Raw genomic sequence first — 70,344 nt, 5'->3', positions numbered from 1 at the left:
AATGAATGGAAGTCAATGGAAAGTCCCCACTAAGATAGCCAAACAAACATGTGTGTGTGTGTGTGTCTGCTTCAAACTCAAAGTGTAATAGGCAGAGAGAATATGTAATATGAGAGAATGAAGTGTAGTGGGCAGAAGCTGATATGTGCTGGTGATGCTGTGTGTCAGGAGGACAGAGATGGTGGGAGGAGGGAGAATGACAGAAGAGAAATTGGGATTTGCTATGGGCTGAGTGGCAAATGCAAAAAGAGATATTCAGACTACTGAAATGTTTGCTTCTATTTTATACACATTTACTCACCAACTCTGAATATGAAAGGTGCCTCAATGTTGATGTTGTGAAAAATGATTTGACCTTGTACAGATTTTCTTTTGATTTGGTCAAATTGAAACATTTTAGATCGTCAATCAAATGTTTATCAGAAAAAAAATAAGGTGCCAGCTTGTTGTGGTTGTTTATGACTCAACAGATTCTAACAAATGCATATTCCTTATGAATGCAGCTGCATTTAAAGAGGCCGTATTATGTGTTTTCCAGCCACATGGTGCCGTTTTATGTCACAATCAAGTAAATATATTAAATTTAGTTGTTATAAAATTGCTGCATATATCAAAGATGACTTAAAAGAAATTTGACTTTGCAATTTGATGCCTTGAAATTGGCCTCTGTCTCTTTAAGAAGCTCCTGCTCTTCCTGATATTCCATCTTTAGCAAGACATCACAATGCCTTTCTATTATGCTGTTTACAGCTGTTCTTAGGACTGAGAAGTCGTTTGTATGATGAGATAAACAAGGTTTCCAGATCCTGACTCAGCTGTTCAATGAAGCACCAACAGAATCTCTGAGTAAGTTGTTCTGCACAGACTCCTTCATCGTGCTTTCTGACTCAACTTGCACAAGCTGAGTTTCTCTGGTGATGTCAAAGTGATATGCATGCATTCCTTTTAAACTTTTACATCAACTCATCCGTCCAGGACATTACCATTGCAAAGTGCATGTAACCTTTTCATTGCACAGCTTCACTGCTTCTAAAAAAAATCACTGATGTAAACAGAAGATGATGTTTGTCCTTGCTGGTTGTTCACTTGATGCTCTGAATTATTGCTGGTTATGAAACTTGTCTACATCAGGAATCCAAGGACAAAAACATCACAGAACAAAGCAGAGACAATAGCTTATAGGAAATGCTTCTAGGATGAACTGTACACATAAATCACTACATCAGAGCTGAATTACACCAGAACTGCTCATACCATCCCTGAAATCTAAGTCATTTAAGCATTTATGCAACAAAACATCCCTTTCTCTGCAACTGAAATGGAAAACAGCTGTGATAGCACATACTGGTTCGACATAAAAAAGCTAAAGTACACAATATATGTTTAATAGGCAACACCCAGCAGTGTTTTCAGTTTGATGTCTCTGCATCTGCTGTAAGCTGCAGAGAGGCTGTCTGTTCACAGGAGGTGTTGGCAATATCTTCCCACAGCATCTTACAGATCAAGCAGAGAACTGCGCCCCCAGGATCTGTGGGGTTTTGGGTGCATGTCTCACATTCTGAAGTGGCTGTGAAGTAAAGAGGGCAAAAAAAGCTGAGTCAGTTTAAAGTCCGTCTCAGCAATAAATATAAATGTTTTTTTCTTTTTTATCAAAATTCTCGTTCAGCAGGAATTCTCTGTAAACAGAGCACTGGAGAAATAATGTTATTCAGGTTGTGAGTGGACTTTTCTATCAGAAACCTTGATCCAAACATGTACTGAATGAAGCGATAACAGAGTGGCAGCATGACCTCATGACACAGAATGAGCAAGTGTGACAGAATACAGCAGGCAGTCAACACTTTCCAAGCACGTTTCCAATGACATAAGGAAGCCGTTTTCATTTTTTAAAGAGGTTCATCCATGTCTCAGGACACCTGCAACCTGCAAATGACAAACTGAGTGACAGAAATATTCAAGATGTGGATATAAAGGAGAGATACTGGATGAAATTAAAAGGTTGGGCAAAGCCTGCATTAAGTAGATCTTGATGTCTTGGCTCACATGAGACTCATTTTCAGGAGCGTAACAGTCCATCTGTGCCCTTACGTAAGGTATTTCCCCCAAGTGAGATTGCGAGTTTAGAGGGAAATGCCCTAATCTGTGATATTCAGTCTGGTGAAAGAAAAGATATGTGAACCGTAAAAAAGCTGGGACCATCCTGAAGGCGGTGTGATGGGAGAAATGACGCCTCGTTCAGTTTTTGCTCTTCTTTTGCTCTCAACACAAAGAAGGAAACTGTCGATTCAATAAATCCTTCCCTGAAGCACTGGCAGTTGCTAACTCTCCCTGTAGGAACGGTCAGGTATTTGATTTATTCAGGTGAAGTGATGTGCAGGATTAGGTGTGTGGCTGACAGATAAATGCAGCATGAGCAGAACAAAAGCAGCTCGAAGGAGATGATTAAACTTTGTGTTTATTTGCTACAGCACCGATGCATTCGTTCCGTTGCTGGCAGCAGGTCACATTAACCACATGGCTGTTCGCATCTTCCTCAATCACTAGATTTTATTTCTCTGCTGAGAAAATGTCATCCATCATCCTCCAGAATAGTGCTACATGACAGAAATCTTTTTTTATTAATGAAGTGTCAGTCTCTACTGTAGACTCGGCACCATGTATTGACATTTTAAAAATACAGAGTCCAGACTCTGCAATGGTTCCTAAACTATGCAGGTGCCAAAGCTAAAATGATTGATATCAGAGGAAGAGCATAACAGAATCAGGAAAGCAGCAGCATCAAGAAATGGCAACCCGTGGGAGGGGAGACCAGCACTCTACCCCAGGAGAACGTACCCAGAGCTTGACAAATAATTTCTCCCTTACCACTCCATGAGTGCTCTGACCCTCCTGCTCTTTTTAGGAGACATCTTCAAAGGAGTGAAACCAGAAAGGAGCTGTCTCAAGAAATCTGGAGGGTTCAGTCCAGTGTTTGCTGCCTGCACTGGACTTTCAGTTTGGATTTTTGGGATTTTGATAATGGACTTTTGGTAGCAAGACCTTTTTTTGTGTGTTATTTGTTGAAATACATGTCTTATCTCATTTTTATTGACTATGTGGTTAAGAATATGTGCCCCTTGCTTGACGTTCCTACTCTGCAAAAATAGTGAAATGTTTTTTTCTCTATCAAGGCAGCAAGAGCAAAAGTTATGCTATTCTCTTTTTGCAGTCCTGATTTGGACAACTTGTTCTTGACACATTTTCTGGGAAGATATATTCTTTTCTTAGTTTGGGTCCAATAACCATTGTGTGATTGGACGAAAAAGTGAAAATCCACTGCTAATTTGTATCTGAGGATTTAACCTTTACATCCTGGAGATGGTGCATCGAAGGAACCAAAGGAACAAAACATTTCTTACTCATACACTTAACATGATTTTCCTCACAGAATATAATGTACAATTATTCTTTGAATGTGATAAACACATTGTGATGTCAAGCTAATCTAATGTTGCAATGCCAGTAGCATCTGTTTAGCTTTTTGTTCTGAACAGTCAGCTGCTCCCTTACATAGGAAAAGAAAATAATGGACAAAAGGAAGGGAAAAGATTTGGTTCTCCCATCAGAACAAAGGGAGGATTATCTGAATGAAAACATCAGGTTTCATTAAAATAACCAACACTTGGTCAAATCGGTTTATTTCTGTAATGATGAAATAGTTAATTATTTTTGCTGTGGAAGAATTTTGGCCTAGTTTTCTTTGCAGAATTGTTTTAATTCAGCCCACAGAATTTCAGAATGTGAATGTTTTCAATTAGATTTAAGTTCAGCAATTAATTTTTCACACAGACACTTTGCATGTTTTAAATTTGTTAAATTTTGTATATTTAAGTGCAATAAAATATTAAAACTGATTAAATCTGTCAGTGGGAAATACATTTCACTGCACTGTAATTTCAGTGCAGTCATAAATGTGTCCCTTCACACTTCTACATGGTTGCAAAGTGAACAATCCTGTTTGCATTTTATCAGACTGCAAAACAAGGAACAGATTCCTCGGCTAAGCTCCACAGTAATCCTCCAGGAATGATTGCCGAAATACATTTGATGTTGCGAGGCATTTGGGAAACGCTGTGCATTATCAGACAAGGCACTGCAGCCAGAGATGAGCTCATGACATCATACATCAAGCATCCTCTTCAACTTGAGCATGTCTTGAAAATGTCAAAACTTTATTTAGAAAACATTATTTTTAACAGATAAAATGGAGGTGGCGTCTGTAAAGTAACATCCAGTTTCATTTTCTTGCTGTGTTGTTTACCTTTGTTTTGTTTTAAATAAAGCCACTGGGATCCTGAGGCTGAAGCCAATTTGTTGGACAGGCAGTCAAGAAGCAGCCCAGAAAGCGCAGAGCCACTAAAATATCATGCACAATAAAAACTAAATGCGTATCTCCTTTACTAATCTCATATATAATTTAAATATCTGACCCAAAAGCCCCTTTTTGACATTTCTTTTCATCATTTCTGCTGTGACAGCACAGCATTGTGTTTCAACTTCACATTACTTAAGCTTATCATCAAAGAAAGCGAAGGGAGAAAGTGAAGAGCGAGCGAGACGGGAGCAAAGGAGCAGCTCCCACAGAAACTGCTTTAATAACGTGACCGTGATCTGAACTCTGTCATCAGCGTGGCTTGTCAACAATCCTATACAGCGCTGTAAAATTAGACTGTTACGGCTTCTTAACCAGTTGCTTGTGCTGCATTGTTCAGGTATTTTCATGACTGTTTTTTTTTTTTTTTTTTTTTAATGAGGGTAAAAATAGTTAATAAGATCAAATGAGTAATGAATGAGATTTTGGTTGGTTACCATGGTACCTCACATCAGGGATGTTTCTCAAAGTATTAAATATCAGTGAGAGTCCCTGTGCTTTTGATCCAACTCTTCCAGACACCGGCTGCTCCTCCTCCACATCCTGGCAGGACCTGCACCTGCTTCAGAGAGACCAAAGAGGAGAGACACATCAACACATGTTTACACTGAGATGAATAAAGCACTTAAAGCAAAATGGGATCATGAAATAGGTGGTTTTCATTAGCCAGGTGCGCAGTTCTCTGAGTGACAGCACACTTTTCACATATTCTTAGATCCAGATATTTCTGGAACTTGAAATGATCATTTTTCTCGCTGTCTGCTTAAAGCCAGGTTTCTTGTTGTTATTGCTCACCATTTATTCAACATTACCTGTCTAGCTGAAAATGGAACCCGTTTGACATTTCCAACTGAGAAGAATTTGCATTCAAAAAGGATTTGAAAGTCCCCTGAATGCCAGCATAAACACCTAAAGTGTCTATGTAAAGGTGGCTTAAAGGAACCTGTTATCCGCTGTAAATCTTAGGATCACAGAGGAAAGCACTTCACTGTAAACGTTTTATACATATTACAGTTGTCAGCATCGTCCATATATTTTTAACCTCAATTTGTGTGAAAATACTTATTGCTGACAGAAAATTCTTACAAGAAAAAACACAAAATTCAATGTTCCTGACAATTACCCAAAGATGCCAGCCACTGGTGTATTTCTCTTCACAAATATTAGTCAACGATAACAAAGCCAAATGTACTGATGTTAAGTAAAATGAGGTTATGTTACTGTTCATATCCCATCCAGTCTCATAATCTATCACAATCAATCAATGGTGAATTATTTACCTTTCCAGTCTGTAAAAACAAGAGATTTCTGAACATTTCTCAAGCTTTAAATCTATTTGCCTCAAGATTAAAGATTAAATTAAATGTGTTTACCTCAAAATTAAAGTTAACACTTCAGCTAAAAGCTAAGAAGGTTCACAACTGCATAGATGTTGGCAGGTATTTTAGTTTTAGGATGCTTCAGGATGTATACCAAATAGTCAAAATCCTTTTGTGAATTGTTTCAGTTTTAAATTCATACCAATACAGTTTACCCAGACGACTTAATTCAGCTTTGCTCCAGATGAGCTTTTGTTTGGGTTGTTTCTGCGTTTCCCGCCGGTGTTGGCTGGACTGCTGCCAGTAGTGATAATAGTGATGTCTGTTCTGCAGGTGCAGGCACGCTGGGGCTTTCATTTCCAGTTCCATGACAGAATGGATCAGATATTTTGTGTTTTGTTTTGTTTTGTTTGTTACTATTTGTCTATCTGTGAAGACATATCCGACTGTAATTGACATTTTTTAGACCCAGATGTGTTCAGGTCCCATTTGTTAAACAGTTTTTCCCTCTAAAACAGTTGTCAGACAGGCTTTATTTTGTTTTCTCATCCTTGTCAGCATTTGTAATCTCTTCATTTTAGTCCATTTTCTTTTTTTCAGTGTAGATATTTGCAAGTTTTTAAGCACTGAGAAGTTGAAGTAAGAAAGAACTAAACACAACAACAACTATCTATCCAACAGCCAAGACATGAAACAGACTTTATCAGCCTTCTCAGGTTTAACACTTTTAATTTCAATTGTTTCAAATAACAGTAAAAGTCAGTCACTGCAAAATTCAATCCCATCTCACTGATCTTATCAAACTATTATGGAACAACTGAAAGAGAACTGAGATTAACTGAGCCAGTGTGATGAGATATTGCCAAAGTAAAAGACACTACAGTAAATACAGTATGTGTTATGTTTTTCGTTTGGGTCGAACTTTAGTGTCAACAAGAAGCAGAGCTTAGAAAGTAGAAACTAATATTTCTTTAAGTGGTTTATTGTTGCCTGTCAACAGGATGCTACAGTTAATGACAATAGACATTCTGCTTCTCTGCTATGAGTTTTAAAGCAGAAGTGTTGGCCCTTAACAAAATCAATCACACCATCTAGTCCTTAAGCCAAGCAGGCTCCAATCTTGCAGGTCTGTGTAGATATAATTATTACAAAAGTCAGAGAGCTTGGTGGAAGAAAAATGGAAAAGAGTCTTTGCTGTTTTTATATTATTAGAGTAGAAGAAATCTGTTGTAATGCAAAGTAGCAATTTTTTAAATGAAAATTACTGATTTGGTGTATGAATATCAAAAGTTTATTTCACTGGGTATAGTCATAACATGCATTTAAAGACACAAGACATAAAAAAAACACAAGGAACTGTGTTGTAGCTAATAATATAAACAATGTGGAAAAATGGCTTGCAATCCAGACGGATTTTTACCTGAAACTCACTGATGGCTGGTAAAAGAATGCAGTCAAAGTGCAAATAACCAAATATTTCTGTACTTACTGTAACTAAAGGTTGAAATATTGCCATCCTTCTCAAATGAACTGTATAGATTTAGTTTGCCTTTACATTACAACATACATTTCACATGTATAGGTGAAAATATGCAGTAGAGTAATGCCCTGCTTACACTCTATTTGATGTAAATGACAAATCTTTTTTAGAGTGCAACCAAATCAGCGACTGCATGCTGTGAGAGATTGGGCACCATGACAGTTTTTACTAAGTATGCATCCAGGGAGCCATCAAATCCTGCCCCCACACTGCTGCTGTTTAAACAAATCAGTGACATCCGCCATCTCTAATAACAGTGTGAACATTAAGTCAATACCCTTGTTAACTGCTTGAACACATGCTGCTGTAGATAAGAAACTGCATGTCTGACGGTCTACCTCTGACTGACTGGATTACTTTCAAATGTCAAAATGATTAAATTAGAGGGTTAAAGTTATGCAGTAGTACAGTACATACAGCTTGTTTAGAGCATGTCTGGAGAAGCAGCAAGGCATGAAATATAGGCTTTTATTTTGTTGTGACTTAGCATTACTTAGGAGTACATGCATATCATTTAACAACTCCTGTATCTTATGCATGAGGAACATTTCACATGCTTCATAGTGTTAATTTCCCATCCAGTGCAATCTGTTCTCATTTCTAAGCAAACATTTCTGCTTACGATTTTGTGCTGACTGTGTAATACACTCTACAAAATGGCCTTAAAGAACATTTACAGAAAAAACTATATGATTGTGCCGTACTACTTTTTTATTATTAGTTTGACCATGAGCAGTGTCTTTAATAAGCAATTAGATGGAAGCAAAAAAAACACTGCTCACATGAAACATGACCATTGTGGGCCCAGAAGACGCTTAAAAAACTGTTTTAAAACTGTGTCTGCTCTTGATTACATGTGCAATCAAGATCTGTAGTATAGTTAAGCCATTGGTAGTGAGACGGTTCTAAGAACAGTATCATGCAGCTGTTTGTTTAGATACATTTAAACAGTGAATTGCAGCAGTTCTACATGTTTGCATTAAAACAACACACCTGTGTCAATTGCATTTGTTTAATGGTGGCCTTCTCTTCTTACAATACGGGTATTGCATATATAAAATGTTTAAATATTGATGACAGCTTGAGAGTTAATCTATATTTTATTGGATCCTTTTGATTTAACGTCGTAAACATACGGCAGTGTTGTGGGGATTTGTCTTTATAGATGCTCAAAACTGCCCCACTGGGTGGCTGGAGGGTGGGGTGGGAAATGGGGGGTGTAGATATGAAGCATACAAGATTACTGCACACTGGCTTTGATTCATAATAAATGAGTGCATGCATTTAAGGCTACCTGTAGGCAAACAAGGGAGGATATGTATGTATGAAACGACACCCACTCTAAGAGGAGCTGATGATCTGAAGCTGATGAATGGAAGGGAAATACATTATAACTTCAAAGATGTTAGTTTCAAAATAATATGAAGGTCAAATGTATTCTACAAATCACTGTGCAGAGACTAAAATAGATTGGTCATGTAGCGTATGGGTTAATAAATCCCTCCTTTAAACATTTTTCCAGTTTTTATAGAGTTCTAATAATTCACTTAAGCAGCAAACATATAAACTCTGATGGATCGTATCTTTATGTGCTTCTGAAATCCAGAAGCTTATATCCTCCTGGGTTTCTACGTCTAACTTCTGTGCAAAGCAGCCGACTAATATAATTTTGATTGTGGTAATATTATAACCAAATGTGGCTTGCGTATGTGCACTGGACCAAAGATAAGAGACGCAGCTTGTGTATCATCTCAACACACCGTTTCACTTTCTTATCCTAATTTACATAAGACACAAACATTTTGCGTTTCAGAAAAAAAAAAAACAACTTCATGCTGTTCAATAAAGAGCTGAATGGAAATCTGCTACTGTGCTGTGGCTGAACACTCATTCATTTGCTTGAACTTTAGCTCACTCTTCAGTTCCTTAAATTAAATTCTGAAAAGAATCCCAGCTTGTTATTTGTGTGTAATCCAAGACGGTTAAGTCTCTCTTTGTGAACATGAGCCAGTCCTGGAGCTGCTTCAGTGACAGTAAATTAAAACAGGAATTGTTCACAGTAAAATGCCACAGCTGTAATTTTCTGAGCTGTTACACATATCCTCTCAAATATGTATTGTCCTCAAAAAATAGATACAAGCTTTCCTGCAACATGCTTTAAGCAATCAAACATTGGTATTGTTCTTTCATCTAGACTTTGGTTTAGGATTTATTTATAAAATTATTTAAAATGTGCTGGGAAAGAGCACTAGGCTATGTAATGTGATTCATAATTTACTCCCATCTACAGCAGGATATCTGGATTGTAATAAAATATTGCATGAAAAAAAAGCATCCAGTGTGATTTTCGTCATTATACAGCACCATCTGTGTATCCCAGATTTGCTGGTTAGAGTATTATGAATTCAGTTATTCTATTTTCTGATGGAAATCCAGTATATTGCACAAATATAAATAGCCTGTCAATCATACTGTAATCAAATTGGCAGGAATTTGGAACCTGCACTGCAAAAATAAAAACTCACACAAAATATTTTTGTCTCCAGCACAAATGTCTCAGTACACTTGAAATAAGGCAAAACTAACTTACAAGTAACTTTACAGCAAGATATGGGAGCTTGTTTTAAGTAAATAATTCCTTAATTCTGATTAAATGTGTTCGTTCCATTGGCAGACTATTTCACTTAAAACATGTTTCCCATAAGTAAATTAAGGCTGGTGGAGAGATCATCTCTCTATGGTTACAGGAAAGAAAGAAAACAGACAAAATTCAATGAGTCACAATGTTCTGGAGAAACATGTATTTAATTTTAATGGCCAATATTTTTATACACATACTGTGAGAAAATGGGAATTGACTTGAGCTGTATTTTCCTTTACAGTCAATAGCTGGGCAATGTAGAGTTACATTTGCTTGCAATGTTTCATAATATAGATTGAATTATTACAGAAAAAACACAATCTCAAAATTGTGTCTTTGGAACAGCTCAAGTGACAAATTAAAAAAAAAAAACCTTTTTCAGAATAACAACATTTGAATTTGATCCAGAAAACATTCCCTTTGTATGTATTTCAAAACAGAGTGCCCGATGAACTGCTTAATAAATTAGCTTGAAAGCCACAGAGGATCTTTCCATGCTGCTTTAAAATACTGTCAGCTAACACATGCCTCTGTCAATTAGACCTTAAACTAGAACTCTAAAGGCCATTACAGGGCATGGACAGCAAGCCTTGCTTGTCTCCTGTCACATCAGCAGCAGAATGTGGTTTGACCAAGCAAATTATATTTGCACATTATGTGGCCTGATTTCCAATGACGCACTTTGAAGTGAAGAAGCACTTAAACTATATTGATGAAGAGGTTCTTTACCAAACTGTGTCTTTTGTGTTTTTGTTTTCATTTTCTTGACAATACATTTTGCATTGTCAGGAAGAATTCCAGATGCTCATCCAAGATCATTTAGTTGCACTGAAAGTGGCACAAATGGTGACACAGATGAGAGAGATTGAGACGGAAAGAGAAAAAAAAGAGAGCGAGAGCTTTATGGCCTTTCCGTGTGCCGTAGGTGAAGTTCGGGCAGGACAGTGGTTGCTACGTAACACGTCTCTTAGCAACGCTTCCCCAGCAACAAACTAAGGAACGGTTGGAGATGGGTCATACTCAAAGTAATCGTTTAGTGCAGAACTTGAACAACTGTTTATGTATTTAGTTAAAAACAGACAACATTATTATTGTTTCGCAGTTTTAGAAACTTTTAGAAAGAAACTTCAAAGTCTTGAAGGTTAATTTCTAAAATCAAGTGCGGGTGTTTCGTTTGATAATTAGCCAACTTCAGTCCAGACGCTCGTGTTAAATTAGCCTCAACGTCTACACTTTCTCCATACGATGGAGTTCGATATTCGTGAGCATCTAGTGAAAGTACAGGAGAGCCAAGGTTTGTCTTGTGAATATGAAAAGGTATGGAAAGTGGGAGATATAAGTTCACGGTGTTTGTTTTACATTTTCAGACTTCGAAGCTCTTCAGTCTGCTTTCTGTATGATTAAAGACACGACATCAGCTGAGGCTAGCGGACCACGCATTCCTCCAGAGCTGTATGTCATGTGTGCGGAAAATGCTCTGCAGGTGAAGTATTTTACTACCAGCTGAAGTAAAATAAAAAAAAAATCAACAAAAAACCACGCAAGAGTTTAGTGGAGATTGTTCCCCTATTCAGACAAGCTTTATGAGGACGTTGATTTCATTTTCCAGCGGGACTTGGCACATTTTCACACTTTCAAAAGAACCAACAACATCTCCTTTAATTGCCAATGGACCACTAAATACAGATTGACCACCAATCAGAGTAAATATTTTGTTAGTATGTTGGCATAAAGGTGTGAAGTGTGGATAAGAAAAACACCGGCTCTGAAGTTTCTCACAAAATGCTTTGAGAAGTGCTTTTTTTATGTTGAAAAGAGCACATAACTACTGAAGTGTCATGCAAGACATGATGCTGTGAGCACCCCTCAGGACTGAAAGATTTGCATCTGACTGCAAATGATGTCAAGGTGCACATACACTCCTGCTATAGTGAGATAGCATGAGACTCAAGGAGGAACAAAGTTAGTCTGATAAAGTCAGGACTTTTTTAATAAGTTTGGTCCGTTATAAAATATGTTTTTCTTGAAGATTTGTGGAGTAAAATGTTGATAAATATTAAAAATCCCTGTGTTAACTAAGATTCACTGAATGTTAATGCAAATGATTACAGTTGTGATCATAGTCTGGGAGTGTTTTGGGAGTAAGTGAAGTCTAAAGTTTGTTTTTGTATGTTTTTAAGCAGTTTCATTGTTAATAGAACCCAGCTCTGTTGAATCGTTTAAGCATTCAATGTTGCTTGTGAAACTTTGAAAATTTAACTGTTTTGAGTAAGAACAAAACACGTCAATAATGAAAAACAGAAATATCTAGTTATCTTTTTTCTTCACTATCTCATAAAGTAAGTTTTCTGTCAACTTGTTTTTCATTTTGACTCTGATGACACTTAAACTATTGGACTACTTTTTTATTTCTCATGAAACAATTCTTAGCAGAAAATATGTAAATATAAACAAAATTTCAAAAGGTGTAGGTTGATATCTCTTGACTGCACTGCATTGATTTTTCAATTTAAAGTTTAAACAATACTTTCTGATTTTCATGGTTTTCTGAATACATATAACATTAAACTTTTTGGCATTTGTCTGAGTGTTCATCTTTCTCTTTCTTTTTTCAGATGGAGCACATGCAGATGTGCTTTGAATGTCTAAATATGTACTTTGAAGGTGATCCGCCTCATGACCAATTTTTCTGTCGAGCTCTCATGTGCCAGGGCCAGCTGATGTCTCTGTTTGTGTCTCCTGCAAAGAGTGTGGTGAGGACAGTAAATTGGGCACATGACTATGTGTGAATGTTTGTTCATGTTTGGGTTTTTATTCCAGAGTGATATAGATGCAGGGTTTATCTTGAGGTACACCAAATGTAAGCAGGTGCCGATCAAGATGTTTTATTTCCAATACAGATGCAAGTCCTTTATGACTAGGTATTAGCTAATCCTAGTGGGATACCAAATGCTTAACAACACAGTAATCCTAAAATGTAGCCAAATGATATATTATCTTTTATCAGTTTGAAGTGTCTCAAGCATCTGTTTTTCTCAACAGGGATTTATATTGTGTAGCAACAGAAGTTTACTGCATAGAAGGCTAATATTAGCATTATTAATCTCTGTTTTGAGATGACTTATAGTTATGACTTATAGTCGTAACATATTTCAATGTGGTTCCATTCAGTCATGTTCGGACATAACTTACATGAATGGTTGTTTTCCTGCTTAAGAAAATGTATCACTTTGATATTGGTGTTTGTAAATTTAATGACTGGTGTTCCAGCTGTCAGAGCACAAAGCGCCAATCATGACAGACAGGAAACTGAAACAGCTATAACAGTCTCTCTGTCAGAGTTTTGCAAACAACACAGCTGAAAGTTGCTTCTCTGATTTTAGAGGTAAAGACGACATTAAATTGACTATACCAGAAGGTTTTAGTAGTTCAGTTTTAGGGAATCAGATACCAATCATTTAAAAACACCCTGAACAGGAACCGTAGGCTGGTACTGGGAAATGGATCATGAATAAAATAGTGGAGACTTTTACCTTTTTAAAACCTTTATCCATTATTATTTTTACTTCAGTTTAGAAAACTTGTAGTATTTTTCTTTGAATATTTTGTTTGTCTGTTATTGTGGTGTCCAATGTCAGTGTTCAAGGGCAAATGTCCTGCATGTTTTAGTTCTTCCTTCATTCAACACACTGGCATCCAGTAAATGACTCCCATCCTCTCTGAAACCTGTTAATTGGTTTAATTAGCAGGTTAAGCCTGCTAATTAAACGGCTGAATCACAGCTGATTCAACTGTTTGAATCAGCTGTGTTGATCTGTTGACACATCTGCAACATGTAGGACACAAGCCGGTAAGGACTGGGGGTTGGACATCTCTATTGTAGGTGTTTTTTAGGTTTTCTTATGTGACATGTTGACAGTTCCCTATTTTGCAATTATTTTATATTTCAGAAAGATATCAAGGAGGCTGCGAGTGATTTTCTGAGAGCAATTGAAATTGCTAAGAGCGACCCAAGGTATGCTACCACTCAGAAGTGTTCAGCCTTCTAGTTTCGGTATGCTCCTCATCAACAGTCTCTCTGAAGGTTTAATTTGTAAACTGTTAAAGCACAATACTGAACTATTGTTTAGAATCCATTCGTCTCAACATTAAAAGTAACTTAAGGAAACTGTGCAGAGTGGATGGTTAAAATAAATATAACAGTAGAAGCTGTAATTGATATGTTGCCTTCTTGTTACTGTGAAAGACTCTTTGCAGTCTCGGGTCAGCCTGTGTGAGCAACCGCTGCTGGAGCTCCTTGCTAATTAACTCATAACCTGTCAATAAACGGGTTGAATGAGTATTACCAATTAACACCAAAGGGAATACATATCTAATACATCCAGCTCAGATTAATGCACTACGCACTCTCTAGTGAATAAATTAGAAGCACTCAAACACCCTTCTCACTGAATTTTCTCCAGAACAGCTCCTTGAATTCAAACATGCCTCAAATTTCACACGGTTTCTTGTGCCTGCTCCTCTGGCTCATTGAGCGATCATTAATGCACTCACATTTAGAAATTCACAGGGCTTCTGCAGACACAGTTGACACTAGGTCTGAATTGAGCTGTACTAAAAGATGGAATTGGTGGCAAGAGTATTGTATGAATAATTCAGTGTTCTGTTTGTTTTTCTGCATATGGTTTGTGTCTTACAGCACCCACTTCTTGGTCTTCAACACTTCAGTTCTCTACTTTCAGGGAGTGCGTCCTCTCCTTCAGCCTGGACTGTGTCACCATTTGGTTCCCTCCTTAAAGCAGGTGGTGAAAAGTTTGGAGGAGGTGGATGACCAGGACCACAGCTGGAGGGCAGAGCTCATGATGCAAGTGACTTTGACTTCACCAATATGTCTGCTTTTGAATCCGACCACACTCATGCACAATTTATTAAGAGGACACACCAAGCTGTTTAACTAGCTCAGCCTTCTGGCAGCCCCAGTTACTGTACTTGGTTGTCATTTTCTATTTATGAAGAGGACAATCTGTTCTGATGCAAGCTGTTAAATCATGTTTTCCTTTTATGCCTTGGGTCCAAATGTTTGTTTCATCTTTGTTCGGTGAAGAAAATGTTCCATCCATGAAAAACGCCAAAGCAAGGACATGAAAAGCATCTTATACCAAACTAGCCTGAGCAGCTTGTGTAGCCAAATACTGTGTGTCCATGCAGCACAATTTTTTTTGTCAATATCTGAGAAATAACTTGGCAAACACATATTAGGATTTTAATACACTCATAACATGAGGAGGTTTGCCCTCTTTCTCTATGCAGACAGTTGATTAAATGTATTTTGGATTCTGGAGAACTGGAGGACGCTGCACATTATGCCAAAGTTACTGAAAAGTTCATCAAGTCACATACGCCATATCTCTATCCAGGCTTTTATACATTACAGGTAAGCAGATTATTGAAAGTGGAGTGGTTAAGTTGTTTTGTGGGATGCTTCTTGCTCTTACCTCTCTTAGGACAACAGATGAAAATTGTCTGTTGCGCTAACTCTGACATGTTGATTAATATGCATTGATGTTGACTGTAATTTCTAAGCATCATGATGCTGCTATGTTAAACTTATTTGAAAAGCAGCTGTACAACACGGCTTGGAAAAAGAGAAACATGTTCTTTTTTTCACCTACTGTTGAGCAGGGGTCCCATTTATACGTGTGGTGGTGCTGTAACATCTTTGTTCTTTATTTTAACCAGAAGGGAAAAGACAATCCTTGCCTACAAATATTAAATCTGATAGCAATAATAAAGTTTGTAATATTACACCTTTCAGTCAAACATATTGTGATGATGGGATGTCTTCTTCTCTTTAGGTCCAGGAGAAACTGTTACAGGATGACAAGCTCCGTAAAATCAACAGTCAATGTACCAGCTTGAAAGTTATTTATGAAATCCAACAGTTCAAAACGTAAGAATAGAGTTTGTTATTTTGACAGAACTGGAGGAGAGGGAGGAAGAGCGCATGGGCAGACACAGGGCAAGGAGGACTAAGTAAAGGGTTTAGGGACTTTACACTTTGTCTTTTTCCATTATTATCCAGATTTTAAATCTACTGAAATCAAATTTCATTCTTTTCCGCACTGCTCTGGAACCCTATAGAGTCTGCTCCATCTGCTGCTGCACCATAGGTTTTATAGTATTTTCGGTTGGAATCCCACAGACAGTGTAGACACAGGTTTCTTTTTCAAGATCAGGGAAAATATCACCCATATACAGAAGCAGCTGGAGTCATGTTGGCCCTTCAGTCTTGAAAACTGCGCTAGCAAACTCTTCTCTCAAATAAGAAGAGATTAATTTGGCTTGCAGTTTAAATGTTGGCATGATGATTGTGTTAAGTGAAGGCATAGCCTATCATCTACTGTGCCACCATGTAGTGCATAACCCAACCCCCACTCCTTCTCTGAAGGGCATGTACTCAGCATGTCAAAGCTCCTTATGGCTCTTGATTTCAGCAGTAAACGTAAACAGCATTACTCAGGTGGTGCTCCATATAGTATTTGTTTGCCTTGGATTTATATAATGTATGGTGTAAGTATATCACTCGCACCATACAGGGGATGAAGGTGCTAAACGTGCATGGTCTTAGATGCATACATATACATGTGATATTGCATGCAGACCTTCAGCTCTCTTGATGTTTGCAGTGGGTGGAAGGAACGAAATGAGAAAATGCTGACGGAGGAGGATTCTGTGAAGCTGAGGGAGATTTTCTCTCTCCTTGTGGATTCAGCCAAAGTGAGTGGTGCGTCTGTCCATTCTGGCTCTGAGCAGATCCCAACGCCCATCCAGCCTTGTGACAGGTTCGTGACCCAAAGTGTCCCAGTCAAATCCTCTTTGTTCCTAAACCTCCGCCTACCAGACACCTTCAATTTAGAGGACGAGCATGGCTCAGATTATGCTATTCAAATGTTGTGAATCATATACATTATGTTTTTTATCTGGGATTTGCAGGGTTACCTTCCTGCTGGAGTTGGCTCTGCTGTCCTTGCAAGTGAAGGATCAGGAAGTAGCTGCTGACTGTTGGGAACAGCTGAAGTTGGCAGAAGAAGTTGTAAGTGTCCAATATTCTTTTTAAAACCTCAGGTAAGGAGAAGCACGTGTAACTGTACAAATCGGAGAGACATGGGAATTTATTCATAAAACCAAATTCAGCCATTCAGATGGAATAAGTTATCTTAGCTTGTGACAAATAAAAAAAGAGGTCACTTTGGAAAGAATTCTGTTCTTTCAGTCATTCTACACAATCAAACATCACTACATCGGCACGTTCCTTTAATGACTAAAATGTTAATAGAAATTTTTGATTTGCCACTTCATGCTTTGTGCAGTGCTGAACAGTAACCCAGGCTAATTGACTCTTCTGTCTTTTTAGAATATTGACCAACGCATAATGATGGAATGTGTCAACTGTGAAATTAACCTTCTGAAGAAAAGGGCAAAGATGAATAACTACTCCAAAGCCAGTGTGGAGGTGCTAAATCATCTACTGCAGTTATCCATGGATTTTCACTGGTTATTGTATGCAAATGGCCCATTGTCTTGATGAATCATTCTCTATTCTGAGGATCTTCATTTGTAAAAGTGAATCCTGAAACTCTTCAAAGCCAGTTATGTCGCTTTTATGTAGTAGAGAAAAACATCAGTTCTTAGGACCCCTGCTTTTTATACTTTGTACAACCCATCCATCCATTTTCTTACACCCTTATCCTACCCTGGTCATCTAAAGAAACCCAGTGGGTTGAGGTACAGACAAGAATGCACCAGTTTACCCAGGACTCTGGAACGGCCCAAGATCCCTCTCTCTGTGGGTTCAACCTTGTCGAATGTTACAGGAGAATATGTGCTCTCCCATTTGGGAAAGTGACAAAGGATTAACAGCAGGGTGTTTGGCACTGCTGGCGTTGTATAAAACAACTATTGAAGTAGAAATTTCTCCTCACTGTATTAAGTGGTCAAGGCTGAATATTTCTAAATTATTTCATTGTCGAGTTAAGCTGCAGATTTATTAATTTATTCAGTTTTACACATCACTACCAACTGTGCCAGTAAGTGTAGAGTTACCTCCGTCACATGCCCATTTTTCCCCTTTGGAAGAACTTACCTTATTAAAAATGGTCTTACTTAGCATATTGAGCTCAGTTTAATCTAGATTTAGTTGCCAAATGATGGAAATGCTGTGCTGTCATTGCCAGAGGAGAAATCCTCAATTGCAGGTGTTCTCCCACAGGCCCGCCTGAAGGAGATAGAGAAGCTGGATCAGTGGCTGGAGGCTGCAGTGAAGGAAGGGAGGCCCAAGGCTGTGCAGGCGTTGTGTGCTTCCCAGTGGCACCTCTGCCTGCCACTCCTGCAGCACAACCTCAGGAAATGCATCAAGATGCCGCTGGTCAAGTTGGCCCTGGTTCTGGAGTACACACAAAGGTTTATAACCCTCCTCCAACACACAGTTACACCTGCAGCGCCTTTTACAGCAATTGGCAGAACTTGGTAAAATGTCTGAAAGGCTTTAAAATCAATTGCAGCTATAGAGACTCTGCTGGAGTTCTCTAACATACAGCCTTGGATATTTTTATTTTTTTTACCTTACCATCTTGATCCTTGTGTGTGGTGGAAAGATACCATTTGGTTACTGTTGAGGTTATTTTAAAGAGTTCAGTAACTGCTCCAACTGTAGAACAATTGAAAGCTGAGGTGAGGAGCTTTGGTCACTGTGGTGATTTATATAGATCAGCAACCACCAGGTATTTTTTTTTTTAAATGTCCTGGTATTTTAAAGCTTTCATGATGCTTTGCACTACAAAAAGGGTCCCAGAGCCTTTAGGAAAGAAACTTGACCACATCATCACAAATCCTTCAAAATACTTAGCAGTAGGCATGAGTTTGTTGCCAAAAAACATAATCTTATTTTAATCTAACTTAAGGTAATAGTTTTAATGAAGTTTAATATGGATTGTGGCAAACTCCAAAAGTTTGCAATTGGGGTGTTTTCTTGCATGCCTCCCAAATAGCTTGTTATTATTGAGAACTTTTGTTTTTCATGTACTTTACATTTGAAATATATAAAATATTATTTTTTTAAAACAAAAAATACATTAATTTACTACCAAATAGGAGTTTTTTTGTATGCCTTGCTTGGCCAGTCCAGCTGTTTAGAAGGGATCATTATCCGGTAATATCATATTTTATTTAGTTTTTCTTTCATGCTGCTCCACGGAACAACATTCATGTCTTTCTGAATTACTGTCACATCCGATCATATGTTGAAGGGATAACATTTTCGTAAAAAAGTGTTTTAGTTAAAGTTTAACTACATTTTAAATTAGCTTTTAACTTCAGTAAAAAATATATCCTCTCATTTGTTTGTTTTATTAATAATTTATTCATCATGAAAAATTGCATCAGATTTATCAGATTTATTTTTGATGGGGACTAAAAATATATTTTGGTCAGGTTTTTGTTCTGCAGTCGTCAGTTCTAATTATTTTGAGTTTAAGCCAGCAATTTGTCACTTTGTGTTTATCAGAGAATCAACATAGTTCATAAATAGTTCAGTTTTGAGAAGCAAAACTCCCACAGATTTTCAGTTCCCCAAGAAATGAGCTGTTGCTGAACATTTTTTTGTACAGTATGTCGCTGGAGATGCGGTGCGAAGTCCACTCAGAGCTGGCAGCAATAGAAGAGGAGGAGGGGGATCTGAAAGCCACTCTGTCCCACCTAGAGAAAGCCCTGCTGCTGGACAGTGGGACATACCGAGAACGCCTGTCATCTGCTCTTCATCTCCTGCAGCTCAGACGGACCCCCTACCAAACACCTGCCTGTCCCCTGGACAAAGCAGCTAAGATTATGCAGCAGGTTTTCTCCCCATCTGTTTCATTACTTAGCTCATTACTGAAGGTGATATTTATCAAGTCTAAATTAAATGCCTAATAGCTTTAATTCTGCTGGGTGTAAGAGAAGTGGCCCAGGGGACGATAGAAAAAGCAGCTGACTACCAATTAAACCTGATTTCCAACTCTTCCTTTCTTTCTCAGGTTAGGGACATTCCGCCCCATCAGAGCACAGACAGACGTCCCCTTCTGGTGTCTGTTGGTCTTCTTTTGGCTCCCTTTGACTTTCAAACGGCCCTGGATGCAGACCACCACACAAAATGTACAGATGTATTTTCTTTGATTTCACTCTTATGTGCTTCATTGTTTTGTGCCCCTCCCCCACACCTTCTCAAGGTTTTATTTTAAATCAGTATGTTTATATCCATTTTACCCCACATGTACATCATCTTTTATACTACAATCAAAGCTTTTCACATGTTGTGGGGATAATGTCAGTACTAAAATCTAAATGAACAAATAATTTAAAAATAGGTAAAGCAGTGCTGGGCTACAGATTCTTCTACAACAGTTTTAGCTTGTGTTTTTTTTGACACTGTTATTCTCCATCATTTACAAAAAATAGTCAGAAACAGAGTGAGGCAGATGTAGAAAACTCATGGAAACAAATTCAGCGACATGATTTACAGTACAGTGAGCAACACTGGGCTTTTGCTGTACCTCTGTCATTTTCTCTGCTAATTCTTGAACAGCCAATCTGCATAGATAAAACACAATTTAACTTTTTTTATTCACATTTGTTTTATTACCAAGAAGTGAATGTTTGACAGGAGAAATTAGTTTTTCCACAGAACCTATTATGTTATGACTTAGATTAGTCAGAGGTGTCTCAGCACATCGTATCTGTACCAGGGATCTTCTGTCACAGACAGTGTACACCTAGCTTAAATTTTTCAATTCCCTCTCAGAGAGAAAATATTAAATCCTGAAAACATGTTGCAATACTGCATCACTGTTTTATCTTGCTTGAAAGAAGAGAGCTTTGCTTACTGAGCTCTTATTTAAAATGCACCTGGAGGGAAGGTTACAGGACGTGATGCTGTGGCAAGAAAACAGGCAGAGTTGCTTACATGCAAACTAGAAGCTGGTTTACAGTCCAATGTAGATCAATGCATCTCTTGTATTGAAAAGAGTAAGACTCATTTATAAATAGAGAGGCTTAACAGCTCGAATGTGATTTCTTTGAGTCTGTCTTTCAGCGCTCAGAGTGAGTCCCCATCAACTGTAGGGAGTAAATTTGGGGAGCAGAAGGGTGTGAGCTTTGGGAGCGCCTTTGATCTCTGCCTCATCCAGACTCTCTGGTCCACAGCTCGACTTGAACACTCAGCAGCCCTAATGGCCCAGAGTAGTACTCGCCTTTGACAGTGAGTCAAAAGGCTTTTTCCTCAGGCATGGGTTAAAAGCTTTGCTCCCCAGAGGAGCTTCTTGCTTCTCTGGAGGAACCTCAGGCATCTTTCTAAATGAAGACACTTAATCATTGTGCTCTTTCCTTCAAAGCCAGCACATGATGAAGCCATCAAGAGTTGAGAGACTTAATAACTAGCAGCTTGTAATTTAGCCACAAATCTGTATTGCCCCTTCAAGAGCTCTTTTTAAATTTGAGGTCTGTGAATCATGTCATTGTGAATGTGCATTTTTTTTCTTATTTTCTTCTTATGAAACAATGTTTTGGACAATACAGAAGGCTTTCCAGTTTTATAAGAGTTTTTCTTTTACAACCACTGTGTAGTTTTTGCAGGAAGTCTTGGACCTGACCCGCTAGCTATGCTTGCTTCTAAGGCTCAGCATCATTCTACCTGTGTGGAGAAGCTGAATGATTATCTGGACAGGCAAAGTGAAGACACAGATAATACAGTGAGGTGTGTGTTTCCACTTATTAACAATGACTAGAAAGAATATGAACTGAATTAAAATCCCTATTTTTTTCAGTGTAAAAAAATAGGGATTTGTTTTACACTGAACATCTCTTCTCATCATCATCTCTTGAACCTTTTCACATTTTTCACCAATCCAGAAGACAAACTTTCATTATTTTCCTTAAATTTTTATATATTATAACAACAAGAAATGACACATTGTTGACAACTGAACAAAAGACGACAAAAAGATATAAGATTTCATTATGAACAAAAATCAATCAGATAAAAGCAAACATCCTGTTTGCCTTTTCAAGAAAATCCAGTGCAAAAACTACCACCAGAAGTCACCTTGATTTATAAATAGAGTCCACTTTTATGCTATTTATTTATTGTATAGGCCTCACATGGTTTGTAAAGGACTTCAGTGAGCAAACAGCATCATAAACACCAAGGAACCTGGGAGACCGGTCAAAGAAAAACTTCTGGAGAAGTTTAGAGCAGAGTTAGGTTACAAAACAGTATCCCAGGCTTTAAACATCTCACAGATCTCTGTTTAAAGTTTATATGTGGCAGAAAACCAGCACTGCATGTTACCCTGAATACTAATATGGAATAGTTTAGATCACAGCGTATTCTCTTGTTTGGCCTATCTAAGCTTGCGCCATTTTGAAAGAGGAACATGGAAACATTTTTTGCGAAGCTAGTAGAGACATATCTAAGAAGACTTGTCTGTGGCAAAAGGTTTTACAAAGTGTTGACTCAGTGAGTGAACACTAGTAGACAAACACTTGCTACTATATTCAGATTTTTTTAAGCTTGTAGAAAACATCACTTTTTTTTCCTCTTTACAGTTATACATTACTTTGAGTTGCTACCACAAACCTTAGTAAAATGTGTCTGTCTGTAGTTGTTTATAGAAAAATGTGAAAAAGTGGTGTGAATATTTTTGTACGGCACTATTTACTTATTGTTACACTTCCTGCAACTCAGCTGGAAAATTGACTATAGACTGAGACGTTTATGGCTAGTTGAATTTTAATCCCTACATTATTACTGTACATGAGATACAAATGAGTATTTAATTTATTGGTGCAGTCAGCAGTGAAAGCTCTTGTTTCATTAACACTTCTCATTTACAGTGAAGTATCAACTATTCTGTCCATTCTGCTGTCACTAACTTGAAAGTCTTTAACCACTTAACTGTCACCCTCAAAATGCTTCCATGTAAGTCAGTGGAGCCATGAAGATACCGACATCATCATGGCAGTAAAGGGGTTTTAAACAAGCTTATTCCTAAGAGCATGCATAGACATCCAAAAATGTTTTTTTTTTTTTTATGTACAGTTCAGCTTTTCAATATAAAGAAACTAATCATTTATAAATCTTTTTTATTTTCTCACTATTTCAGGGTAAAGCTGTGGGTAACCTTAGCAAAGACGGCCAGGAAACTGGAGGTCTGGGACGTGTGCCGGGCTGCGTGTCGATTCTGTTTGCTTTATGATGGCGGAGCAGGGAAGAGTGCAGAGACCAACAGTGAGTTGATGAAACTCCTGCCAATTAAGTCTCAATCCACTCATTATGGACATACATACATTTATTTAGAACTTTAAACTGTTTTTTTTTCGAATAATTATGATTCAACATGCAACTGTTATGATTTTTAAGTTTGAATTTGTTATTGTAAACAGAGTCAAAATTACATGTTTATAAAAAATATTATGTAGAGCTGCACTTCAAACACGTGCTTTTTTAGACATCAACAAGCTTCCAGCGCAATGCCTGCTGGATATTTGACCACTTTGCTTGGCAGAATTAGGAGAATTCATTTAAGCTCATTGGTTGCGAGGCTCTGACCCAGCTTTTGAGCGTAATCCACAGTTTTCAACAGGATTCAGTTTGGGTCGTTCCAAAAACTCAGTGTTAACCTGCTTGAACCATTTCAAATCCAAAGTTGGTTCATGTGTTAGATCGTTATCCAGCTGGATCCATTTGCTTCTGAACTTTAACCATCTGACCAAACCGATCTCCCTCAGATAAAGCTGAACTGTTTAAATTTAGTTAGTGTGTGTTTATATTTGAGTTATTTTGTATAATTTTTACACTGTGTGGTGTTGACAAAATCCATAATATTTTCACACCTATGAATTAAATTCCTTTTTAAAAAGTCTCTACTGTTTTATTTTCATAATCATCCAACCTGATTTATTCAGATGCACTTTAAGTCCTTAATTAAGATAATTCTTATATAATGTTCTGTCTTAAAGTTGAAGTTTTGTTTTTTTTCAAGTTTATTTGATAGGGACAGACACACATTGAGATAGACAAACTGAATAAGACAGCAGTCCCATGTTTGTATCATGGTGCAATAGCAACAGCTAATTCGCAGCACTTGTCCCTAGATGGGTTTTTAAAAAGTAACTCTAAAAATTGAAATGATAATCAGTTAAAATAGCACAACATAATATATACAAACAGCGAAATGTAAAACATCAAAAATGGGTACAGGTCTGTTTTTGACATAACCAGAGTTTTGTTTGATTTTTGAACGTTCTAAAACTGGTTACAGACTTTAAATAAACAGGAAGTGAGTTCCAAGTTGTAGATCCTCTCACAGACAGAGCACTTTGAGCAAAGGTGGTTCTTCGAAAGGGAACCTTACAATTTCCATCCAAAGCTGCTCTGGTCGATCTCCTGTTGCCCTGCAGTCTCTGTATACAATCGCTTAACAGTGTTGGTGCAAATCCATTTAAACACTTAAAAATCAATTTTAAAACATTATAATTTAGAAAATTTGTAAAATCCAAAATGCCAAATTTAACCAAAATGTGACAGTGGTAAAAATTATTACAACATTACAATTCTTTCAGAGAACTGAAAGATTAAGTATATAAAGACTTTTGCTGTAGAATGAATTCCCTTTATCCAGTTTATAGATCAACTTGTTGTAAAAAGTCTAGTAACTGATTTGATCAATGGTCAGTTTCACAAACTGGACAGAAATTGGTAGTATATTTTTGTTCTAACTGATGAAAATGTTTTGTCTCTGATTCACATCCAGAATGTTTTTAACTCTGCAGAATCTAAAACCTCCATAAAAGGAAGCTCTTCACAGCCTTGCAGTGGAACCCTGAAGAGTGTGGAATTATTGCATCTTTTAGCAGAAATTTGCTTCATTAGTGCTGAGGTGTGTTTTCAAATATGTGGTTTTGAGTCACACAAGAATGATAGTTCTGTTTGGTTCTTACCTAGAGGAGTGATATATTGTCTTTATTAGCATAAATAGTCATCTTCCTATATACTGCTTCTGATCTTAATAGCATAATTATTTTATTATGGAGTTTCTTCGGATAATTGGATTTGTTCCATAGCGGCATTTCTAATTAGACAATCAGGCACATTATTACTGTGTTCTCAGATTCAACTAACTGAGTGGCTTTTCATATGCCTTAATTGTTTAGGTTCATATTTTAAAATAATAGCTCCATTATATGTCATTTCTATTTTCTGTGATAACTAATTTGATATAAAACGATCCTGAATTTCTTTGTCAAGTTTAGTAGATGTTTATCAAATTTCTACTTTATTTTTTTAATGTTTATTTTAATATTTTAATCTATTTTGAGTGGTTTATGTTTCCAAACACACAATTTAGACTTTGTTCGTTTAGAAGAATATTATGTTTACTTCTTTTGCTCTAGCTCGTCAACAAATGCTCCACAGGGACGTATTCATGCATTATGGGATTATTTTTTAACAAGCCCGTGGGGCTGCACAGAGATTGGTCAGAGTCAGAAGTTGTTGGGCTCGTCGTACGAGCTTGTCTTTCTGCGTAATCCTGCACCCCATCAAGCCTGCAGCCTTAAGTCTTCATTAATCCTATAGAGATGTTAACTTGACAGCACTTTGAAGAAAATGAAGACACCCATGCACAGCCACGACATGACCTTGCCAAAACTGATACACACACACACACACAGTAGTGTCTTTTCTTGCCCTTTCATGTTTCTTTTGCTTTGTTCTATGACACATGACCATTTTTTTTCTGGGGAATTTGCTTATAATTCATTAATTTTATTCTGATGATGAGTAACACTCTTACCTAAATTGTCTGCCATTGGTCCTTTCTTTTGTTTTTCCTTTGATCTATGCAGCAAGCTTTAATGCCTCTAGAGACGTTGTCATAGCCACAGTGGGAATTCATATCTTTTTTTATTGTGAAGATATCGTAACAGTATGTCACCTCTGATGTCATGTTTTGAGTCCAGAGAAACACATTTGTTCTGTCTTACTCAGGCCACCGTCCAACAGCTGTTGGAAGAGGGAGTGCATCTTAACAGTCCAGCTGTGCTGCCACAGGGAGAGAAGGTGCAGGTTGCTGAGGACGATCAAAGATGGATTCTTTACAGGTGAAATTAAAAATATATAAATTTTTGTTTACTAGTTTAAAATTGTATTGGGAAACAATGATATGGGGCAAATTCATGTGGCTAAATGCAAGTTTGCAAGACCTTCAGATTATCAAACCACACTTAGATTTGCTCTGAAAATAGCTCTACTTAGCAAAACAACTCTCTGCTCTGATGCAGTTTGGCTTTATTTAAATACAAATACATGCATTTAAATAAAAAGTTGCCAATTTTTATGCATATTTAATTGCAACCAGAGCAAATTGGTGGGAATTCTAAAAAAACAGGGATAGTTGTGTGATTGGAAAACAGAAATGCATCTGCTGAAAGGAGTATGGCAGGAAGGAACGGTGGATCACAGCCCATGTTTAAAACTAGGGCTGCCAGTTGATGTGGACTATATTTTGTTATGCAAATTCATAAGTTTTCAAAAACTATTCTTTTTATGACCATTTTTAGCCAAAATACAAATATTTTACTCCAAATTTACAAGTTGTAAGAAGCATTATCACTTCCTCATTACATTTTTAATAAAGGGCTCCTTGCTTCTCACGTCATGAAAGACCAAGTGGAAGTAGATCATCATCTTAACCTGCAAAACATTTTCTGTGCCGAATTATAGTTTTTCAGTACCTGAAATTATTAAATTTTATGTGTTTTCACAGTGTTGAAAATCTGCATACTTCTCTCTGGAATGGGGTTGCTGTTTTGCTTCTGGTTAAAACATTTAAGAACCAGTAATTTAATACTATGTATAGACCAGAATTATTGGTAAAAATACATTTCCATTTTGGCTTTCTAATAAAGCATGTGCTGCAGTGACAAAATTAATATAGTGTTACATTAGCCCTCGCTAAGTTGAAGATGATATGTTAGAATTGTACATCGTAATCAATAAGCTGTAAGGTAAGCAAGATGTTTAAAGTAAGTTAATATTTATCAGTTGGCAACTAAAGTAAATGCATAATTTTTTTCCCCTATTGTCCTTAAAAGAAAAGAAAACAAATTCAGACATTTAACAAGGTTCAACCAGCATCAGAATTTGTTGCGCATTATTTTTTGTTCCTTTTTATTTTAAAATTCTTTGCAACTCATAAGAAATCATTGTTCCTTTCTTCTTCTTCTCTAACTGCTTTCTTCATCTCGTGCCCCACTATAAGCTGTACGTGTTGAACTCATTTACAGAGACTGGATCCAGAGTCTGTCTTCCTATGCCACCCGCTGCTTTCTGCGGGGCGGAGAGATCGGGGTGGAGATCGGGGAGCGTTGTCTGGTAGAAAATGCAGCCATTTACTTGTGGAACTATAACACTCACATGCTGGCTGCTGAGGAGTACAAACTCCTCCTTCCCACCTTTCAAAATCTAGTGGACATGCTCCTAAGGATGAAAGATATCAGGTAGTTCAACTTTCTAAATTATATATGAAGCAAATACGATGCTTCTACATAAAATAGTTCAGATAGACTTGATGTTGCAAAAATATTTAGTTTTTCATGTCGGAGATTAAAAAACAAACTACCTCAACAACAAATTAAAGACTAATTTTGAGCACTTGCTTTTCATATGAAATGCGATCATTCATGAGTGTAGTATTCGAAAGATGTCATCATTTGACATCTTTTAGACGATTGACTGCACATATTAATTATTCAGTGGATTTTAATAAGTTTCTTTTGTCATGAACTCTTTACAGAGTGGTTCAGCTGAAAAAAAAACATTCATATTCTTCATCAATATTGACTATAAAAATAGTTGTTTTTATAGGTGTTTTTAATCACAGATGAAGAATAATAATTATTTTTAGGTGAATAAAATGGGACAAAATTTCCTCCAGTTCAGTGATAGTTTTGACTAATGTTAATAAATTGGTGTTTAATCTCTATTAATATGCCTATTTTAAAAGATGATGTGAGTTTGGGGCATTCTTTGTGCTGTTTCCCTCAGTAACCTTACCATGTGTGTAATGGTGTGTAATGCTGTAACTCGTGGGCTGATGATCCAGCCTGTGTGTGATTCTGTGCGGTCAAGCGCAAAGGGGAGACACAGTGGATCAAAACATGGCACCCCAGAGGCTGCTGGCTTAAAGGATGTAAAGAAGGCATTAGAGGTGGGTGTGACTAGAATCTAAAAAGTGGAATGATTATAATAAACATATTTAACTTAGAAATGTAAGATATAACTTGCTGCTAGTGTAAGATAAGTTGAAAATTTTGAACTCCAAAAGGGTGATGTAAAGACTACGGCATAGTTCCAAAGTCCAGCTCAATACTCCCTCCATAGCGCTGTGAGCAGCTATGGAGGGAGGCGGTGAGGGACAGAAAAGAAGCGCCACCAAGAAAGAGACAAAAAGTGTGGGATCACTTTAAATGAAATAAAATGAAAAAGATAACACACCTCTGTGGTTTACTGCAAAGCGGCATTTTACAATAGCACGTCCAAGATCAGTGGTGCCCAAAGTCAGTCCTCGAGGCCCGGCATCCTGCATGGTTTACTTCTCTCCCTGGTGGCAACCTTTTCAGCATGTCAATGTTCTTCTTAGGCCTCTAATGAGCCATCATTTGATCCAGGTGCGTTAAACCAGGGAGAGAAATGAAACATGCAGGATGCCGGGCCTCCAGAGCTGACTTTGGGCACCACTGTCCGATGCTCTGCACAAAACATGCAGTACATGCGTCAAGCTCATTCGTGGCTGATAACAGGTGACGTTTTTGTTCCCGTTGCAAAAAAACCCTAACTTTTATCTGTGATCGTTTGTACCAAATCTGTCATATGTGTACAAAGAAATACATTTTGGCTCATACTACATGTACTTGATGATCGAGAAGTGTAAATGACATTAAAAAAATTATTATAAATATCTATTTTATAATAAGATATTTATAATATCTATTACATTTTTCATCCTTCAAACTTGAAACTAGGAAAGATGTTTGAATTGTATTGACTTGCTAAACAATCTTATTTTTTCTTATTAAAAAAAAGAGAATGGAATGGGGATTTTTTACTAGCATTTCTCTTTCATATATTTTTACTAGCTTATGTAGCGACTGCAAAACAAGAATTTTTTATTGGATTGCTTGATTTATCTTATAAAATATAGATTTCTTAATTACTAAAATAATAGTTCTCAGCATTAGGGTTTAGAGAAGGGCTGTTCAGGAAGCAAGACTTTTTTTTTTTTTTTTTTTTAAGAATAGCAGAGATGATGAATCACCTCAGAAATATCTGGATGTATGCTCGAGTTTATTAAATGCTGTGTTTCATCCAGCCTGCATACATGCATGCATATAAGCCTACATGAATCTGTTGGAAGTCAAATTTTTGACTTGTTCTTTGTTGCCAGTTAAACTTGGTTTCTTCCTTTCTGTTCTGGAAATCCTCTATGAATATCAGCTCGAACTTAAGATGAAAGAGCTTTTATCATTGAATTATTAACTGAATTTCATCATGCCTGCTTATAATGAGAACGTAGAAATGGGCCTTTGTGGTGTATTTTGATGTGGATTGGTGAAATACCACATGAGAAGTCACTATGAGGTCACAACAGGTCCTCAGGTCGCCTACTGGCCAAGGGCATGTTCTAACTAAAGTTACTTACTGACTAAAAACGTATTCAGGAATATCTTAAGAGTAGATGCAGGTTGATGCAGTTCTGTGTTTTTGTTTTTTAATGCTGTTTATTTTTTACTGCATTTGCTTCTTAGTGAGTATAAAGTACACAAAGTTCTCACTGATGGAGCCCCAGTTGTCTTCTCTGCACTTTCTTCTAGCTGTGTGAGTATGCCCTCCACCTATCCAGTGGTGACACGACTGGGGAGACTGTTCCAATTGCAGTGAGAAAACTGGTGTTAACCTCATGGGTGCAGATAAAGCAGCTCCTGCATCAGCAGATTGGCGTAAAGCTGGACATATTCAAAGATAAGGTACCTTTGATGTGCATTGTCTTCCATGCTTTAATCACGATCATGGACGTATCTATCAGAACAAATTACAGTGCAGTCTCAGACTAGTGGACGTTGTTAATAGGTATTATTGTCAAAATACTCGCTTGACTACGTCTTGACTATTTACAGTTCATTTACAGCAAACAAGTTCTACATTAAAATACCTTATGTTTCAGGTTCCTCTTGTGGAATATGAAACTCTCCAAGCTAACCACATGAAGTTGAATTTAATTCATCAGTCAAACTGGGTCAGATTATCCACAGATAAAAAAAGTAGGTTTGCAAATTCCTCAGCATCATTCAATAATGGATGATGAAATATAAATTAGCTGATTGGTTTTTGTATCTAGTTTTATTTACAAAATTTACACGAAAAAACTGAATTTAGAGAATGCATCGTTCAAACAAAAAACTGTAACGGCTTTTGTTTATCAAAACAGTATTAGCAATTTTAAATCATTTAATAGATGCATTTCTATTCATGAGAAACTTTATTGAGAAAAAAATTACTTTATATGGACGTTAATTAAATAAGGTAAATAAATTTTACATTACGATGAACCAGAAATTAAATGGATGTTTGTATTCCTATCTCTAAATGTGCTTTTATGTTTGTATCATTAGTTTGTCTGACTGCATTTGTTCAGAGTTAATTTACACTGTTTAACTTCATTTCTTCAAATTCTCCTTTGTTTATTGGAAACCAAACATATTTAATGTCACCAGAAGACTCTAAAATAATGTCAGATCTCAGCTTCAGACACGTCTTTAATGCTTTAAATGCTGTGAAATTGTTTGTGTTTTTTGATAAATATGTTAAATGATGATTTAGATGAATTGTTCAAAGTTTGAAACGAAAAGTTTAGTTATACATAAAGCATCAAAGTACTGACAGTTTTGTTTTTATGTCTGTTTTATAAATCAGAGATGATTAAAAGATATGGTGATGCCATTTTTAAACTGTATGTCTAGTGCTTTCATATCTACTTCAAACAAACTGTCATTCACTTTCATTTCTGCACTGACAATAAAACAATTAATTAAGAACCGTTTTTATCTTTTTACAGTATACATGACATCAAGGTGAACGTGACTTTCAGCTTTAACAGTTTTTGAGGTGTATTTTTGACCCTGTTGAAAATATTATATAATATTGTTATGCTCCATGACAAAAATATTGTCTCTAGAACACATAAAGATGTTTTTCTGTATGATGTGTACAGTTTATTAACTCTATAAATATTACATTTGTAAAGATGCATTAAAAATCGAATAATCCATAGATTTTTTTAAATACATGATGTAATTTTCCTGAGAACAAAACCGAAGAGATTTTTGTGCAAAAGGTGACTTTTACAAGCAGTCTATGTACTGCTATGTATAAAAATGAACTTGTAGAGCTATTTGCTTCTGACTGCATTGCATTCCAGATGATCCAACCAAAATTGTGTTTCTAGCTTTTTCACAAATGGCAAAACTAAAATGCTTCACTACTTCTGGTTTCAGGTGAACAGCCATGTCAGGAATTGAGACAGTTGTTTTAAGAGCTGACTTTTTCAGGCCATTTTAAGAACTTCAGAGTGCATGTTTAAAGCTTTTTTTTATTTGAAAATAAAATATGCTAATGCTCTTTGTGCCTCTTCAGGGAAAAAAAAGCCCCATTAATATGTTTTGCTCTCATTCAACTCCTATATTACCCACCTTTCTTTTTTCACCTCAAAAATATTGCAGGTCTCTATACTTCACTCAGCCAGCGTGACACTGAAAAACTGCTCCATCCCTTCATCTCTTCCAGACTAAATTACTGCAACTCCTTGCAGAAATTTTGAATAAAAATATCCAGAAAATACATTCCATTCAAATCAGTGCAGCAAGACTACTCACCATAACCAAAAGATATGATCACATAACACGAGTTTTACAGTCCCTCCACTGGCTCCCGATCACTGCCAGAATACAATATGAGATTTGCCCCTTTACTCACCAGTGCATTTAAGATAATACTTCCACCTTCCTCAAGAAATGACTTGAATTGCACCACATCCCTTCTTTGCATCCGGACTGAACTTCCAACTGATGGGCTTTCCTGGAATTTGCCTCCTGAGGGCCCTGAAAACCACAGAAACTCATACAAAGGACCTTGAAGCTTTTCTCTTTCAAACTTTTTATAATTAATGACTGTGTTTTGGTTGTTTTTATGTTTGAAATTTCTAAATGTAAATTGTATTACAAATGTATTATAGTTGTTTTTACTTATGGACTGGATGTCTACAGATTAGTACAAATGGTGATGTAGAAAGCCAGTGCAGGCCTGAGCACAGTTACATTCGGTGCTAAAAAGTGCAATTGAGTTGTTTTTAGAGGCTTTCCACATCTGTAATGTTCTGCCCTAACTGTCTCCATTAAACATCAAATTTGGGCTGAAGTGGGGTGCTGTGGTCATGCAGAGGTGGAGTGTAACCCATGTGGGGAAGCCTTAGTTGTCAGTGCGGATGTCACGGGTTCAATTCCTGGCCAGATGACCTTTGCTGCCAGTCTTCCCCCTCTTTCATGGCCCACTTTCCTGTCTCTGTCAGGTGAAGTCCACTAGAGCCAATAAAACCTCAAAAAATGAGCTGAAGTAATGAATAGGCAAGAGATGATAAATATTATCAATAAAAATCAATGATTGTTTGGGGAGAATATGTAAGCTAGCATTGCTTTAGTCATTCTCTTCGACTTATAAGTGTTCATGTCATATTGTTATAAAAATATTGAGGAGTAGAACAGATTAAATCTAAATTATGTTTCAACAAAGCAAAGATACTTGGATTTTCATCTACTGCAGGTAAAATATTTACTGCTGATCATTTCTTCACACCTCAAAAATGTTCAGTTTAATATTTCTCCTCCCAAACATGAATTACAAAGTTTCAGACTTATGTGCAGTAATATCTACATATAGGTTGTCGACTCCTCTGAAATCACACCTAAGAGACTGGTGCATATTTAACAGAGGACTGAATTGAAGCAATCAGCGCTGTTCTCCCTCTTGTTTGCAGAGTGATAATAAGGAAGTAGCGGCGATGAGTCGTGTGCTGGTGGGACTGGAAATGCTTAACTGCAATAGGCATCCAAAGCTTATGGATTTTTCAGTTCCCAGTCTCTCCACAGTATGTACCTCCCTGTCTGTGTTTTCATGCTGTAGCTGATACCCAGATGGCAGCAGCAGATGTTTCAATAACCTTATGAGTCTTATGAATCTGTCAGTTTCTCATAAAGTGTCAATTCTTTGAGAAATGATATTCCTGTCTTGATTAAAAGAGGTTTTTTTTTTGTCATAATATGAGCGCTACATTATTTTTTTTAATGCTAATTGAATTTCTCTGAAAGGTCTACACATCAACCCTTTTCCATTTCCTTCCGATTTATTTCCCTAATCATTTCCATTATTCCTCTGTCTTTATGTTTATCTTTCTTTCATTTCTCTCTGGCCCTCCTCTCTCTATGTAGCTGTTCTTTTAAATCTATTTCCTGTTGTGCAGCCCTCTTCAGTCCTTTTTTCTCTAGTTCTATTTTTCTTATTTTGTGGAAGCTTGCTCTCATTTATCAACGGAGGCTGTAGAATTTGGTTGCTTTAATACTTGTACAGGTTTTGCATGGGATTCACATATACCAGCCAATCACAGTTTTATTTTGATTAATTTTTTGACTGAAACCAGCTGTCATTGACATAGCATGCACCTCTTAAGTATTGCTGCACATCATAAATGTAGCCCTGGCCTCCTGCATAAGTAAGTGACCCATTATCTGAAAGCAGAGTGGAAATCTCTTGCACAAATTTTTGGCAAACATTGATTAGGATAGAGCTCAGTTGAAAGAGAAAACTCTCGCCTCTGATGAGTTTCACATGAGAAATCCACCATCACAAGCTAAAGAAATCTGCTTACATTCCAATAAAAACAGTAACTGGTCAGCAACTGATGCCACACAGAGTTTAGATTTATATAGTAAGACTGTTTTAAGTAGAAGATACTTTTTATATAGCCTCAGCTCAGTCACTACTGACTAAAAGTATTTCATATTTCAGAAACAAAAGTTGTTGGATTTTTTAAATATCCTCCTTCCTGCCAAATAAGAAGGCAATCTTTCAGTTTTCCTATTTCCTGCTTAATTCTGTGATATTATTTATATTTTTGCAGAGACAACTTTACCCAGCTTAAGGCACATTCATTCTATCAGCCGTTCTAATCTTCAAAGTAAATCAATGAAAATGAAGAATCATTAATTAATTAAGAGCAACGGTAAAAATATGTGTTAAATCTCAGAGGTATCTTGAGTTTCTCTACTGCACTGAGAGCTGCATGCATGATCTGAGATCCGGTGGAGATTTCAGCAGCTTTTACACTCACCTCCTAATTAAAGCATCCCAAAAATAAACTTGACCTTTTCCTCAATTTCTTTCAACTATATGCATATTAAATAGATGTGGACTGGTTTTATTTTAGTTTTTTTTTTTTGGCCTCCTACTTTTGTATCAGACTTGATTGCTTAAATATTTCTTTCTTAATTTAGTTTGTACTCATTTCCTTTACATTTGCCCTTTAGATTTCCTCTAATATCCTCTTCCTTTGCTCTTTTTTCATATTTTAATCTTCCTCTTTCAGTTTGATTATATTCCCTTCTGTCACGTCTTCTCCCTTGTTTCCTCTCTGAACCTCTTCTTACCTTTTCCCTGTTTTTTTTTCTCCTTCCCTCACCTGAAGCTGGCGGGCATGGCGTCTGAATGCAGCTGGCTCGATGCTGTGGTGGAGTTGCAGGTGTGGTGCCAGCTGGCTGCCTTCTGTCACAGCGCCGAGGACCACAGCTTGGTGTTACTCTGCACAGAGAAAGCTTTGCAACTGGAGAAGGCTGCAGAAGACAGTCTCACTACAGCGCCCTGTGTTCTGTAAGTCAGATTTATTCACTTTATGTATAGGCGGCTCTAAATTATAATAGAAGTAATCTCAAGACACTTTAAGAATCAGTGGTTTAATCCATGTAAATAGTTATATTTTGTATCAATAATAAAAAAAGATTTAGCTATTTCAGAGCAGTTATTGTTTTTAATTCTCACAGTTCTTCAGAAAGACTGTAGAGAAAAGGCCTTTGATACAAACCAGAAGGTTTGTTCATGAAGGCTAGAGACGTTTTCTCCTTGGGATAGTCTGAGGGAAAGAAGGACATCTTGTGCACATCAGGAGAATTACACTAAACAAGGGCTTGCAACTGGACTTAAGTTTTGCCTGATAGTTTACATGTTTCTTTGGTTTAGTTCATTGACTGATGGATTGATTGTTAGCTTATTATTTGCCATGTATCTCTAGATATGAAGAGACTGCTGTGAACAAGATGCTGAGCAGTGCAGCCTGTTTGAGGGGTTTGAGCCTCGTCTGCACGAGCAGTGGAAATGTTGACAGATACAGGGAAGCTTTGAAAGTGATTCTGTCCGGTGTCAGGTACTGTTTAGAATAGATTGATATGTCGACTAATGCCTCAGGCTTAGCTTTAATCCGACTGTTTTTTTTTTCTCCTTCCCTTTTTCATAGCTTCGCAGAGAAAACTGGCAGTCAAGAATTGTGTGTCACAGCTGCTGGGCATTTCTGGAACGCTTGTCTGCCGCTGACACAGAGCCCTCGGGACAAATGGTGGCTCAAGGAGCACCTGGAGAAGATTCTTAATATCCTACTTCATATCAGGAAAAGTGCCAGTGTATCTCATCTCCGTTGTACTCTTGCTCACAATTTGAGTCAGAAGTTTGCATATATTCGGCTGGGCTCTTAATGTCACTAAGGCTTTTAGTTGTTGTTTTCTGAATGTGAAGAGATGAAGTTACAGTGTTTGTTGATTTTGAACCACAAGCTTGAGTAGGTTGAGATTTTTCTCTAGTTCACTCAGTGGTAAAATTAGACTTACAGGTTCAAATTTAAACATACACTTCCCTCAATATTTGAGTAAATGTTTTGTATCAGTTTTCAAGCAGACCTTTTTTTACAGTCGCCATTATTCTTCTGACTGGATTTTTCTTGGCACAATTGACAGTTTATTTAAACTGGTTGGTTTTCTGACATGGACTGAGTATTATCCACCTAGTTTTTATGCGTGTTTGGAATCATTATCCTTTTTGAACATCCAACTGTTTCCAACTCTTAATTTCCTGGTCAAATCTATCACCCTCAGATGAAAGAAAATTGGTAATCCCACTATCTCAGTACTGCATATCTATTTTGCATTATAATGGCATAAAAGAGCTCCAGGACCACCGTTCTACATCTTTCATGCTGTAACGCAGTTCAAGCCACTGAAATTCCTGCCATTGTAGAGAAAATTGACCTTGTGAACATCACAATTTGCACCAGTTCATATTGAGTGCTGAACTTTCATCTGTAGATTGTTTAGTTTTAAAAAATAATATGACAAAGAAGTATCACAACAGCAGTGTGCCCGACAATGTTGCAGTAAAATATTGTGAAATTTACACCTTTTTTCCAACTACACATCCACCACAAAGCTATGGAACAATTAAGAATTATGCTGACCTGTAAGCCAATCATAAAGGACATGTCAAACATCTTGCCAGAATATCAGGACTATGATAAAACAGTTTTTTTTCTGCAATTTAGTGGAAACATTTATTCAAGTGTTAGTGGCAGTGTAGAGAAAGTAACTTATGCACTCAATTGTTGATTTTTAAATTCATTGAAATTTCATGTTGCATCATTGCAAGCTACAAAAACCTTTCAACTCAAACATTAAAAATCACAAACTGCAATCTAGTACTTCAAGAGCTAGAAATATTGTTTTTATTAAAACAGTCAGTTGATGCTTCACCCATTTAATCATTTGTTCCTACTTGCAGCTGCAATTTCATCCAGATGATTCCTATGAAATGAAATCAGTGCTGCAAATTACCACTCAAGTATAGCCTTTTAAGCTGGATAGCAGCAATAAGATCCACTCTATTATCTTAAATTGATGGTGAAATAAAACAAATTAAAAAGTTGTGTAGTGTGGCGCAGAGGAACTTCTGAGTGTGTTCTCTTCAGCATGTGAGGCTGAAGTCATTCAACTGAGAAATGGTTTAAAATCTTTAATTATAGAAGCTAATGTGAGAATTTAGAAAGATGCTCCTCTGTGGTGCTTTTTTCTTAAGTGCCACTTTTTACCACCTAATTAACCTGCCTGACAGGGAAAAGCAAGGCACGTCATCTGAAGGCCATTTAAAGCTGTTTTGCATTATGAATTACAGTTCAATGAATAAAGAATATTGACACTATAACTAGATAAACCATTAACTGAAGTTAAGTTTCCACTTGCTTTGATACACTTCCTTTTAACGTACATGATATATCTTCTTAATTGTATGCCTTAAGAAAAAACTCAATGAATTTCAGATAACTGTCCAGCATTAGCTCATCCACAGCCAAACAGTACAGTCGTGTGTTTTGTTTTTCTTTCCAGATATACGTGTAAATTTGTCCCTTCTCTCTCTTCAGAAAAGCAAGAGAAAATCATGGACCGTGAGGGAAATGCCTCAGGGGATTCCTAGTGATGGATCAACAAGTTAGTTCTAAAAGGAGTTTCAATTTGTTCAGCTGATTTAATCCATGACAGATGAAAAGATCATAACTCTAAGTGACCTATAGGGGGCTTGTTTTTATGAGTGGCTAGCAAGTCTTGCTACGCCTTGAACTGTTTTCAAGTTTTTCACTTTACAACCACAAAAGTCACTGTATTCCATTCGTATTTTATGTGATAGCACTGCATCATTGCGGAACTGAAAGAAAATTATGACATGTTTCAAGGTTTATGACAAAAACAGTTCTTAAAATTGTGGCATACGGGTTCAGCCCGAGTTACCTACTCTGAATCCAACTTTGAGTCTAGTTAGAAAAGCTTTCCTGTTCTTCTGTTTCTTGGGAACAGAGGAAACTCCAAAGAAATGTGCTGCTACCACAATGATTCCAAGTGAGGATGTCGGGGTTTTTTTTCCAACAATGCCGTTGTTATTATTGTCATTTTAAAATCAGATTTGTGGAGTCAGATGTTTAGAACTGCATGTTCTAAACATCTGTTGCTATTTTATGTTTTTTCAGAAGATACTAAAGAACTCTGTTTGAGAGCAAACATTATCCGTTTGCTGGTCTCCATCTACATGGACAAAGAAGACTTTGCACGTTCTCTAAAGCTGCTGGACAACACTATAAGTGAGATGACTCCCAGCAAGCATCGGCTGTAAGTTACAAATGCATTAAATTGCAAAACCAGAGGCATTGTACAAACCTGAGAGCTCTTGATTGTCTTTCTGTTTGTTTTTCCAGAATACTTTTCAAAACTCGCATACTGCTTAAAGTACGCCTGAGAGAATGCATAGAGATTGACATGGAGATGTTACACGAGGAGGGAGAAGAGTGCTGTTCAGCGATGTGGCACCAGGCAGCTCTGTGTGGAATCACTTTAAAGCAACAGCTAACCTGCTACCAGAACGCCATCAGAAGACTCACGGTATCGCTTCTCTTTTTCTGAGCAACAAAATGAATGTCATCAGATGAATTCAGATAGACTGCTTTGATCTTTGAAAAGTTTTAAACACGGTTATCATTATCCAATTAAAGACTGGGTATAATACAACATACCGTTTCTTTTTGTGCTGACAGTAAGGGCCTCTTTAAAGTAGGATAAAAAGTCTCTACCACCATCATGTGGACTTGCCATGTCATTGCACTTAAGTGTAGAAAAATATACTGCAGCATTAGTCTGGAACAGGAATAAAGTTGCATCTTTTGAATGGAAAAAATAGGCTCTACAAAGTAAATATTCATGGTGTACAGAAGTAAAATTGTCATTTTGTATTCTGCCAACAGAGCAAAGAGTTTGAGTGGCAAAAGGTCAACCTTTTGCTTGAATTTGGAGGGTGGCTGTACTCTCACAACTTCCCAAAATCTGACGCTCAACTTCCGGTTCAGTGGGCCATAGATATCCTCCTACATCTGGAACCCAAGCAAGAAGCAGAACCAGGTTGGACTCATTGTGTCATCTTGCTCTTTATCATAACAAAGCCGTCTCAGGTTACGTATGTTTCCAGCACCCAGCAAAGCTCTAATTCACTATCTTTTTCCATATATAGATGAAAGTGTGCTAAAGCACATAAAGACAGAGCAATCCAAGTCCTTGATTGGAGTCCATGGACAGTTCACGCAAAACTTGTCTAGCCTGAAGGAGGTGCGCACACTTGACCAGTTGACACAGGCACACACGCTGCTCGCTATCATGGAGGACAGGACTTCACCTGAGCATCAGCAAAGCCTGCTTCAAGCCTATACCTTCGTTCTTCAGATATGGCAGGTACTGCGTCACCATTTTTACCATTTTTTTACCACCATTTTTTTGGAAGTCCTCAACAGATCCTCTCACTTATGGGGTTCCTCAAGAGTAGAGTCTAGTCTTGGTTCACTACTTCTCGCTCACTTCTGTTATAGTCTTAATGTAAATGTCAACCAAAAACATTTAAGCTAATTTTGTTATTTTTTTAATGAGTCACATGTACAGTTCATCATATTTTGTGGCAGGTTTCTTTGGCGACAGCCTCTGAGATTTTAAGTGAGATGATGAAGAATGAGCCAATCCCTTCTCCCACTGATGCATCCAAGAAAGGCAAAGGCAAAGACAAGGCCAAAGGCAAGGGCAAAGACAAAGAAAAGGGCAAAGACAAAGAAAAGGGCAAAGACAAAGAAAAGGGCAAAGACAAAGACAAGGGCAAAGACAAAGACAAGGGCAAAGACAAGGGCAAAGACAAAGAAAAGGGCAAAGACAAAGAAAAGGGCAAAGATAAGGGTAAAGACAAAGGTAAAGACAAGGATAGGGACAAAGATAAAGACAAAGAAGTAAGTCACTGAATTTACTTAATTCATATATATACTTAAGTCTGTCACAATAAACAATTAATTTCATGATGAATTAAATTACCTTGATAATTTCCATTCTGAAGACTGATATTATTTGAAGGATTGTTTAGTTTACAGAAACTTTATAATCCATTCTATTTATGGTTTTGTTTGTGTGCGTTTTTTATTTTGTTTTATCTATTGTTTTTGGTCATTGTGTTTAATTTTGAATATTTAAAATACCTTCCAGTGTTAAGTGTTCTTTACAAATTTAAGTTCATCAGTGTTTGAAAGAGTGAATTTGCATTATTATGCCATTATCAATACATTACTTTAAAATTGTCTCAAAACAATATTATCGTTTATTTAAATAATTTGGTTTGTTTATATCTCGGTAGGTACATGTTTGACAAAAAGAAATAAAGATGTGTCAGCTGTCTTTCTTCTCTGTGTGACCAGAATGTCTCGACAGAAGACGAAGAAATGCCTACAGTGGATGAAAGTGTTCCTTCGACTCTGAAAGAATGGGCTCACTATGTCTGTCCTGAGTACATGCGACAGATATTCAAAGCCACCGACAGTCCCCATTGCATCAACAAATGCAGCTTTTTAAACCAGGTACATCAGTAATGTAGGACACTTTCAGATTTTAACGTGTTGTTGACTCAGATTTATTTTTAACAGTAGATATTTTAAAGAAAAGCCAACGTTGTGGTTTACTTTTAGGCAGCACTGTCTTGCAAAAATCTTTACAGCACTCAAACTTCTTATGTTTGCAACATAAAAATAGTGCTTAATTGTATTGAGGTTCCTCTGAATTACATTCTGTCTTGTTGTAATGCACTCTGATCAACATGTTGACATTAAACAACATCAGATAGATGGAAGTTTGTTTAGCTGATATGAATCCATGTATAAAATGATATGTTTCATATGTTTGTGATGGAAGACTATTGATTCTAAATCCTTTTTTTTCTGTGCTGTGTATTTTTCTGAAGAATCTAAGCCTGTTTTATCTCAGGCGGCTGGAAAGAGAGCTTTGTTCTTTGTCTCTCGACCATCTCACTCTGCCCATACTGCACCTTGCTGAGATTATTTCTCTTGACCTGCTTGAGAGGAGGAGTCTCTCTGATCTCTACAGACTCAGGTAAAGTCTCAATAAAAGGGACAACATCTGCTGTGGACATTAAAAATTTATTTACTGGGTGTTAAAAAAAAATGGCAACATTTCTTTTGGACAGTAGGGCATGCGAAAAGTTCAGACATTCATAGATGTTTTTGTTTATTGATCAGATTGAACAGCCTATAAGATTCTCTGATATATTAGAAATTATATGAGAATGCTATGTATAAAGGCCAACATATTTTATGCAGGTTTATAATATACTGCCCAGGTATTTTAGCACACAGACCTAGCTAAAGTTACATGCTGTTTAGATAAATAAGATCTGCTGATGCTGAGAAAGTCACTCACACAGGAGTGTTGCTGCTTCGGACGGAAAAGTAAGAAGATTAGGAGGTGCTCTTAGCCAGCCCACTAAAATATTAGGAAAATCAGCTAAACTTTGTAGTAATCTGTAAACTATAGATTTTAAAGTAAGTGTGATAATCCTGATGAAAATCAGAGCCATTTAATTTTTAAGTCAACCAGCAAAGAAAAAGAATCAATTACACTGAAATATTACATACAGCATGACTAGTTTATTTCCTAAACCTGTTATTAACCCACATTGCTAAAACCAGTGGTTGTTTGAATTTGTGCCTTGATATATAGACGCTGTAAAACATTTAAATATGCATGAAATATGACTTTCACTTAAGATTTTGTCTCCTTTGTCTCCACAGGCAGCTAAGAGCAGATGTATTAATATCTATTTCAGTTAAAGTCAACAAAAAATATTCATAAAAATTAGAGATCTGGAATGACTGAAATATTGCATGAAATATTCAATCAGTCCAATTCCTTGTGCTCCAGGATTACAGCGACTCGGTTGCTTATTTAGCCAACTCATATCTAAGATTTACTTTTCTAATTGTTTTCCCGATGCATCGAACTAGAATTGTGAACACATGCGTTGAGCTGGGTTTTGGATCCCATTCACCATACCAGGACACGGTTCAAAGCCTGAGTAAAATCCAAGTAAACGAACAAATGAAGTATGTAAACTCACACGCAAAAGTTTAAAGATTGAACATCTTTCTGAAAACTGTTTTTCAAATCATTACTGCAGGTGCCGCAAAGAAGTGTCTCTTTCAGAGTTGAGAAGACTTGGCACAGTGTACCATCAGGTCAGCTGCTTCTCAAAATATCCATTCAAGGTTTTCCTAAGTCTTTCAGTTGTTTTTGGACATCTTGATTATATAAAATACGTAAACATCTGTTAGTTTTAAATGTTACTGTTCTGCATGTTGGGAATTTTCAGAAAGCTGAAGTGGATGAACACATTTCTTCTGGGCAGTTGGGTGCAGATGTGAGTTCTCATGATATTTGGCTGAAAAAAGCAGAAGTTTGCCTCAGCTTGGGTCTTTATCAGTCAACCAGACAACTTCTAGGAGAGGCCCACAAGGTGGCTAGAGTAAGTTTAAAAATTAGCTAACACTAGCTGTGTTTGAATTCAGCCGTTACTTTCCATTCCATTTGCAAATTCACAATAAAACAAGCATTTAGAAGTTAAAAACTAAAATGTATTCCAATACTTTTTCTTATTTTCTGCTCTTCTGTCCATGATTACCATCACCTTTCTGTGTTCACTGTCTATCTACTTTTACCAGCTTGTAGTCTCTGAAGCACTCTGGTAATCAGTTAAAAATAAAGTATTCATTATTTCTGAAGCCTGTGCAGACAACTAGCTCCTACAAACTTATCTAGAAAAAAACATTAAATGAGATGGAATTTTAAAGTTGCTTTTAAAAAAAATATTAAACTGGTGAAATCGAGGTATTTTATTATCTGTAACCAAAATCCTTTTCTATATGACTTTTTTATACGAGTCGTTTCCAATAAGCTGCTTTATCGTTATTGCAATAAATATAATCAGTAAAAAGCCTTAGCAAAAATTCATATTTTAATTTTAGTCACATAATAATTCACTGAAATGTTTAGAAAACTAAAGTCTTTAATGTGAGTTCATTTATTAATTGTTACACATTTTTGCACGGTATCCCAGTAAAACAGGTCAACACTGTTTCTTTGCACTTATACACTTTCAGGAACTTGGAGATGAGAGAGCTGAAGCAAAAAGTTTAGTAGGTCTGGCAGCTCTTGCCTGTGAGGAGCAGAACTTTGCTCAGGCTCTGATTCTGTTGGATAAAGTCCAAACCCCCAAGGGTGACCATGATTTCTGGTACCACTTCACTCTCACCAGGGTAACGACTGTGATGGGACTGAGAGACAAAGCTTCACAAGCCAAGGTGATGAAACGACCCACGGACTGAAGATTACAAACTTGTCTCACATAATAACATATTTATGTTTTTACAGGTTGATCAGATCATCAAACAAGGCTGTGAGGCTTTGCAGCTGATTGCAGGACTGCAAGTAAACAGAGTTCAAGAGCTCAGATCAACAATCAATTCTTTAGAAAATAGGTAAATCCAAACCTCTAAGCATGTTCAGCAGTGTTTAACTTTTGTCCTCAGTGGTTAGTATGACTTATTCATTATTTTTAACTGATTTGTAAATTAAAAATAAGCATCTGCTAATGGTTGCTTAAGGTCAAATCTAATGTATCTGAACCACTTATTTTTAACACATTTACAAGTTCAAACATGTTTTCTAAGAATGTTTAAGCTTACTATGCTCATATATAAACATGGTATAATTCAGGGTGTTGTGCTTTGTTTCAGAGGTGCAGTTGAATGTGTTCGAGCCATTTCTAATGCTACGACTGCAGAGATGTCCGGCACTGAGGTTGTTGAGAGGCTAATGGCTGCATGTGAGACACTCAGACTGTCTGCAGATGGTCTCACCAAGCTCAACTTTGGAAAACAGGCAGCAGAGGCACATAGAAATTGTGCATATGGTCTGAGGTCAGGCCATTGGTCAGCTTTTTGAGCGGAACTGAATTTAACTGCAAGCAAAATCTGATTATTTTTGACTCCACAGTTCTAAAAATGTTATTTGAAAATAAGTTTTTAGCTAATGTGTTCCTCAAAGCTCATCAAATGTAGTTTTAATTAACGCAGCAGTACCTTTACAGTCTCCACGCTGTTTTTTGCAACTGGACATGTTTCTACACAGCCAAAAGTGTTTTGTAAGCAGGGAAAACCTGAGCTCTTTTAGAGCCAGCTAACTGGAAAAAATGCAGCAACAAGTGGATGAGAGGTAGATGAGAGCAGTGTTCCATTTGAAAACCTTCATTCACTGGAATATTTCCTCTGGGATCTTATATAAAAAAGAGTTTAAACCGTTAGAACAGCATAACAGAAACTTTTAGCAGTTTTGAAAGTGTATATTTAAAAAACAGAAACTATTGTCTAATTAAGCAACAGTAACAACAACACAGGCTTTCTCACCAGGTTAATTCACTCCTTTTTTCCTAGAAACATTTTTATTTCTCTGCAGGATTCTGGCCGAAAAGGTCACTGACGTAGAGAGGAGACATCGATACCTGCTTGATGCCCTGTCCCAAATGCAGCTGGCTGTTGCACAGCAGGAACATGTGACACTGAGTGCTCAGAGGCTGTTTTCGCCTCAGGAGGTAAATAAAGTGTTCCCTCAGAACGTAGCTTTCCAGGTGATGATGTCCTCCCAGAAACCGTGGGAGGGATTACATCTCACATGTTCGGAGAATCCTTCTATCTTTGGATTCGCATCAGCTGCTAACATGTTTAGCTCACAAGGTTTAGAGAGCAAATCCTTAAAAATACTTGGAGTATAAGCATAAAGCAAACTGTAAAACTATAGTGTTTTAGAGTTTTAATAATAATAAGCTGCAATAATAATAAGCTGTTGCAGGAATATTTTTAGACTCATTTATTAACATATCCATAAATAGAATCCTGTGCTTCCAAAAGTTTAAAGCAGTGTTAGCTTATAAAACAATATCCCAATCTTTGAGCCTCTCACACGACTGTTCCATCCATTATCGAAAAATGTAAAGATTACAAGATGACTGCAAACCTACCAAGAAAGACACTGTTGAAAGAAACCCATAATAAGTTTGTTTTGCATTTTGAAAACATGTGGAAGATCAGATCTGGCCACATCAGACGACAACAGAACATTTTGCTCTACTGGCAAAATGCTAAGTCTCACTGAAACCAAACACTACATCACCCTGAAAACCATGAAAACCAACCCCACAATCATGATGTGGGGATGCTTTTCTGTAGCAGAGACAGGAAAGCTGGTTGGAAAACGGATTAAGATATTTTACAAGGCAGTCCCGAAACAAAACTTGTTAGAGACTAGAAAACAAACTACTTTTTGGTTTATTTAGCAAAGAAGAATGGAGAAAAAAATCTGTTTCTAGATTTGCAAAGCTCATAGATACTTAAGAGTCACAGCTATAATTGCTGTGAAATGTTTATTGAAAAAAATAAATAAATAAATAAATACAAATCTACACCTCTTTTTTGGTTTCTCACATTAAATCCTAATAAAGTTTGTGGCTGTAATGTAACAAAAATGTAAATAAGTTGAAAGATGATGAATACTTCTGCAAGACTGTTTTGGTACCACCATTTATTTTGATCTAGTTTATACATGGGGACTAGTTAATTATCCCATAAGCAGCACATTTTGTGTAGGACTGTGACAGTCCTCTCCTTTGAGCTGAGACCTGCTATAAAGGTCCTGCTGTGATTTTGTCACATAATAAAAACTCACAGATTGTTTCTAACTTTTAGGGAAGTTTATTAACAAACAGCTTAATCTGAACAGCTTTGGAGGTTGATAGTTTGGCTCCAGTAAGAGCCTTCACTGTGGTGAAGACTGCTGGCTTATTTAAAATGTGTGCAGATGGCAAATGTTGTCATTGTAGTTAGATTTTCTTGAGCTTGTTTTGGAAGAAGGATGTTATTTTGCTTTTAGAAACCCACTTGTACCTAGTACAAAGAAATAAAATGTGTAATTCCTTTGAGTGCTTTATTTTAAGTCCTTAATACAAAGCTTTGCAAAGTATTATATGTCAGCAGCAGATGGAAGTTTAAATCTTCCAAGCACTGGAAAAAAAAATCTACCGTGGATTCAGTCTCCTGAGAGTCTCTGTGACAGAGATGGACTGCCATACTGCTGGCTGAAACTTTGAGTCAAATGTTGATAGAATCATGGAGCAAAATGATTGATTTATGAGTTCTCATAGCTGCTGCAAATCCTGGTTCAATTGATTTTTTGGTGAGATGTCGTGTGGAGGATTTTCTCCAGCCACAGTGGAAAGAAGCCATGTTTGTGCCCTTAGCTTTCAGCAGATGGAGCCAGAGCCCAGTTTTACACGTAATTGGCAACCAAGCTGCTGTGCAAATTCTGTTTCTTGTGCTTACTGATCCATCTTCAGAAAGCATGTGCCAAAGTCATTTATCATTCTGAGGAAGATTAAATTAGATTTAATTTACATATGTCCCCTCTTGGATGTTTTTTCACATTTATCACCATCTTGTCTAATCATATGTAGTGATTTTGCTTTAACTTCTTCACTTTTTGTCATGTGTTATCCCCAAACTTAAATCAATTTTATCAAGATTTTATGTGACAGACAAGAAACGAAGCTTTTAATAAACGTGTGGCAAGAAAAGTTATACTTGGTCTTCATTTTCTTTTCTCGTATAAAAATCTGAATTGTGTAGAATGCATTTGTGTTCATCCTTGCTGAAACAATGCTTTGAAGAGCCACCTTTTGATGTTATAACATCAAGATATTTGACATCATTGCTTTTATAGTAAGATTAAGTTATCTGCAGGTGGATATGATTTGAATATTGGTTATATTGTGTACATCTTCTCAGTTTAGATGTGAATTTAACATTAGTTCTCACACTCTCTCCAGAGTTGCAACCTGTCGCAGAAATCCATAAGAAAACTTTTGGACCTGCGAGTGTACATGACAGAGTTGTGCATGGAAATTCTGGAGGAGAACTGCGCTAATCAGACACAGGAAGTTTTTGCCTGTTTAAAGAAGACGACTATTGAAATCATCCTGGAAGACTTCACCAGGAACTCGCCAGAGCCAGGTTCCACAGAAATGGTAAGAGATTTAGAAGTTACACTCAGTAACAAATGCTAACAACTGTTAAAATGTAGAAGAAACCTATGATTTACAGTAATGCTTCAAGAAGTTTAGACTGCTTATGAACTCTTATGACAGTACTCTTAATAACAAAGTTACCAAACCAGTCAGTAAAATCCCTTGTCAAGTTTCTTTCAGATCATGGAAACACAAAACCAAATGTTAACATTTTCCAGCCTCAGAGATGCATGCACTGATCCAATCAGAAAGGCTCCATGAGGCTGTACTGCACATGGGCACAAACGCGTGTCTGTGATGGTAGTCAAGAACATCTGTGCTTAGTGAAGGTCAGAAGGACCGGAGCTGGTCAGCAGTCACAGATGTTGCTTTCTCAACAATCGGTCACATTGGAGAAAGACTGAAATTCAAAGGTCTGGATAATCTCTGATTTCTCAGACTTGTTTTCAAGAGCAGACAGAATAAATTTCAAAACAAGAGGAAGTTGCAGAACAGTGTCTTAATCTAAGCTATTTTAAATCGCTAACTTTAGCTCTTCTTACTGTGGTTTCATGTTACAAGAAAATGAAGCTACCCTTTGTTTCCACTGCCTGTAAAGTATACACCATCTTGGAAGTTTTCCCTTTTTATCATTAGTCATTACTAACTAATATTGTGGTAGTTAAAATGTATCCACAATAATGTGAGGCATGGATAAAATCAGACAGAAGGCCTTTAAACAACTTTAGGATGTTGCTGCTGAAGCTGGTTCTGAAACTAAATAAATCATTAAGTCCTTTGAGATAAACATGTTGTTCCTTGTTCTATATACGCTCCTGCTTGGCGCTCAGCTAAAAGGTCCCCATAAGGGTCAGTTTACACTTACAATAGTTCTAAAATAATAGTTAATAGTTAGCAAAATGCCTTTTCACATTTTGTTACATAATGACAAACTCCAAAGTTTTTCAGTCAAATTTTACTTGACAGCCCAACACAAAGTTGTATAAAAATGAAAACAGGACACCTGACCCTTAGTTCTGATTTTTATTCTTTCATTGACAAATCTGAGATTAAATTGTGTTAAACATTGCATTGTATATTTTTACATTTCACTTTTTTTATTAGAATTCAAACTCGGAGTGTGTCACCTTTTCTTGCAGGATGCCTGTGATTCTTTGCAAAGCAGCATTATTCCCTGATTAAAAACAGTGAAAAGGACTTTCTTCCAAACTATATTAACCTGTTGCTAGCACTTTGTTTCCAAACTGTTTAATTTTTTTCTGCCAGATTCTGAGCACCCGTAATGTCAGATCTAAGTACAGTAATTGGGTTAGTTATGATCCATCTCCACATTTAGTCTTAATTTGCTTGTGTGTTATCCAGGACTGGGAGTGCACAGAGAGAACCTTGGGGCAGATGATCCTCAGCCAGCTGTCTGCACTCAACTTCCAAACCTCAGACAACATGGAGATCCAAGCTCGCTGCCTGAATCTGCAGGGGAGGTACCTGAAAGTGCTGGCCATGCAGAGAGCGCCCATGTATGTGAAGGCTCTCTGGCACAAACATATGCAGGTAAGTGAATATTAAACATGTGCAGTCAGATTTTAGATTTTTCCTTTTCATTTTGGCTTTTGAAAGGAGATGGCATTCTTATCAAAATGAAAACTGGTGTTTTTTAAACATCTTTGTGCTGTAGGATGCTTTGCCGGACTCTGTTCCCACGGCAGAGGAGAATTCGGGGAAACGCAGTGATTCAAGCGGCAAAGAACCGGGCTCGACCTCTGACAGAGGTGTGGAGCAGCAGGTATGTGCCTCCTGTCAACTGACCCCTTCAGCTCTGACTTCTCTCTAATCTGGGATCTTCAAGCTCAAACCGTCTGATCTCACTAAGACTGAATAAAAAAGGATAATGTAGTTATTATCTGGGAACACTTTGAAGGATAAATTATAGCTCAAAGATTAACAACTACATCTTAAATGTGACCTGTTATACTTCCTTGATAATGTCTATGGGACATACAAAACATGCTCATTAAATGTTTTACACATTCTTAGATCATGAGATTTTAGTCTGGTCAGTTTTGCCTATTTTGAGCTCCTTTCAGAATGAGCTGTCTTGTCGGCCCACAACTTAATGTTTACACTTACACATGAAAATGGCTGCTAACAGATGTGCAATTGTACAACTGTACATCTTTGGCTCTGAGCCAGACCCAAAACCAAAAGAAGAGCTTCCTGCACAACTAATAAGAATGCAGAAAGAGGGCAGCACTGAGACGGTCTTAGGCCAAATGTTGCAGAATTACATGGACGTGTTGTAGAGCGACAGGCTACTAGAGTTTAATACAAAACTTTAAGAAAATAACAAACAACCAAATTACATTCGAGCGTCTCTATTTTTTATTGAGAATTGTTTTGGTGGCTGTGGTCGGTGATGTCATGTTTCGTTTGAAATTGTGGCGTTATTGTGATGTAGCAGTGGAAAGACGAAGCACAGGAACTGCTGGCTGAAGCAAGTAAAGTCCTGTCTGAGTCCACCAGGCTGTGTCTGCAACACAACCTACCCTCCGCCATCTTGGCCGAGGCCTCCTTTCATATATTGGACTGTATTGGGCAGTCTGACCCTACAGAGACCGGTCAATACCTCGCCCTTTTTCAGGTACTGCACTGCCGCAGGTTGACTGAGCATCACATAGTACATGTCTCTAATTGTTGGAATAATTATAAGATGCATATAGCCTGAATTAAATGCAAACAGCCGTTATGACGCATCATATTGTCATTGGTCTAACTCCTTTTTCCCAGAGCTGCTGCACTGTTGCCATGGTGGCTGAACTCCTGAGCTGTGCCTGCGCTGACACCTCTGTGTCCCAGCTCTCAGCTCTGCTCAGCCTCCACAGGAATCTGTTCGTCTCCCAGGAAAAGAGATCCAGCAGCATGCTGAAAAGATCGGAGGAACAGCTCCTCCACCTCTTCAAGGTACAGGGTCACTAAGCACCCCTCATGATTTATAGATGCTGTCACACGCAGTCCACTAAACTTTCTTCATGGGTGGCATAATGTTGGTGCTACTATGATGTTTGCTTCTAATCTGCAGTAGGGGGTTTTAAATCACATAAACCAACTGGCTGCAAATATATTTAATTATAAATTTCAGTCATGTCAACAAACTGGTTTCTGCAAAGATGCTGCAGACTTTAAAACACAACAGGATGCATGTTAGCTATTGACTAATGATAGTGAAATCCTTGCAGTATCACATTTTTAATGTCAATTTTATAGGAACGTATAAATATACTTTGCTGTTCTTTCGCTTTGCTTTTTTAAAATTTATAATAAAAGAGTCTTTCATTTCTAAAGAGTCTTTAGAAAATAAAAGGTCAAATGTTACACCACATAACTCAAGACAGTTATGTTATCGGGCACACTTTTTCACCAGCCATCTTTTGTCGATCAACTGTTCTTCGATTAAATCTTTTTCTCGCGTTATATTGAAAACGAAATTACTATGGTCTTAACTCTAAACTCTAAAACCTGAATTTAACTGAAAGTTGCAGGAACTTTGCCAAACATATACATCCACATAGAAACTAATTTTTCTTCTCATCTGAAATCCTGAAATTGCATTTTTATGCAGGCCTTCCATCATCTGTCCATTATTCCCAACCACCTGGACATCCTGTCCAACATCCTTCCCAACATGAACATCTTGTTGCTTCAGCACTCCAATGACGGGTAAATCTTTTGCTCTCAGTTGCTTTAAGTCAGTTTTTACCCAGTTAAACATTTCCATTTATACATGGGTTTTATTTTGTTTTAGCTCTGAACTCTATGGGGGCTTCTATGAGACAACCAAAGCTCCAGAACATCCAAAAGCAAAGACTTCACCTCAAACAGGTTTTCTAATTTCCATCCTTTAATTATTGCAAAAGAAGACAATCTCAAAGGAAGATGTGCCAAATTATTTTTCGTACGCTAAGAAAACAAAATCATGCTTTCCCTTTGACCTCTTCCCCACTGGATGTGACAGTGAGTAGCTTACACAATTTATTGATTGTTTTATGTGACCTAGCTGCTGTGTTGGAATTGAGAATGTGTTGTGGCTGGAGAGCAAAGAGAAGTTCATTAAGCAGAGAAGGCATTGAGGCAAAAACATCAGACACATGAAGAGAGAGAGAGAGAAATGCAGACGGAGCTCAGGGGGACCAATTACAAAGCCTGCATGTTTATGTGAGTGTGCATGTCTGACTGTTAGTCACTTGTGTTGTTGCAGGTCTGGTGCCACGCTCGCAGGTGGCAAAGGTTTCAGTCTGCCCGCAGGCACTGGGGGCACTTAGGGAGCAGACTCGGGTCTTTGGCCTAGAGAACAAACATTCAGTCCTGAAGGATGAATCCAGCCAGCTGGAGACGTCCGAGGTGCATCAGGTATCGCTGAGGCTTTTCTTTGGCCGTGTATTAAACAGATCAGCCCTTATATAAACAAGCTTACTCTGGTGTAATTCTTATCTCAAACATGTTTTTACCTAATGGGGAAACTTGGGACAGCTCATTTTTATTACCAAACTTCATGTAGCTGAATAGGATAGTAATCAGCAGTGACAAGCAATAAATTCTGAATAACAATAAAGAAAACTGCCTTCACTGTCTGTCTTGTTCTCACACACAGAACACGACGAGAGACAGAGAGTTGGAGCTTCACTTCGGAGAAATAGTAGAAAAAATGGAGGCCTATTTGAATCCTCTTCTGTCTCAGTTTGATTTCCCTTTCACCAGGTGACCTACAAAAATATTTATATACTTCTTGTCGTATCACAACTACAAACTTCAATGTTTCTCATTGAGTTTTTAATTTGAAAAACAAACATAAGGTGCTGTGTAATTGTGAATTTTAGGGAAATATAAGCATCCTTTTAAACATTTACAGTGAGTAAGAATCTGAAAAGTGTCAGGTGCATTTGTATTCACAAATTAGTTGTTGCTGTTGAAAACCATGTATTTTCCTTCCACTTGGCTTGTTGCGTAAAATCTCATTAAAATACACTGAAGTCTGTGGTTGAAACATTAGAAAATCTCATAAAGTTCAAGTGGGTTTACAAAAGACACTTGAAGTGCCAGTGGGAAGTTTTCAAACCCTTTAACCAGTTTAAGCATCATTGTTTTAAAAGATCTGATCAGAGGACTGTTTCTTTTGATAAATATCATTTGTGTCTTTTAGTGACACCCAGGTTTAAGGCAGAGACATGACTGATGAAAGGAATACATTACATTGTCTGTTATCTATGGCTTGTAAGATGGGGAGCCATATTTTTGGAAGACTGGCAGCATTTTCAACTTTTTGTAACAAATTCTTGAAATGCAACATGAAAATCTGCATTTTGAAATGACTGCTTTATGTGTATTATAAAATAACATCACACGTAAAATTCATCGAGCTTGAAGAAATTCAGAAAAGGTTCTGCTGGCACTTTTTAGCGTTCTAAAGAGTATTTTTCTGTTTCTGCTTATTGTGATCCCTATAAATGCTTTATTCTGCATTTCTGTCAGGAATATAAATATTTGTCTTCCTTATTCTTCCATCAGGTCCCAGACTATCACTCCACCCATCTCTGACAACGAGCATAAGCATGTAAAAGAAGAAAAATGTAGCTTAGGTAAAGTGTTTAGTGCCACTTGTATTTAGCCTCTTTCAAATACAACATCATGTGAAATAAGTTTCTCCTTAGACAATCTGAAAGGTGATATTGTTGCTATACATGTGCCAATATGTTAACATTGAATGTTGATGACTTCTAGGACTCTGCCAAAGTCACAACAGAGAGTTACTACTGTGTTACTATTTTATAAATACAATTTTTAAAGTCATAATACATATTTGAAATGTTTTTCTTGCAGTTGACAGTGGAGAACATTTGGTGGTCCTCGCTGACAGGAAGTTGCTCGAGTTGCCTCTGGAAGCGCTGCCTCTCCTTCAAAAGGAAGGCCTGGCTTCTGTGTCTCGAGACTTTTCTCTGCAGCTTTTCTTCAGTCGTCTCAGTAGAGAACAAATCCTGAAAGGTATGAAAGATACATAGAGAATAGATTTCAGTGCTGGTTTAAGATGCTGGCACAGTTTCAGAAGCTTGTGTCACTTCCAAGATGGCACTGCATTTAGCTCGACATGCCTTCCTTAACTCTGACCAGGTTCCTGGTCATGTGTTCCTCTCTCACATGTTTGCTGCTTGGCCTGTGGGAAATTGTAAACAGGAGATCTTTTGGCTTTTTTTTTTTTTTTTTTTTGCTTAATCAGTAAAATCGTCATTTGAAAACTGCATTTTTTAATTATTTAGGCATTTTTTTGTTTGATTTTGAAGTCTGTTTGATAATCTTAACCATAACAAGAAAAGAAAAACCTTAATAAATATGTAAATGAGACATAGTACTTTTGCATCGTGGTATTTCCTGTTAAGCAATAAATATAAACTGTATTATTTTGTAAGAAACTCTCTCCTTAGACCCAGAGAGACTGTTTTCACTTTACTTTTAGACATAGAACAGTTCCAGTGAATAAACTAATCGGATTCAGAGTTTCAGACTGTGTAGTCAGAAATCAGCATTTGAATGTACTACCAAAAAGTTGATAACTTGTTTCAGTAACTGGGAGCTCGGTATAAAAACATTTTGGACTTTAAAATACCCATTACTACCAGTAAGAACTCCTGTGACAAACTAAGCTGAAGTGTTTCACCGTCGGCTGAATAATTACTGATCTCGAATCTTAGTGAGAAGTTCATCTTGACATGTGCAAAGTATGCTCTGAACACATTTACATGACTGTGTGTGAGAGAATGCAACAAATTATGCAACATTGCAGCATCATCAATCATGCATTTCAGTCTTATCTGATGCAATCTCTGCGAAACATTTTCATATGTTTTGGCTTATTTGGACACCAATTATAGTTTTAAGGGTTATTATTCATTCTGTGTATGTTTTCAGTATTGGTAACACACTGCATAAATGAACAATTATAACTGAAGCTACTTGTTATCTCTGTTTGTAGACAGGTTGTTTGTTGACAGGTTGTAAAGACTAATGAAGTGATTTTTTATTAAATTTAAGCGAAATATTTTTTCCCAGTTTGTTTTTAAACTTTTATTCTAGACATATTTCTGTAAACCCACTTCCCAAATATGAAATAGCTTTACATAATGCTTTAGGTCCTTTAGGCAACACGTTAATTGATGTAGAATACGAAGCAGGTGGAATACAAGCTCCCATCCTGCAGATATCTGCACCACTGGAAAGTTTGGATCTTAAAATGCTAACAGTGAAGGTGTATGTGTGTGTGACTTAACAGTTCCTCATGCTTTAGAAAAATTACAAGCTTTATCCATCATCCTGTGTTTGTGTATTTATCAATCACTATCTAAATGCGACATAAATGACAAAGTTGTCATTGTTATTTAGTTTTTTTTTGTTTGTTTTTTTTCCCACAAAGTTAGATAGATGGCACAATCTAAAATCTATTTTCTTTTAGGAATTTATAAAACTAAATACACAAGATTAGTTTATATCTTTATGTATAATGTATTCTCTATACTGTTGCATCCACAAGTGAAAAATAATCATACTTTATTAAACAAGAAAAATTTTCAATTGCATTTCTTAATGTATCTATTTAAACAATTTAGACAGTTTTAATTAAATTAAATATAAAGAGTGAAGTGAAGAATCTGTTTTAAGTTTCAGAGGAAGATGGAGGCAGCCTCCTGCAGACTACCTTTACCAACACTCCTAAATAAATGCCACTGACTTTGCAAATACATTCTAAGGAAGATGTTTTCCGTCTTTAATCTGTCCAAAAGCTGTGTAAACTAGCCTGCAGACAAGTGTGTGTATTAACTCTGCTTCCTGTTTGTTGTAGTTGAAAGTGACAGCAAAAAGGAGACCAAGACCAAAGGTGGCAAGGGAGCTCAGAAGAAGGGAGTTAAAGGCAAAGCCATCAAAGTGAGTTTGCTAAATTAATCCAGGCTTGCCAGATACAGACAGTAATATAACTTTTCCCTGCTGTCAGCGTTGCCACTTATTTAACTTCCTTACGCCTGCCTTTTAAGTTCAGCTTTTCAATCAATTACATAATGTGTTTTCATAAAGATCTTGTTTGGAGCCTCAAAGAATGTTTCCGAATGATGTCATGCACTAGTTTTATGTTTTGTTTTGTTTTTTCATTTCCGCTGTTTTTCCCTTTGAGTTCTTTAACTCTAACCTTTAGTGTGGTAGTACTTGCATATTGCCTCATGTTATACTGACAGATGTTATAGATGTTTGTGCATATGTGCAATGCATCAGTCGATGCCTTGTTTTGAAATTCAGTGTGTGTTGTGCCACCTGTATGTGTTTTTGTGCTGTATGTGTTAATAGCTTGTTGTTTACACAGACACCTGTCAATCCTGTGTTGCCTTCCTACACATTCACAATGGACACAACAAACTTGAAATGTATCCTTTCTGATGAAGCTGAACTTTTACAAAACATTACATGTGACTTTATATTTAGAAATGTTTCTAAGGTAAGGACATTTCTATATTGATTTTTACATTTTTAGGAAAAATTAATTTAGCATGAATGAAGAACAGAGACATCTTCTACTGTCTTTCATGTTATATGTGTTTGCACACGTTTGATGAACCAGGCATCCAGTAAATTATAAGTTGAAAAAATAAGTTGTTTCCTTGTTTTTTCTTTTAATATCAAGAAAAATGTAAACAATTCCCTCTTTTATATACACTTAAAACCAAATTCATCTATTTGTCTGGTGGATTTAGGTTTAATGTGGTCTTTCAGCTTTGCCAAGATGTTTCTTCTTTCTGGATTTACTATAAATATTTTTGAAGTAGCCCAGCCAGATTTCCAACTTGATCAAAAATTATTTGGACGGAGCCAAAGATTGGGCTCATGGTGAGGTTTCACATTTTACGCTAATCAAGTAAATATGTCATCAAAATACCAGAAACATCTAAGAAGCTGTTCATAAATCAAAAGAACTGTCCTACTGTTGTAGTGCCAACAAATATTTCATCTACACTTATATAGTTGTATGTACAGTTTACCCCTAAATTATTGGTATGTCTCATATGTTTAGAGTAAAATCATTTTTCTTCAACCAAACTATTTGTTCAAAAGATGATAAAAACAGTTGAAGGAATATCAATTTATCAATATCTTTTTTTTATTTCATGTCAAAACTAATCCATTCTCCTCTCAATAATCAGTGGAAAAATCATTCTTGGCATCCCAGCAATCAAACTTTTTTATAATTGAGTGTTTCCAAGAGTATTTTTATTTTCGGTGATGAGATCCATCTCTTTGAGGTTGGAATGCCTCAAGCTTGTGCCATAACTGCCTCTCTGTAAACATATTCATACATTTATTAAGCATACACTGCTTAATAAATGTCTCTCACCCCCCAAAACTAGTTCAGTAGTAAGTATGAAGTGTTTAAATGAAGTTTGTCATATTTTTACCTTAAAATACCTTTTAAAGATATTGTTGACCCTTACAAGGAAGGCCAGGGTGGTAAGAAATCTAATTTACACTGTGTAATAATTATATATTATTATAATTATAATAATAATAACACTATGACAAGACTAAGGGTGTATGTCTGAATGTATGCTCTGTAAAAGAATGTGTTTTCTTTCGGAGGCATCATCTTCCAGCATGTTAGAGAGTAATCGCTGTAAAAAAAATCTACTAATGATACTGCTATTTATGATAAAGACAGAATAACTACAGAATTAACATTTTAAGATGTCTTCATAGTGATTAGCATTAGAAAATGTTGACTCCTACTTTAAAGCTGAGATTTACTAAAGTTAGCCAGCGTTTCAGGATCTGGCATTTTCCATCACAGAAGCTGAATGTTCAAAAAGATAAAAGAGCAACTTTAATGAGCTCTGTGTTTCTGTTATCTGCTGAAGTTTCACTGTCTGAAAGCCGCAGTCTGACATGACTCCACAGAAAACTGATTTCTGTTAACTTTGTGTTTCCTCTGACTTCATTTCTAATCTCTGATCATACAATTTGGAAACTTTGATTTGTTTCAGTCACTAAAAGCAATCAAACCAAAAAGTCTTGCTGTTCGTGTCACCTGTATGGGTGGGTATGTTTGTGTGTACTGATCAGAAAAAGATGTTTTCAGTTTCCAACCAACCTTTCACCGATCTGGGTCATTCAAGCTGAAAATCATCCTGATTTGCCAATTTCTCTTTCTGTCTCCAGTAGTGAGCATCATTAGATAAAAGTAACTTAATTCCTTAGTTTTTCATCTTGATGTTGAGAGGCCAGATGAGACCAGCTTGACTTGTTTTCATGATCTGGTTCTGGTGGGTAATGGTCACCCAGGTTTGCAACTTCAGGATCAGATTCATATTTGCTGCACTCAACTTGTTCAAAATGTTATTTTCATTAAGCAAACATTGGAAGCATGAACATTTAAACAGTATTGTGTGGTTTGCAGATTAGAGATACAAGGTACTGTATCTAAACTTTGTTTTTTTTTTTGTTTTTTTTTAACACAGAAAGGGCCAAACTGACTTCAACAATGAAGGAGGTTTTAGAACACCACAAGCATCATCTCCCTCATCTGTGGAAGAACTTCTTCAGCAGACCCAGGTTTGAAACCTTTTACTGAGATTATCTGTAACATATAAAGTAGAACGACACTTGCTCTCCACTAACAAATGTTTACATATGTTAAGTATTTTCGAGATGGAGCAGGTCCTGTCCAAGTGCAGTGCCTTCATCTACATGGGGATGGATCCACTGCTGGTGAGCATTCCACCTGCCAAAGTCGCAGCCTTCAATCTAACAGGTATTGGACCCAGAACATTTCAGTTCATAATTTTTCCTCTGTGTTTATGACAATAGAAATGTATTGCAAATGTGGGAGATCAGTGATTAAATATCTTGACTTGAGGTGCTCTGTATGAACCAAAAGCATAAACAAAAATAATGCAAACAACAAGGATGAGTTTAGCTGAACTATGTATGTATTAGATTTAATGAAATAACTCGTGTTTAGTAATAGAATAACTGAATGCTAAAGAATGAACTAATTAAATCTAAAGTAAATCTGCAAGCTCTCCACTTCGTAAGAAAACTTAATTCAGACATGACAATCTTACATTGACGTAGTGCATAAAGCATGCAAACATGAATATCCCTAGAATGTGCAAAGTCCAGCCATTGTATTTCTCAAATTTTAAATATGCTTGTTAGTGGTGTGAGGAAGTGAAGACCTCTTATTGTTTACCGTTTTAAGCAGAAGGTCAAACTGATGTGGTTTTAAGACATGAGGTTTTTCCTTTACATTGTCAAGTTTGCTCTGCTAAAAAATAACTGGAGAATACAGATTTATCATCTGCAAAGAACGACTTGTGCCCTTGTTGCTGCTGCATGTAATTAGTTATTTTAAGGATTTCTAATATTTTTAACCTTAATTTCTCAAGATGAAACATTCCCAACACTTGGTACAGCAACATGCTTTAAGCAAATAAGAACAGAAAGCAAGACTAATTTCTGTTGAATTTATATGACAGTTTGATAAATCTGTCCTTTTAGCAAGCACATCATTTAAACATCTGTGGTTTAGATTTTATGTTAATATACATAAACTTCTATTTTTTATGAAGAAGTGTTCAAATCTGTTTTTCATTTAGTTTTACTTCCTGAAGCAGACGTGGTTCTTGGTTCTTCAGATTTTTAATCCCTTTAACAACTGTTGACGGTGTTCATTAAAAAATTAAAAAACATCCTCGAAACTTTCACCTTGTTTTATTGAGCTTAATAACACCATGGAAATGTTTTTAAAAAAAACATTTAAAATTGAGATGGTTCACTGTGAAAATCAAAATTTCTCTCTGTCCCAAAGCTTCAAACAAGATTTCAAAATAAAGATTTACCTGTTAGAACCTGATAGCTATCAAAAAGCCTCAAAAAATGATCACAGCATCAAATAAAGATAGTCTACAAATATTTCTAATTTTCCAGAGTGATTGGCATAGTGTCAGGCCTGACTGGCTTGTTGCCGCAGGCCGGACACATGGGCCACCCAGCAGTCTGGCGTTAGTGCTGCTAACTATAGTGTGACCGTCAACATGGACTGAATTGCAGCTGTTTCTCAACAGCATACACTGTCAATATTATCTGTCTGGCAATTAGGACATGGCACAGTTAGATTATTTTTAGCCATCTGTAAATGAAATTGGTTTTATCTCAATTTCCTTAACGCTCAAAAAGCCTCAAAGGATCAGGTTTTTGTACACTATGCAGTGAAAACGTATTAGTTCACTCTAAGATTTAGGGTGATGGAGGATTTGTGATGTTTTTGTTTCTTTTTATTGAAAATAGTTTTTCTGATAATGGCGTTTGCTGTCCTCAGAGTGTCGCATGGCTCTGCTCTTTGACCGGATTCAGAGCAAAGTGAAAGTCCTCCCATCAAACAATGAAAGTCAAAAGAGGTATTTAATATTCCCAACCAATTTTTATTTTTTTCATTTAGTCTGCCCTCATCTTCATTAGTGGCTTTGTTTTTGTGTTGGCGATATTATCATTGTGTTTTTTTTATGTGGTTAAAAACTTGCCTTTGTCTCCTATAGTGCTGAACTGCTGACCTTGGAGAATCCCCTGGAGACCGCCCTGTTGTTGAGTTTGACTGGTGTTGGCTGCATTGTCCTCAACCAGTGGCACAACACTCTTAAACAGAAAGCACAAGATCTTACTGCTGTGCTGGACAGTACGTGTTAAATTTGTGCTTTATTTCCTCATGTTTCTGTTGCCGCTGTGCACACACCCAGGAGCTTCTCTTTGGAGGATATCAGTGTTAGGTTGCAGCCAATCAATGTTGTCATTGCATATTTATTGGGACTCCTGGTTAAAATGAGTAAAAACCTTAAAGTTGCACTATCTAACTTCTATAATGTTGTGACAATATGGTGTGAGGTAGGTAGTCTGAGAAAAAATGTAACCCCTATGCCTTCTCCCAGTGCTATCTAGAAACAACCAATCACAGCCAGGAGGTGTGTCTTAGCGCTGTCAATTACACCTTCATATAGCGCTGCTCATTTTCCTCCCACTCCCCCTTTGTTAGCATTGCCACCGATGATGGATAAACGGTTTTCCTGTGACAATTAATTGTTTCTCCGCTATTAGCAGCGAATACATGAGATTGATTGACAGCGCTGAGATGCTCCAGCTAGCTCTGGTTGGTTGTTCTTGGTAGGAACGATTCAGGAGTGATGCATTTCTTCAGATGGCGATAGCAGCTCAGGGTAAAGGTGAAGGAGTTAGACAGATTATCTGTCTCATAACGACATGGTGAGAGTTTTAACAAATATGTAAAAAACATTTTTTATATATATAAAAGTTACAAACTGTATGTTTTAATAAATTCAGATTGTACTCCATTGGTGAATTCTCCCTCTGAAAACCCGATCTTTAGTTTTAAGACAGAAGCGAAAGAGAAAAATACATTTTATGACATCTTTTTCACGGTTTTTGGGTTCTGACTTTCACATAATTTTGTTATCTCCCTCCAGAGTTTTTCCATAGTTTGTCATTGTTTGTTGCAGATATGCTGAGGGTCAAAGAGACCTCTGGCCATGCAATCCATGCTTTGAAGGGACGGGAGCATACCAATATGTCACATCACAAGGTCACAGAAACACATGGTACTGTGCACTCCACTCTCAACCTCAGTCAGCCTCACACTGTCATGTCTGTTAGTTCATTATATGTTTGTGCATCACACCAAGTATAAAAGGTCTACAGACCTCTGCTAAATCCTGCCAAAAAAACAACCTTGATTAATCATTTCAAAATTCTTTGTGCCTTTAATTTGAAAAACCAAAAATCTTTGAAGAAAAATAAAAATGCATACCTTCAAATCAACAAAATAATGCCTTTATAAAATAAATTTTAAGTTTTAAGTAAGGCCTATCTGGTATTTAGAACTAAAATTGACAGAAAATCTGTAAGATCTCCTGTAGACGGTGGGAGATTTTCTCACAGTGTAAAAAATAAAAACATTTGTAGAGAAGAGTATGCAAATTTAAGGTGTTGGATGCTGAAAACGTCTTAACAGTTACTGAAAGATGGAATTGCATCCAAATGTAGTTCAGCCAGGTATCCATCAAGCATGCGCACACACCGTTTCACATATTTTCCCTGATCAGTTGTGTGGGATAAATGTTTTTTACAGCTGGAAAAAGTTTGAATCCTTTCTGACAGTTTTATTTAATCTCTTCTACAGACCTTTTTTTATTTCTACTGTATATATGACTTTGCTCCAGAAAAGTACTTTACATAATCATTCCAGTACCAGACATTTTTTTTTTTTTTTTTTGCAGATCAAGATCTCAGCGCTGACTCAAAGGACAACACAGTTCAACACTCTTCAGCTCTCACCCCAGCAGCCTACAATTGCATTCTCTATGGCCTTCCCAACTACATTGTCCCATAATATACTGTAACGTCTCAATGTTTCCTCCACATTTCACAGTTCAAAATGATTGCAAGCATAAATACCTGAGAGATTTTCTTTTATTGCTTTATATGATGCAGTAAAGCTCCTGTTATATGAAGGGTTTAAAAGTTTCATTAAAGATGATCCTGGAATCTTTGCTCATGTTCTCCACTTTGCAGTTTTATTACTCAGTTCTTTTATTGCTCATATGACGCACAGCAGATGTAAAATACAATATCTAACTTTCCTCAGCTCAGAGAAATAAACTTACAGCTCTTTAAAACTCACTGTAGATGAATTTTCTTGTAATATCAAAATTTTACACCTGAACTACAAGCTCCAACTTTGTGATAGGTCTCAGTAAGTCTCATTATATTGTAAAATAAAAAACGCACGTTTTGCTCAGAATGCCGATTGGCTCTGCTCTTTGACCGGATTCAGAACAAAGTTAAATGTGTTAAGTATTTTACTGTTCACTATATACAGAAGTAGTTCACACTTTTGTCATATGTAAGCAGTTTTCTGCACAAATCTATTCAAACAAGCAAGGGCATAAGTGACATTAACTCTTTTTGGAAAATCTTGAATTTAGCAATGCTTTTTGAGGTTTTTTTACATGCTGGATTTAAACTTAATGTGAACTGAAACAGCATTCTCCAACCATCAACACTGGTGGATTATGCTGATTGTTTCCCTGTGTGTTCATTTTTTTAGTTTTGTTTAGTGTTTCATGTGGTTACCTTGGCGGTCACATGTCCTGTCATGCTTACAATTATTATATTTTAATGTTTTGTAATCTTGATTACAGATCAAACTGTTCAGACTGCATTTGTAATCTGGATTACTTTGAACCAGTTTATTATCATCTCACTAATGCAGACTGAATCTAGCGTTGTGTTTTTGTTTTGTTTTTTTTTGTTTTTTTTTTTGTTGTTGTTGTGTTTTTTCACTTTCATCTGTAATTGCAAAGTCAAAAACACGGAGTAAAACTGAAAAACTGCCCGATTCCAAAAGGGTCCAAGTCAGTCAGTGCAAAATTATTGATCATTTTAAAGCAAATCTTGTAATTTTGGCCATGGGATTGTTAAATCACTACAGTTTTCCTCTGCAATTAAACCTTGAACTTATTACCCATGAATTAGACTTTGATCCAGTTCACGTTAAGGATGAACTGGTACAACACTGAAGGTAAACAAGACGGATGTGACTGGTTGTGTTGCTGTCTTATTTCTAGTGGGGCATTATTAGAATTAACCGAAGACGGAAAAACAATAATGATATATTAAATTGTCACCAAAACTGGATTTTTTTGTAGTCAGTTTGTCACCTGACAGCCACGTAGAGCTCCCATTAATTGGGAAATGCTTAAGCGATCATTTAATGAAAACAAGGCTTCAAATACACATAGTTGTATTCACACATTAATTTCAATAATTTCATCTTAAAATGCAAATGTTAAAGAGCTAAATCCCTTTGCGAAAAATACGCTCTCAAAGTAAAAAATGAATGCCAGGATTTTTACATGTTAGCGTTTTAATGAAAACACACTGAGCTCAAATTAAGCTAAAACTAAAATAGAAAGAACTGTAAGATGACTGCCACATTGTTTCTCTCCTCATGCAAATATCCGAGTGTTTAACCGACTTAGTGCAGAGGTCACACTGGGAGTAAATACACAGCTGAAACATAATCATGTTTATGTTGCTGCCTGGATTTAATTGCATGGAAAATTGTTCCTTTTATACACGAGTAGGAAAAGCTGAAACCAGAAACCAGTTTGGATTGTAGAAGAGTACATGTACTGAAGTATAGAACTGTATGCCCTTTACTATTAAATAAAAAAAAAATGTTTTTGTGTGCTTGACCAAATACGCCTCCCCAAAGTGACACCAGTGTTTCCTTTGATCGAGCTTCCCACTGGGAGGAGACTGTGGGCTGTCTTTTATCAGGACTGGGTTTCAGATGAGCTTCAGAACCCTGTGGAGAATAAGCAACAAACCAACACAAAGAGCATTGTAAACCTTTACCCTAAGAACATAAACGTACACCTTCAACCAACATCCACTTCCTCAAGCATATCAGTGATCAAATCCCAGAAGACCGGCTTCTGACATTTGGACTCCCAGTGAAAGCTCCATATGTGTAGGAACTAGAATTGGAAATTTAATTTTAAATAACTCCAGGTGGTACTGTCTGCTCTGTCATTTAACAAAGTTAATCTTGTACATCAATTTAATGATATTTATTTAGTCTAAAATTTACTGTAGGACAATTTTATGAAGTAATTTTGACTTGCGGATCAGAGAGAGAGAGGTGGAACTACGATGTAATCGTCTTTAAAAAAGATGTGGTTCCCATGGAAACATGAATCTGACGTTTTGAAGTTTATCCTCTCTGGGATCTGGTTTCAAAAGTTTCCTTGTCTTCCAAGATGCCAAATCCATGTGGGAACTCATCCACAACAAAAACCCTAAAATCGTCTCCATTTGAACGAGACCTTTAAGGTTTTTCATAGCATTTTTTTATGTTGTATGCGGCCATTGACCATGTGGTCAGTTACAGACTGGGCTCCCCATAGAGCTCTGTAGATGTCTAGGTAGGGTTCCGGTTTGATGGGTCTCCAGACTGCTGTTCTTGTACAAAATTTCTACTGATTTTCTGCTTTTCCCTCAACAGATATTCTCCTTTTGAACTCCCATTAGTGTCAGTGTTTTCCTCCTGGGGGGTCGTTTCACATGTCCCCAGGTTTCATATTATATATATAATATCATCATCCTTAGGGAGATATGATGCCTTGTGCTTAATTAATTTGTTAAACATGGAAATGAATAAAACTGAGCACAAAGAAAAATTGTTAAATTATGATAAAAGGCCTTTAAACATATTAAAACAATCTATGAACATTCTGACCTGATTCCTTAATGCCATTTTTCTATCAGCTAATCAGTTTTTCTGTATGTAAAAATTACTTTCAACATGTCCTATTTTACTTATGCAGTTGTTGTATTGAGCAGAATAAAAAAAATAATACTTTTGAAAGGAAAAGAGGAAATGTACAGCTTCAGTTTGAAGACTGTCATCACTGCAGAGGAGAAATGTATCAATTTATTCCTGTATGGCTTAGAGTATAAATGTTGATTACCATGTAACATTTACAAAATAATTGTTTCAGCTTGCTGTGTTTAGACAGCTTATTTGTCAGAGTGCAGTCGGAGAGTTTAGCTGGATAAAGACTTTTCTTATTCCCATTTTTGCAAACTGGATACAAACAGCCAGCCTGTACATGCAACAGCTCCAAGAGAACATTTTTATATTCACCTCTGAAGTGCTTAAGCATTATAAATATTAACACATGCAATATCAGCTAGAGGATGTTCTCCTGCCTGTTGGTTGACCTTTACATGCACCGTATGCATGCAACTAGGTCAGAGAGAGAGTGCTGTTCACTCTGCAGCACATCGGAGACGGGGACGAAAAAAGCTGGATGAGACATGAGGATAAATAATATCAGAGTCCTCTAGGTTTGTTCTGGGTCAAGTTCAGCAAACCAGACCTGTCATTGAGTCTTGCTGAGGCATCAACTGAGTGGTAAAGTCTCCCAGGTGGCTGTTTTTGTCAGTGAAGTCAGAATAAAAAGATCATTGTTTTCTATCCTTATTTTTTGGCTTCCAGAATTCAATTTTCTGTCTCTCTTATTCCTGGTGGTGCTGCTGGAGAACTTATTGTGTTTATTATGACAGTTTCAGCAAAGCAGTTTGTTGTGGTATGATTAGTAGTTTTATTTATTTTTTATACAATACCTTGACACCTCTGAACTTGTCCTCTTGAAGCTCTGATGTGTTTAGACATGTCAGAGCTTCACATGTGGCTTCAGCCGCTGAATCTTCAACTTGCACTCAAAGTGAATCTGGATTATTCCTACAACTAGTGACAGGTTTTTCACAAAAAATCTCACTAGTTGCTAACAAATATGGAGTCAAGACAAATGTAGCTAAAAAATATACATTTAAAGTGTACATCTGACAGCACTGCAAGGGCAGTCTTTTTATTTTGTAATATAAAAACCGGCCAAGGGAGGAAAATCCTTAAATCACTTGTGTTTGGGATACCACTGAGCATCAGAGAGGAAGCCTAGGCTTCTGAGAAGAACTGCCAGCAATTTTAGACGGCAGTTCAGGAGTGATCTTAGGTTTAAGAAGTAACAAATAAGGTAGTTTAATCCTTTTATGATCAGTAATAATTCATTAGTCCATCATTATGGTCATTCCTGACCAAACCAACAGAAGATTACAACTCAAGAATGACTAACTAGCCTACACAAATAATGTGTTTTCAGTTATTTCAAAGCATAAAAAACACCAAATCAATTTTGCACAAATATATTTGCATTATCTGTGTCCCTTGTGCATAGCAGTGGAGACGATAAGGCAGGTTATTATCCTGGTTCAGAACCACAGACTCAAGTTCTTCTCCCACTCATCGGCAGATGAAGTAATTAGTATGTATATCATCACTTTTAAGAAGAAAAAGTTAATGTTCCCACAGGGTTTAATCATATTTGGTCTGCAGCACACAATGAAAAATTTGTGGATGTGGCGCTTTGATTGGTCACCGCAGAGGAGTTCTGAGCTCAAAGCTGGTTTCTCATATCTATAGCAGTTCTCTCTGTGGTTTTAGAGTGAGCCAAGTTTCTGGCTTTTTTTCACTTTCACACCTCTGTTCCCCATAGATGTAATTATATTATCTGTCCTAAAAAATACAATTAGCTCATGTAATCATATTCCAGCAGCAGGGTTTGCAGTTTGGTCGTTGAACATCCACGTTTTCATCGATTTTTCTCGTTAAATATGGTGTGAGATGCTGCGCACAGCAGATCTGCTCTGGTACAGCATACCAATCCAACATCTTCACGTTTCAGATTACCTTACAAAGCCATTACCACACAGAAGGAACAATCAGAATCTGCATGTAAAGACAAGCGGAGACACAAGACTTGGCAGCAGTAGCCTCTGAGGCATTAGCTTTCATCTCTCATTGCTACTTTATTTTGATTCTGAGAACTAAATTTAACTTTAAATCTGAATAGTATGGAAGTGGATTAGAGAAACTAAAATAATTCAGACTTTTTTTTCTCAGAATTCTGACTTTTTTGTCTTCCCTACGATTCAGCTCTAGTTGCATAAAGTTAGTTAGGCCTCACTAGAAAACAAGGCAGATAAATTCAAATAATCAGTTAAAGACAAATGGTGGAAATTTCTCAAATGTCCAGTTAATTGCATCAAGTTCTTGACTTGGAGCATTTCTTTATGAAATCAACATCGTCCACATGCTCATCACAGCACTGGCACTCTGAAACATTTGGATGAATTTTCTGTGTAACAAAAATGAAAAAATTATATTATGCATAAATCAAAACAAACATTCATGTTGTCGTCTTGTTTCCCATGTGGGCCTGATTTGTTCTCCTTCCACCTGAAACAATTCAAGACATGTCAGGTTTTATTCTGTGACCCTGGATTTGACTTGACTGCTGTTTTTCCCTCCAGTCATTCTTTATATTCTACTGAGGCTCCACTGAATGTATAGGAGCAGCAGTTGATGCAGCAGAGACATCAGCGTCAAGAATACACATTTCCTGCTCCTTTCTATACAGATGAGTTGGTTTATGTTCCCTTCTAAAATATAATATTAATTTTATAGGTGTAATATCAGCAATTTATACTTTTCAGAGGACATTTTTAGGCGGCTAATTTGTCTCCTGCAATCCCATTAGGCACCATTCTTCATCTGACTGCATCCATCAGTAGTCGGCACATAATTCATCTTTTTTTCCTCAGTGTTTGACAAATTATTATTCTGATCAAGAATGCTGAGCTAATGAGAGTCTTCTGGTCTGTCATTAGTAAAGGAAAATAGCTCCTTAGTGGAGGAGATGATGTTAATTTGCTGGACGTTAAGTTGAGTTTCTGTGCAAAATGAGATGATTGCTTTCTCATCCTGCTAACTGTTCCCCATTGGCTGCTGTGGTCTCTTGTGTTTTCCTTTGCCTTGCATCTATTTGATCTCTTAATTGCTGAGATGAGCCTGTATATCCTAATGGTTTCTCAGATATTTCTGATAATGCTGTATAGCTACTCTGCTGTTTTTCAAATATGCAGAAGGGAAACTGGAAAACTTGAAAAAGCACAAATTTTAGCCTGAGCAACGTTTTAAATTCTCACTCTTTCCATTCTAAGGCAAGAAAGTGTTATGGTGTATCCATGCATCCTACCTCACATCCCTGTAAACATTTAGGACCACTTTGCTCAGCTGTAATTGCTGATATCTGGTTTCAAATTTTTACCTAGAAGTTTCTCGAAACGTAGCTGACCGGGAAGTCTAACAGTTTAGTTCCAAATTCGAGTCAGTTCTCTCCACTTTTTAGAAAAACTGTCAGGGAACAGCATCAACGATATAGTTGCAGCCGTTCTATTTACGGTAGTAATGTCATGATATAGTGTGGTCAGCAGGTAAAAACGTAGTGTGGTTTTGAGTATTTAATGAACAAAATCAGAGTTTAACTTACAAAAATGAACATCCAAGGGAGCTAAAAACAATCCAAGGCAAATCCAAAACTGAGACACTTAGGAGCATGAGGGAAGTGACGAGACGAACTGGAGAGTTGTGACTGAGATAAAGGAGCTTAAATACTGAGAGGTATAGTAAATGAACAGTGGACCAGCTAGATGAGATAACTACAGTGTGAGTGGAGCTGAGGGGCAGGAAGAAGGTGACACAGGAGAAGATATACTGGAGAATATGAAGGGAGGAAACAGCAAGGAGCTGAAAATACTTCTGAAACTGAAGAAACACTAAGACTACAGAAAACCTGACAAACTAGAAGAGAAAAAGACATGCGGGAAAACAAACAAACCTAAACAGAAAGAAGGCTGATCTAACATTAAGAACCAATTAACGTAGAGCTAGAGTAACTAGAAGGACTAAACAAAGAAATAACCTAACTAGAATTGCTGAAGAAAGATGGATATAGATTCAGACAAAAAGACTAACTAGACCTAACGTGAGGAAATAAGAAAACTAGAAACACTACGGGGTGAGCTAGAGAGATTTACAAAGAGATAACTTCAACCACTAAAGAAAGCTGGACATAGACTCAGACATGTAAGAGTAACAGAACCTAGGGGAACTAAAAAAGAAATCTAACTAGAGACACCATGAAGGACTGAAGATAAGGAAAACAATGACAAGACCATTCTGAGCACAACATATAACCTCAAATAGTAAAACTAAAATGACCATGAAGGGCTAACCCGAAGTAAACTAAAACATCACGATAAATAAGATGAAAAAGCAAAACCAAACCCAACAACCCAGAGTCCTGACATGTTATTACAGAGACAGGAGGATCTCATCACGGCATGTTGAAAACGATTCCCCTCAGCAGTCCTACATGATGGGCCGGGCCACTCACTGATTATCCAGCCTCATGCCAGTCACTGCTGCAGAGAAACGACCCGTAATCGTGTTTGACACCAACTGACCCCACCAGCGATGAGATGAACTAGTGGCAGCCCTCGGGGGCTTTAGACTCCAGGTGCTTCCATCCTCCCCCCAATAACTTCTTCGCCTGTCTCACCTCATCATCGACCATCTAGCTGTCTCTTTGCTTCCACCTCTGCAAGAGTCTCAGAGTTTTGGGGAAACTGGAGAACAGTGACAAAGCGGCTGTAAGCCTGTGATTCTTAAACTATATTTCCCTGAAGCTGCTCTGCTGCTGGACAGTTACAGAACATGCAGTCTGATGGTGCTGTGTCAGCACACAAGGAAAGTTTAGAGAAAAAGTTAGGAAAGCATCTAAAAGTCCTTGAACTTTTAAATGAGTCAGTTCATCTGTCACCAACTGCAGACCAGTTTTCTTCTAACTCTGTTTTAACAAGCTTACTGTTTGTAGAGGAGTGTATGTACAGTAGCGGTCACATTTATTGACACTCCCAATAAACGTTGGGTTCCCACATTTCAAGGAAAAAAGAAAATCAGGTTTCACACCTGAACAGGTGTTACTATTCAGGCTATGGAAGCACCAGCAGGGGTTCAACATAACTAAAATCATTAAGATTATTATTATTATTATTATTATGATCCATACTTAGCATTTGAACTGATCCATTACCAGTGAACATTACAGGGGACCTATGACGCAAAATGTATATGTGCACATTTTTATACTTCCATTTGGGCAATGAGTTAATATTAATATGTTAATGTCTTTTTATAAGTAAGCTAGTGGGACTAGTATTTTTTTATCAATACTAAGGAATTTACTTTAAACAAGCTGGTATATCTTACTAATATGTTTGTTTGGTCCTGTTTCTAGTTACTAGAAACTAGAACAGACAGTTTTTGTGTTTTTGCAGTGTAATGACAGTATAATCTACTATGAGGCTCTTTACCTCTTGGTGCGCTCAGTATATTGTGCCCTCAGAGAAGTAACCTTGTATGCTAAGCCCTTTATGTATAGGTTTGTGAGTCTGACTGTTGCATCTGCTGCTGGGGGCTCAGCTGTGCCCTGAATAACAAATATGCATCATCCACCATGTGTTTGTGATGATCCTGTTTGCTTCACTGTTGCCGTTGGGCTGAAGCATATACAACCTCTTGAACAGTGTTTACACCAAACAACCAGGCATGAAGAAGGTTGGAGAAAAAAAACAAAAAAGATTATTTCACAC

General features: G+C 37.0%; 1 protein-coding gene across 5 annotated transcripts; it reads left to right on the top strand.

Moving 5' to 3' along the window:
- The first annotated feature begins 10,886 nt into the window (after nucleotides 1–10,886).
- On the top strand, nucleotides 10,887–61,782 carry cfap46 (cilia and flagella associated protein 46). Of its 5 annotated transcripts, none has more exons than XM_016679009.1 (60): nucleotides 10,887–11,205; nucleotides 11,279–11,394; nucleotides 12,527–12,664; nucleotides 13,862–13,926; nucleotides 14,611–14,775; nucleotides 15,222–15,345; nucleotides 15,767–15,861; nucleotides 16,598–16,753; nucleotides 16,905–17,004; nucleotides 17,326–17,424; nucleotides 18,181–18,371; nucleotides 19,577–19,802; nucleotides 19,982–20,099; nucleotides 21,567–21,696; nucleotides 23,105–23,229; nucleotides 24,774–24,880; nucleotides 25,990–26,102; nucleotides 27,288–27,500; nucleotides 28,048–28,210; nucleotides 29,874–30,026; nucleotides 33,089–33,199; nucleotides 34,793–34,974; nucleotides 35,393–35,524; nucleotides 35,615–35,777; nucleotides 37,562–37,628; nucleotides 38,162–38,300; nucleotides 38,387–38,570; nucleotides 38,930–39,083; nucleotides 39,193–39,410; nucleotides 39,635–39,736; nucleotides 39,803–39,949; nucleotides 40,409–40,567; nucleotides 40,948–41,096; nucleotides 42,008–42,106; nucleotides 42,181–42,238; nucleotides 42,373–42,420; nucleotides 43,160–43,360; nucleotides 43,431–43,537; nucleotides 43,796–43,978; nucleotides 44,514–44,649; nucleotides 46,936–47,133; nucleotides 48,496–48,684; nucleotides 48,809–48,916; nucleotides 49,589–49,771; nucleotides 49,918–50,091; nucleotides 50,750–50,847; nucleotides 50,933–51,009; nucleotides 51,386–51,537; nucleotides 51,779–51,885; nucleotides 52,693–52,763; nucleotides 53,005–53,166; nucleotides 55,016–55,099; nucleotides 55,527–55,589; nucleotides 56,635–56,667; nucleotides 57,672–57,765; nucleotides 57,852–57,964; nucleotides 59,534–59,612; nucleotides 59,751–59,887; nucleotides 60,723–60,821; nucleotides 61,500–61,782. In XM_016679009.1, the coding sequence occupies exons 1-60, from the start codon at nucleotides 11,157–11,159 to the stop codon at nucleotides 61,610–61,612; spliced, it is 7,719 nt and encodes a 2,572-aa protein (XP_016534495.1). In that variant the 5' UTR covers nucleotides 10,887–11,156; the 3' UTR covers nucleotides 61,613–61,782. The 5 variants fall into 5 exon arrangements, with proteins under 5 accessions (XP_016534495.1, XP_016534493.1, XP_016534492.1 ...); XM_016679007.1 differs by having other exon boundaries at nucleotides 42,373–42,525; nucleotides 49,592–49,771; XM_016679006.1 differs by having other exon boundaries at nucleotides 42,373–42,525; nucleotides 55,016–55,098; nucleotides 55,529–55,589.
- Nucleotides 61,783–70,344: the final 8,562 nt, after the last annotated feature.

The sequence above is a fragment of the Poecilia formosa genome, unplaced genomic scaffold (genome assembly GCF_000485575.1).
Source record: "Poecilia formosa unplaced genomic scaffold, Poecilia_formosa-5.1.2 Scaffold199, whole genome shotgun sequence".
NCBI lineage: Eukaryota > Metazoa > Chordata > Actinopteri > Cyprinodontiformes > Poeciliidae > Poecilia > Poecilia formosa.
The sequence above is the reverse complement of the archived record's forward strand: the minus strand, read 5'-3'. Positions and strand labels throughout refer to the sequence as shown.

Excerpts from the sequence above, each read along its gene's own strand:
- cfap46 (XM_016679007.1), top strand. The coding sequence starts at position 11,157 with ATGGAGTTCGATATTCGTGAGCATCTAGTGAAAGTACAGGAGAGCCAA. Across the intron at positions 35,778-37,561 it reads ATATCAGGAAAAGTGCCAGT|AAAAGCAAGAGAAAATCATG; the intron begins GTATCTCATCTC and ends CTCTCTCTTCAG. Across the intron at positions 37,629-38,161 it reads TCCTAGTGATGGATCAACAA|AAGATACTAAAGAACTCTGT; the intron begins GTTAGTTCTAAA and ends ATGTTTTTTCAG.